Source organism: Chenopodium quinoa, unplaced genomic scaffold, assembly GCF_001683475.1.
Source record: "Chenopodium quinoa cultivar QQ74 unplaced genomic scaffold, ASM168347v1, whole genome shotgun sequence".
Lineage (NCBI taxonomy): Eukaryota > Viridiplantae > Streptophyta > Magnoliopsida > Caryophyllales > Amaranthaceae > Chenopodium > Chenopodium quinoa.
In genome coordinates, this window is record NW_018743894.1 from 2,893,633 (window position 1) to 2,965,721 (window position 72,089).

The following is a 72,089-nucleotide window of genomic DNA, read 5'->3' on the forward strand; positions in this document are numbered from 1 at the left end:
CTGGAATTAATGGTATAGTGCGTTGAGCTATTTCTCTGTTAATTCCTGGCATATCTTCATATGACCAAGCAAATACATCGATAAATTTTTTAAGCAAGTTAATTAAATCAGTTCTTTCTTGTTTATTCAATGTTAGTCCGATTTTAACTTCTCTTTTATGAGTTGAATCATTCGAGATGTCAACTGTTTCAGTCTCTTCAATTACTGGTGTTTTCTTTTCAAGTGTTTCCATTCCTTTAATAAATTCTTTATCTTTTTCATCGTTAGCTAAGCAATGTCCGTCATCTTGGGTTAGGGAAGAACACGAGAAGTAAGGAGAATGAGCGATATTATTATACTCTAAGATCATTACATCAAAGAGTGATATGTCCTTAGGGACTGTATCACTAACTATCCTAGGAGAAGAAATAGAAGGGAAGGCATTATAGCTAAAGACTTAGAAGATTCTAAAAGGAAAGGCTCTGACTCAGACTCTGACCCTGACTCTGACGATTCTTCAAACATCGGCCCTTGTCCTGTCGTGATTGATATCTTCCTTCCACTCGGAGTAGTCACCTTTATAGTCTTGCGCCACACTTGCAATAATCCTTCAGCTGGAGTAATTAGCTTTGAGGGGTTGAAGTTTTCCCTTTGTAGGACCGTTTGAATGAGTGAGGAGTTGTCTTCCTCATAAACTGGCTCATTCTTTTCTCGCCCAAACAGTAATCCCATGACGTTAAAGTCAAAGCATGGAGGTGCTTTCTCCTTATGGACGGGAGTTGGGATTTCGTCAATGAAATAGCAATCCAAGAAAATCTCGAATCCTGGTTGTCGTATGCCATTTACAACAAATGGTTCGGGAAATTCATGGCATGGATAGTCTTCTCCCTCCTTTATAAACTGACCATTAAGCGTAAGACGGTACTCATCCATTGGAATTGCTTTCTTTTGAATGTGAGCGTCCCTACGTGCTTTCAATTTGTCCTGGGCTCGCTTGAGATCTTTCCAAGTCGGTTTGAAACCAAGTCCGAAAGTATCTAGTTTAGGGAGGCCAGGTGACTCTATCGATTTTTCTATCCCCTTCTTCTTTCCTAAGGTCATCCCAAGGAAGTGTCCTTGTTTCTTTAGCATAGTGTTGATAATCATGTTGGAATGGGGGTCGTGGCAAAGAGATGTCCTTTCATCCTCTTGGATTAAGGAGACTTCTTCGTTAAAACCCCATAGGTCTTCATCATCTTCGTCGTGCTCCACGTTGATGATTGGATTCTCTATTGACTTGATCCTCATTGGCGAAGCATCAATAGTGATGGGGATTCCTCTAACTATAGCTTTCACTTGTTGGTGGAGAGATAAAGGGACGACCTTTAGGTCATGGAGCCAAGGGCGTCCTAACAACAGATTGAATGAGGCTTTGATGTCTACCACTTGAAAAGTAGTAGCATGTTGTATTGCTCCTGCCGTCACATTTAGGGTTATTTTTCCAAGAGCTTGACGTCGAGTATTATCGTAAGCTCTTATTCCTTGCGTGGACGGAGTTAAATCCTCATCCTTTATGTCGAGCATCCTCGCAGTCCTAAGTGGAAAGACATTAATAGCCGATCCATTGTCTACAAGAGTCATGGGAACATTCATTCTTTTGCAGACTACTGTGAGTTTTAACGCTTTGTAGTGCTTGTCACCTTCCGGGGGTAAATCTTTATCAGAGAAGGTGATTAGATTAATTGGACTAGGGAGATCACTCGTGAGGAAGTTAGCTAGTCCCTCAGGAGTGGTGTCAGAATCTATCTCGATTTTATCCAAGGCATTCATCTTAGCCAACCTATGTTCTCGAGATGTTGCCAGAAGCTTCCATACATTCATCTCCACTTTTTTCTTCTTGAATTGTTTAACGATGTCATTTTCTTCGATGATAGGTATGGGAACTTGTTGTACGGTAGGCATGGGTTGTGTTGAAACAAGAGGTTGTATTCTCCCGGATCTTGTGAGGACGTCTATTGATGAATCTTCTTTAGCTCAAATGTTGTCCGTGGTGTATGATATGGAAGGTGAAGGTTCTAATATGTCTTTTAGACAGACATCTTCTTCATCATTGTCCCATACTCCATTAACATTTATATCCTCTTCTCGTTGAACTTGGACTAATTCTTTTCTATCAATCATTTTTTGCACCAAATCCTTGAATTTGAAGCAGTTTTCTATGGTGTGTCCTCCTGACTGATGGTATTGACAGTAATATCTATCTGTTCTTTTTAATGATTCAAATGGTCTCGGTTCGAGAGGTTTGACCTTGCCACTCTCGAAGAGCATTTTAAACATTTGTGCATACGGGATCCCAATTGGAGTATAAACTTTATTGCTCTTCTTGGGTCTTTCGGTGACTTGTAAGGGAAAGTGTTTTGCCTCATAAGTCGTTTTTACTGGTGTGAATTCTCTCTTAGGTTCTTGAACATATTCCTTGCGAAGTTTATTCAGAATTTTGAGAGTTTCATGTAACAGTTGCGATGTCTCCCTCAGATATAGTGTGAGTATTCGTATTTCTACCTCATTTTCTAGTTCTGGAAGATTATCTTCGACATCGAAAAAGGTCTCTTCTTCTTCTTCTTCGACGTTGGTTACTTTGACAGGCTTAATGAGAGATGAGGGGTCAACTTCGCCTTCTTCCTCGGAGATAGCCAATGTGTGAGCTAGAGGTGCATTGTCAATACTCGGTTTCTTACTGGCAGGAGGCAACGACAGCTTATTACTGTCAATCAAGTCTTGTATAGCTTCCTTAAGCTTCCAACAGCTTTCAGTGGAATGGCCCCTACCTTGATGATATTTGCAATGTGCATTGGGTTTCCAATTAGGCGACCTCTTCTCGACTGGTGGATCTCCAAATGGTCCAATGGGAGTTATAAGACCTTTTGCATTTAGCCGATCAAACGCGGTGTCATAACTCATGCCAATAGGGGTGAAGTTTCTCCTAAAAGGTTTCTTTTGTCCTTGGTTGTTCATGGCGAGGACTTCTCCCAGATTAAAGGCGCTAACATTATTTGAGTGGGCGGTTTTGAAAGAAGAAGGATTGTCGTTCTTCTTTCCTTTCCAGCCACTGTTGGAGTTATTGTTGGCAGCTTTAGATTTAGCTAAGTCATCTTCAATATTAATCCCAATATCATAAACAGCCTTAAAGGTATGAAGGTTATTTTGATATTTAAGATGTTTTGAATATTTTTCTTGGAGATTTTTAATGAGCAATCTCATAGACTCTTTTTCACTTGCTACCTCAATCATTTTAGCTGAGGTTTCTCTCCACTTGTTAAAGAAAGATGTGAAGCCTTCATTCTCCTTCTGCTTGAGAATTTCAAGTTCTCTATGGTCAGTTTCGACTTGAACGTTGCATTTGTACCTATCGACGAAAGCGTTTGCTATGGATTCCCAGGTAGAGGTCTTTTCTTTTTCAAGAGAAAAGAACCATTGTTGGCAAACGGTCTCGAGAGATAGCGAAAACAAAGAAGGAAAAACTTTCTTATCGATACCCTTGATACTCATTATTGTTTCAAATGCCCTTAGATGGAAGTAGGGGTTGTCGATTGCCCTAAACTTTAAGATGTAGTTGGCACTGAACTTATGCGGAAGAAGATCCTTATCCACCGAGACCCCTTAGGATGTGAGTTCTTGAAATTTGTAGTCGCTGGACAACTTGCTTAGGCTTTCTTGCATGAGGTCCATTTGTTGTTGCTTCGCGGGATCCTCGATCTTAAGTGCGAAAAGCTTTAGTGTCTCAGTTACAGTAGCCAGTTGGTTCTTGAGATCATTAACTTCTTCCTGAGTTGCCATTATAACTCTTGCTTTCCTCTTGCGAGCTATAGGTTTGTCAAAAAGTTGGACTTGTACGAAGAGGTTATCTTTGATTAATCGTCCTTCCTTTCTTGACCACGCGCTGTAAATTAAGCCAGTTTGCGTTTTAATTACTTAACTCGAATCAGTTTGACTTTATGGCTTTTATTTAAAAAAAATTATGCATATTTTTAGGGAGCAATAATGTACATGTGTTTAGGTAACTTAAGTACTATTATTTATTGGAGGATTAATATCCGACTTACCCCCCCTAAAAAAAATGACGAAAAATAACGCCCGCACCAAGACTCCCTTAATCATGGTCAAGACATGTGTATTAGTGTGTGTATTGAGTGTAAGTGACATGCTTGGACTCTTGTGTAAGACCATGGGACTTAGTGCCTAAACTCGAATATTGATTCAATTAAGCATTATTGCCAGCAAAATTAACCGAATTAAATGGGAAACTGACTAATTAGACATTAGGTGATGACTCGACAAATAATCCGAAATGTCGGCCAAGCGACAGGACTGGCGTCGCAATATTGTGGTTGGCGCCAGACTTTTTAGTAAATGTCTGGCGCTACACACCATACAGTGGCGCTACAGCCCAGATTTTGGCACCAATACTAGAGCCTCGGTCTGGGACTGTTTCGATATTATTAGTCAACTAGGGTATGCCTAAAGTCGTACTAGGTCAATTCCAATTAAAAGAAGAAAAAACTTTATTGACTCGAATTAATTAATTAATTAACTAATTAGGCAAAGTTCTTTAAGTCATTAATTATAATCTCAACACAAATCAACAAACGGTTAGGAGGAGCATAGAATATATATGCACAACAAATAATGCACAATTAGGCAAGTAAGCACAATATGATGCAATGAGTTCGCAACCTAACAATGGCTCTAGTTCTCTAAAGTTCGGGATATGGTTCAGTCAAACAGGGTCCATGGTTAATTGTTCAGATGCACCGCGTAGAAGCCTAACCGTGAAGGGTTAACGCGTGTGGATAGAACACCGCGAGTTTTTAGAAAAAACACGCTTCCATGGTTTGGTGAATTCAACCTCTCAGATGTACCTTTTGTTTCCAGGAGCGTTCAATCGGGTAGATAGAGCATGAATTCCCAGAGGGTTATGTCCATATGTAGAACACATATAGGTTTCAGAAAAATGAGAAAAAATTCAATCAGGAAGTAGGATCGAGCAAACAATACGAAAAACCGGTCGAAATTAGAATGCATATTTCTGGCTCGGTATTGGGGGAAATTGGCGCCAGCAAACAGAGACTGGCACCAACTTTTAACTGTAGCGCCTGGCGCCAATACTGGCGTCTGGCGCTACGGCTAAAAGTTTGGCGCCAAGCTCTGGCCCCTGACGCTACTTCCCACATGCCTCAGCAGCTTTCTGTGCTCAATAAAATCATCCAGTTTCGCGCGGTGTTATTTCAGTCCTAGTTGTGAAAGACATTTCTCAAATTTCCTACGTGTAAAATCCTATGTTTTTGACTCATTACGGATGGTCTTTCCAATAAGAATATTTTTATGCATATGACAATAATGTTAATCAAAATTACGCACATGAAATACTTAGAACTTTTCGAGTCTCATCCACTCATTCTAAATCATTGCCGAAACAAATTCAGGAATTAAAATAAAAATCGTCCCCAGTTGAGTCGCCAAAAACTGTAGGGAATAGTTTCAAGCCTTTAAAATCCCACTATCTTGAACCCCACTGTGATCATACACTAAAGTACGGTGGCGTCCAAAAGGGAAGAAGATAGAGCAAAAGAGTCGCCAACAAGTTTTTTAGGAACTTGTAAACCATTCACGAGGTGAAGGTTACACCCCTTAACGATCCAAGAGATCGCCAACTCCATAAGGTCATGAACCAAATAAGGGTTCGGGGATGAAGGTACAAATCCAACCTAAAAGAGATTGAACCTGCCCTAATATTAGGCCTCTACTTTATTCTGCTCGTATTCATGTGCGCTTTCTGACTAACATACAATCAATAGGATTAACCCTAAACCTGTTTAATCTATGTTGGTTGAACATTAATGCACAAATAAATCTATTATTGATGATCACTTGAATTATAATCAAAATTAACCTAACAAGATTATTAATTATCTTATTAAGCGTGTTTGCAAATACCAATTCCCTTTAACCTGCAATAAAGGTGATCAAGCAATAACAATATAAAATAATATGCATATCAAGCAACATAATAATTAATAATCATAATAATAATAATAATCAACAACATTAGAAAGAACATAGGAAGCATCATAATTTAAATCATACTTGATATTAAAAATACCCTAGACATGATACTAGGAATCAAAATAACGACCTAAGCATGATATCTACATCATAAAATCAATTAAACCATTAAAGTACTTACTTGGATGCCTCGTACCTCTTTCTAATTACAAAATACACACGTTAGTAACTTCAAGGAAAAATAATAATCAAAACAATTAAATTAAATAATTAAATTAAATAATTGAAAGAGAGATTTGGGACCAAACCCTTAGAAATTAAAACTTTTCACGTCTAGGGCAAACGCAACTTCGAATATGGCTAGATGTATCAAGATCTTGTGAATGCGGAATTTTGTATTAAAGAGAAAAGTTTAGAAAGAATGTTGGAAGATCAATGTTATCGAAAATTAATGAATGAATGATGAAGATGAATGAAGAGGATTGAAGATTAATAATTCATAAAGTAATTGTTAACGATTGATGATTGTAAATGAAAACGGAGTTTATTAAAACTTAAGAATAAAAGAATTGGTGATTGATAGATGTAGATGATGATTGAAAACGGAGTTTTTGATATGATATTTATAGAGAAAAACATCCAAAAAAGATAATTTATCAAAACAGAGTCTGAAGATCGAAAAACTAACTTGGCGTCAGCCCTAGCTCATTGGCGCTAGGACCAGTGGCTAGCGCCAGGCGCCAATGGCTGGCGTCTGGCGCCAATCCTGATTCTAGGCGCCAAGGCCTGGGGTTGGACGCCAAACCGGAATTTAACGCGTTTTCGAAAATCTGATAATTTTATCGTACTGGAAGATAAAATAATATAATTTCAGTCGAAAATGCTATTTGATCTAATTAAAACTCAGAAGAATCCTAATTGAATTAAGAATGATAAAACCTTCTAGAATGATCTAGAAGACCAAAACCATTCCTAATTAAATTAGGAATGATAAATCATATTAGGCTCTCCCCTAGATCATTGGGCCGTACTTAAAGCTCAAACCGGGCCCAGTTTAGTAAATTGACCATAACTTCCTCAATATTCATCGGAATTGGGCTTATAATATATCGTTGGAAAGGTCTTTGCAAGCCCCATCCAACTACACCACTATTGGACCCATATCATGGACCAACCAAACTGGATTGGCTGTTTTCTTAAAAAAAGTTTTCAAAATTAGGGAGAAGAAAAAAGAAAATAAAACTTTCCGCAACACTAGACCTTTCCACACTTTCGTTTCATTCGATTATGATTCGATGTGAAAGGCACTCATCACTGGGTTTGGTTTTGGGGAGACACAAATGGGTGTCTACACTCACAAGCGATCTTCCTAGTCCAATTAATTTGATCACCTTTTCTGACAAGGATTTGCCTCTAGAAGGTGACAAACATTACAAGGCATTAAACCTCACAGTAGTTTGCAAGAGAATGAATGTTCCTATGACTCTTGTAGACAACGGATCGACCATCAACGTCTGTCCACTTAGAACTGCGAGGATGCTAGGCATAAGGGACGAAGATTTAACTCCGTCTACACAATGAATAAGAGCGTATAACAACACTCGTCGTCAAGCTCTTGGTAAAATTACCCTGAATGTAACGGCAGGAGCAATAGAACATACTACTACTTTCTAAGTAGTAGACATTAAAGCTTCGTTCAATTTGCTGTTTGGACGCCCTTGGCTTCATGACCTAAAGGTCGTCCCCTCATCTCTCAACCAACAAGTAAAAGCTATAGTTGGGGAAATTCCTATCACCATCGATGCTTCTCCTATGAGGATCAAGTCTATAGAAAATCCAATCATTAATGTGGAGCACGACGAGGATGATGAAGATTTATGGGGCTTTAGCGAAGAAGTCTCTTTAATCTAGGAGGATGAAAGGACCCCTCTTTGCCATAACCCCCATTCCAACATGATTGTAAATGCTATGCTGAAGAAACAAGGACATTTTCCTAGGATGACCCTAGGAAAGAAGAAAGGAATGGCCAGATCACTGGAGTCACCTGGCCTCCCTAAGTTAGACACTTTCGAACTTGGTTTCGAACCGACTCGGAAAGATCTCAAGGGAGCCCAGGAAAAATCAAAGGCACGTAGAGACGCTCACACTCAAAAGAAAGCAATCCCAATGGATCAGTACCCTCTTACACTTAATGGTCAATTTATAAAAGAAGGAGAGGACTATCCATGCCATGAATTTCTCGAGCCATTTGTTGTAAACGGCATAAGACAACCGGGATTTGATATTTTCTTTGATTGCTACTTCACAGATGAAATCACAACTCCTATCCACAAGGAGAAAGCACCCCCATGCTTTGACTTTAACGTCATGGGATTACTGTTTGGGCGAGAAAAGAATGAGCCAACTTATAAAGAGGATAACTCCTTGCTCATTCAAACAGTCCTACAAAGCAAAAGCTTCGATCCCTCGAAGCTAATCACTCCAGCTGAAGGATCACTACATGGGTGGTGCAAGACTATCAAGGTGACTACTCCAAGTGGAAGGAAGATATCCATCACGACAGGGCAAGGACCAATGTTTGAAGAGTCGTCTGAGTTAGAGTCAGAGTCGGAGTCTCTTCCTATAATGTCTTCTAAGTCTTTAGTAGTAGCACCTCCTCCCTCTATTTCTTCTCCTAGAATAGTTAGCGATCCAGTCCCTGAGGACATATCACTCTTTGATGTAATGATCTCAAAGTATAATAATATTTCTCCTTCTCCTTATTTCTTGTGTTCTTCTCTAACCAAAGATGACGAGCATTGCTTAACTAACAATGAAAAAGACGAAGAAATTATTAAAGCAATGGAAACACTCGAAAAGAAAACACCGGTAATTGATGAAACTGAAACGGTTGATATCTCAAATGATTCAACCCATAAAAGAGAAGTTAAAATCGGATAAACACTTAATGAACAAGAAAGAACAATTTAATTAATTTAATTAAAGAATTTATCGATGTATTTGCTTGGTCATACGAAGATATGCCAGGCATTAATAGAGAAATAGCTCAACACACTATACCACTAATTCCAGGAATGAAACCCGTAAAACAAAAGTTATGTCGAATGAAAACCGACTTAGCTCTTAAAATAAAAGAAGAAGTTCAAAAACAAATAACTTCAAGTTTCATCAAGGTATCCAAATACCCCAAATGGGTCGCCAACGTCGTCCCAGTTCCGAAGAAAGACGGAAAGGTAAGAATGTGTGTCGACTATAGCTATCTAAATAAGGCAAGTCCAAAGGACGACTTCCCTTTGCCACACATCGATATTCTGGTGGATAAAACGACAAATCACGTGCTTCTCTCATTCATGGATGGGTACACAGGTTACAACCAGATTCTTATGGAAGAAGAAGACATGGAGAAAACAACTTTTATAACACCATGGGGAACTTACTGCTACACGGTAATGCCATTCGGGTTGAAAAACGCAGGTGCTACTTACCAACGTGCAGCAACTGCCTTACTCCATGACATGATGCATAAAGAAGTCGAGGTATATGTCGACGATATGATTGTGAAATCAAAATACCGTCCAGGCCATCAAATAGCCTTAAGGAAATTTTTCGAAAGGCTAAGAAAATATAATATGAGGTTGAATCCATCTAAGTGCGCTTTTGGAGTCACCTTAGGCAAGCTTTTGGGTTATGTCATAAGCTCCAGAGGAATAGAGATAGACCCAACCAAGATTAAAGCAATCATGTCAATGCCACCGCCCAAAACTGAGAAACAGATTCGAGGATTTATTGGCCGGTTGCAAAACATAAGTAGGTTCATATCAAAATTGAAGACAATATGTGAACCAATTTTCAAAAAGCTCAAGAAGAATGTGCCAGTAATATGGGATGACGAGTGTCAAAAAGCCTTTCAAAAGATCAAAGCCTATCTCGCAAATCCTCCCGTATTAGCACCAGCACTTCCCGGAATACCTCTTAGGTTATATTTGATGGTTACCAAAGAGACAATGGGAGCTATGCTAGCACAAGAAGTAGAAGGCAAAGAGAATGCAATCTACTATCTAAGCAAGAAGATGCTCGAATACAAAGCACGCTATACGCCACTCGAGAAGTTGTGCCTCGCCTTGGTGTGGGCCACAACCAAGTTAAGACATTACATGCTAATGCATACCGTCTTCGTAGTCTCCCGATTAGATCCACTCAAGTATCTATTTGAGAAATCTATACTCAATGGACGCATATCAAGATGAATAGTCAATCTAGCCCAGTTTGATGTAAGGTTTATGCCGCAAAAAGCTATCAAAGGATCCGTGGTGTCAGATTTTCTAGTAGATTTTCCAATAGAAGACTCGACGCCAATACAAGACAATGAATTTCCAAACGAAGACTTAATGGTTACCGAAGATGATACTTGGACTTTATACTTCGACGGAGCCTCAAACCAAAAGGGATGTGGCATTGGATTATTACTAGTATCACCTAAAGAAGAGCATATTCCAATATCCATAAAGCTTGATTTCGACGTTACCAACAATGCTGCTGAATATGAAGCATGCTTGGTAGGCCTTGAAACAGCTTTGGCATTGGGAGTAAAAAAGTTAAGGATATTCGGAGACTCTTCTTTGATTATCAATCAGATATCTAAAAGGTGGAAAGTAAGGAACGAAAGTCTAGCCCCTTACCAAACCTATGTGCAAACTCTTACCGATCAGTTAGAGAAGGTAGAATACACATATCTACCTAGGGAAGAAAATCAATTTGCTGACGCCTTGGCAAGACTAGCCTCAATGGTTAGGATTCCCATGGAAATTGAGCAAATGCCTCTAACTATAGAAAAAAGGCACAAACCAGCATACATCCAGGTTATATAAGACGACGAAGTAGTCCAAGACGAAGAAGAAGAAGAATAAGAAAAGAACCGTGGTACACGGATATACTCAATTATGTCACCAAAGGAGAATACCCTCCCCGTCCTGATAAAAGAGCAAAACGAGCTTAAAGGCTTTTGGCTTCCCAATATGTACTCATAGACAACGAGCTACATAAAAGGGTACCTAAGGGTAGATCTCTCTTATGTGTAGGAAAGAAGGATGCACAAAGAGCAATGAGGATAGTCCACGAAGGAAATCTGTGGCACTCATATAAACAGCAAAATGTTAGTCCAAAAAATAATTCGAGAAGGATATTATTAGACTACAATGAATAAGGATTGCCATCAATATGTAAAAAGATGCCCTAAGTGCCAAATCTATGCCAATTTACAACATGTTCCTCCATCCTTGCTCTATGTTGGGGTTTGGTGAGTCCGACTCACCGCGGAAACAACCCCGACCCAAGGTACCACTCGTAATTAATAAAACCATAAAGCATAAATAAATAAACACAAGAAAAGGAAGAACGAATCATACCCTTGAAGCGAGCTTTGCCCTCTCAAAACGGGCTCTTACTTGAAAGCCTTGAGCACCGCAAATGCCGTGCCTCCAACGGTATCAACCCACAAAGGACGAACACGACGTTTTAGGTCTGCTACCTTGGAGTTAGCAAGGTCCGACCAAAACCCAAGTGTTAATGGAGTTTAAGAGTTTTTCAAAAATATGGAATGCTCTTTCTAACTCCCACTCAAGCACTTTACTCCAAATCCCAAGGTTGGTATTTATAGAGGAAAGTATGAGTGGGAATTTCTATCCCATCAATGTGGGATTCATGAAATTCCACAAATTAATTTAAAGCTAAATTAAATTAAATATATAAGCAAGTAATAAATCAACAACTATCCTATTCATATGTAAAGAGGAGTATGGACCACTTGGAGAGGAGGGGACCATACTTGCTCCCCACTCCTTCCTCTCCTTGTGTCACATGTCCACACCAAAAAGCAAGCATACTTACTAGCTTCCCCTTTCTACCCGACCTAGGCCCACGGCCCAGCTAGCCTCGCACTGTGCGGGCTGCTAGCTGCTGCCAGCTCGGCCCAGCACGCCCACGCACATCAGTGCGGGCTGCTGATGTCGAGGGCGCTGCTAGCTAGCCACGTACATGTGCGGGCTGCTAGCAGCAGCGCACGCCAGCACGCCGTGCACTACTTGCAGGCTGCTGGCCGGGCTGTGCTAGCATGCCTCGCACATGGTGCGGGCTGCTAGCCACGCCTTGCTAGCATGTCTCGCACATGGTGCGGGCTGCTAGCTCGGCTAATCCTCTAGCACTCGGGATTCCGATGCTAGGGGTATTTTGGTCATTGTTGATTTATTACTAATTTGTCGTCTCGTCTTTTTATTATTTTTGACTCGACTTCCGACGCTCGGTTTTGACGCTCTAAGCTCGAATTTCCGACGTCTAAATATTTAACACTCGGGCGACGAATTAATTTCTTCCGAATTAATTCGTCGAGTCGGTTCGTATATTTTGCTTGGGTGTGACCCGAAGGGTTCAGTCAAGATTAAGCTGTAATATTAATTATATTAATAATACTGATCGGAAGCGGCCTCCACCCAAGCATTCCGATCACTTGACCTTACTGAATATATTAGCTTTCTAATAATTCTGAACCCGCCATCAGAATAATACACTTGTTCGAAGGACACCATTCCTTTCAATCTCCCACTTGTCCTTCCGGACAAGTGTGTATTTAGTGTATAGCCCCTTTCCTATGTCTCTTCATGTCTCTTCATGAACTAAAGAGTAAGATTACTCGTCATCTCTGTTACGTCCCGAAGTGTTTCTCAAAATCCGAGTTTGACTGTCAATAAGAAGATGATTTCTAAAATCCATCTGAGCACGGCCATGCATTTTCACAGTCTCGCTCTTCGAGAGGCCTTGTAAATAACAAGACATGTTCCCTATTGTTAGTAGGGGGACATTTCCAGTCTTGTAATGTAGCTTCTCTTACTAAGAGGACCTAGCCGCCCGATATCTGTCGTTATAATCCGCAGTTACGGCAGACGTTTGGCGGATACCAAAGCGGACTAGTACTCAAACAAGAGACCTCCCACTGCTCATGGTCAAGGAAAAGAGTTCCGATAGTAATAATGAGAAAAATATTTATGACGAGTTTTAAATCTCTTAAAGTATTTGCATAGGTCGATCTAGTATGGTTCTAAAACAATACCTGTGCAAATGATTTATATCCTCATAGCACAAGAAATGGTGCTATAATTAATACTACACACTAATCTCTAATGGTCATTAATCGTCCATAAAAAATATGACCTTGATTAGGGATAATTTTCGATTAAAATATTCAATGTTCACTTAATAGGTGTTTCTTTATCCAAGCCATTGACTTGATACCCTATTTTGAATATTTATTAAAATAGAATGGACTCATTATTTAATTCTAAACCACAATTAAATAGTTTTGTGGAATATTTAAAAATATTTTATTCCACTATGAAACTAGGGTTGTCAAACGGGTCGTGTCGTGTCGGGTTCGTGTTCGTGTCAATGTTAAACGGGTTGAAAAACCCTTGACCCAAACCTAACCCATTTATTAAACGGGTTGAAAACCCTTGACCCAAACCTAACCCGCTTATTAAACGGGTTACCGTGTAACCTTTTACCCATATAGTATGTAATAAACTATAATATTCAATATAAAAATTAAAAAGACATACATCATTAATTCATTAATGATACTACAAGAGTTTAAAGTTAGTAATTATAGCAAAAGTACTACAAGAATTTAAAGTTGGTTGCTTTAGTAGCACAACCATACATAAGAATTGTGCCAAATTAACAGCCAAATTTTAATTTACAAAAGTTGAAATTTATTTTACCCGCCAAATTAACTGCCAAAAATTACCTAAATGTATACATGGTGCCAAGGCAATTTATAAAATTACAAGTTTAGAACAAAATTTTCGGTTTTTGTTACTACTTTATTAATGGGTTAAGTGTGTCGGGTTCGGGTTAGCGGGTTGTCGTTCAACCCATTATATAATTGGGTTACGCGTGTCGATTTCGGGTTGAAAATTTCAACCCAAGCCTAACCCGTTTAATTTCGTGTCGGGTTCGTGTCGACCCAATTATGTAAACGGGTCGAGAATACTTGACCCAAACTCGCTTATTTCGTGTCGGGTTCGTGTCGGGTTTTCGTGTCGTGTCAGCTTTTGACAGCCCTATATGAAACCTCACAATGTTTCATCTTATGATAAATGGTTTTTCCCAAATGTTTTAAGAGTAGTACTCTTCATAAAACATTCATAGAAATCACACTCATATTTAATATGCTTGATTTCTTTCATGTAATTATGAATGTTGTCGTTCACTTATTGCATAGGTTTAGTTATAATTACTTTGAAAACCTTAGCATCTTCATTATCCACCATTTCCATAATAAGATGATAAGATTTTGAGAGTGTTAATGGATTACATGTGATTCAGGATTTATTGTCCAAGCAATGGCTCCCACTCATTTTCATGATTTGAGACCTTCTACTTGACAACCTATAATCATCAATGTTCAACAACGAACTTTTCCATTTAACATCTATCTTATTATTTCCTTTAAGGCAACAATATTCTCAACATATGTTTTAGTAGACTCTCCGATGATGCCTTGCATGGACTTCACTCCAAACGACTCACAATGATTTGGAATACTCAAATCACTTACGATCATGGAAATTTATCTTAAATTTCCGCACATTATACATGGATGCATATCCATGTTACCATTCTCAGGCCACGACACTTCTTGCCTCGTGCTTATAAATGGCTTCCTTGCTAAGGATCTAATCCTTGTTAAGGTTTGTGCTTGCAACATCAAAACTCAAGTTGTATTTGTTTCCATGCGTCAAGAACTCATCCAACTACTTATTTAAGTGCTATGGATGTTCTTGACTATAATCTAATGATCTAATACTTAGATTAATGTCGACTGGTATTATATACATACTTCACATGCTCTAAGCAAGTAAGTCATCTGACGATTCCATATCATAGCTTTACATGATGGATTTAATTCTAGAATGATTCTCAATTCTATTATATCCATGTGACATTTAGCTCATTCAGTTACACTGAGTCTTGCCAGAATGTTCACTATGTGATATGGTTGAAAGTCTCTTACTAGAGTCTTTCTTGGTTGACTTAGTATTTATCCTAGCTTATACTTAGTTCAAACATTTACTTAGCTTCATACATATATGGGTCGAAAGCCTTTCAAAGTCCTTCATGTTTAACATGGTAAATTCCTTTACTCATTTAAACATTTAATTAAGTGTATACCATAGAACTTAATTCCCAACATGTACTAAGTATCGTCTTTAGCTTGCTCCATTGTTGAAAATACTTTCAAATCTAAGCATTTAGCATTTGATAGTTGTTTCACTATAGAGTACGAAAACTTCTCGTTGGACCTTTACTTTTTCTCCCACTAAACTTCTTGTTCATCATAATTTATATGTTTCTCCACAAGTCAATCCTCTTATTAACTTTATGAGAAAACACGTTCCAATTCCTTCATGCAATGCTTCCTTTAATCCCATGACGGATTCCATGTGCTTGCTTTCAAATCTAGCATTATTTAGATTTTCAAAACCCTTAGACTATTCCATAGTCACTTCCAAGATCCTATTTTGGGAAGGCGGTTTTGTTATCTATTTTGCCATATTTCATATGTGCAATTTTACTAGATCAATCACGAAAAGACTTAAGCATTCTGATTGGTGAATAGGTTTTTATTAAAATCAACTCCTTGAAATTAATTATATCCTTTTCAACCAATCTAGCTATTTATGCATATACATTTCCACATTTGTTAGTTTTATCCTTGAAAACTTATTTGCAATTGATGGATCTTTCATCCTTCATGCAAATTAATCAAGTTTCGAACATAATTTTCAAACATGGAGTCTATTTCGGATTTTCATGGCCTCTAACCATCATTCGGAATTTGGATTTGTCGTAGCTATCTTACAAGACATTATTCCTTTGCTTGTAAGTCTTCGGTTTATTTCTAACTTAATAGAAAATTTATAGGATTCAATCCAAGCCTTTGGTGAATTCTATACCTATACGGGGTAATTGCATCAAACACTGAGTTTTAAGGCGCTTTCAAAGCCCTTTTATCATGTTGATCTTACTCTTACATTTTTAATGTTTTGTGAATAATGAATTCTCTTTTAAGGCACTTCTAAAGTCCTTTTGAGTATTCTTGATCAAGCATTCTCATGAAGTCCTTTAAGGTCTTCTGAGATTCTCGGTTCTAGTTTGTTGCTAAGCTCGATGGTCATCGAGTTCATTTTCCTCCCACTTGTCGTTTTGGAAACGTGTTACTTTCCAGAAAGACACCACTTAGAGCAACAAACATTATGTTCTCAATTAGGATGTGGAGGTAATGCTCGTAGTCTCACTTGAATGCTTACAAAGAGACATGTATATTGTCTTTGGGTAAAAGTTTGTTGTGAAACAAACAGTTAGCTCCCACTTAAGCTATCTTTAGTCTTTATTGAGCCATTCATCTCCCATTGAGCCACCTAGCTCCCACTAAGCCACTTAGCTCCTACTGAGACTAAGAGCCTTAGATATATACTTGAAAAGACTTTTAGTAGTTATTTCCATCCATAACTGAATATGGCGTCCTTTCTTAGCTTCGACATATTGTTTAGTGTAACATTAATCATTTGTGCAAATCTTTAAGAACTTTATAGGAAGGGTAGAGAACCATCATCGTTTGAGTCATTTTCCAATAACATCGAGGTCTCCGTGAGGACACACTATGTTCTTTGTGGAGTTCTTTATGAAAATTTCCATTCATAACTTTGAGATGGCTCAAGCAAACATTGCTCGATCTAATCTAGAAGTTTTGATATCTTGCAAAGTCGATTATGTATTTCACTGGACTCTTGAGCTACTCAGGTCAAGTTTGTTCACATTTGATGAATATAGCCATATCCTTTCAAATTCTTTGTGAAACGTTGAAGTAACTGATTCCTCTTTAGCCTTCGGAGTCAATTGTCTATACCAAGAACAATAGCTCTCTGCTTTGTCGGTTTCAACAACTAAGACTTGCTTGTCTTAGAATGATTCCAAATCGAGCAACTATCAAGAGCCTATCTAATAGAATCTTGAGTACGTTCTTGTCGAAATGACATTGCTAAAGATGTTTGGAACGCAAATCAAGCCCATGACTTGAACTGAGTGAGTTAATCATGTTAGGGAAATGTTTGTTTATAATCAAGCATTCTTGACTCAACGCTTGGATAACCATGCCATTCAAATAAATCTCGCAACTATTGCTCCTTACTTTGAATGTGAGTCTTTCCGTGTGTAAACGGATCAATAGCTGATTATGGAACATAATAACCATTATTCGTTCCAGCCTTTTGCTTAAAAGGTCTTTAAACAAAACATACGACCTTACAACCGATGTAGCTCTTCTTGCTTCATTCTAAGCTTGTAAGTCGATAACTTAGCTTAACTTCAATAGTTTGAGGTCACTATCATAGTGGAACACTCAAGCAGTATCCGATACATGTGAAGATAACGAATTGCTAAGTTAACTACAATAACATGAACTCATGAGTTGAAATGGAATCTAATTCCTTTTCTTTGTTCCTTCTTTCCTATATTTCTTATCATACAATATCTCATAATCTTACTTTAAGAATTATTTCTTTAAGTACCTTGACTCTTATACTTTGTTAGGCATAACCAAGCACCTAGTGCGCCGTAAAACAAAGTTCCATCTTTTCTATTAATTCTTACTCGAATTACTACATCAATGAGTCCTACTCAATTATGTATGATGCGAAAAGATACATTGGTTGTCAAACATTGAAAATCTTGAGTTTGCAACTCAATACCTCATGTTTTATCAAAACTACCTAGTATTTTGAATACATGATGTCCAACCATCCTTTCGGACTTAGTTATAAAAGTCATTTATGAGAATTGTATTTTAGAAATGCTTTTCCTGTCTTTGAGAGCTATTCTCAAGGATTTCCTTTACCAATCATGGAAACAATATTATTTGATTTAGAATACTATAAATATAAGTGCAAAGTATAACCATTTATCAAGAACATAAAAAGTTTGAAATTTAATAGCATTCATGCAAACTTCAATCTTATTAAACGTCTTATTTACGCATAAAAATTGTCCCTATTTGGCGAAAATAAGGCGATTCCAAGATCCGAAGAAACAAAGAGTGGTTAAGTATGCTTTGGCTTGTCTTAACACTCAATCTTCTAAGGTAAGCATTGCCTTGCTAATGGCTCTAAGCCACTCTTGGTTAGATAATCGTCGCATCTAATGCATCTTTGACGATGTATCTCTTTTGCCACGGTATGTGAGGACTCCTCACTCATACCGATGAGTTCAACCAAAACCAACATGCACACCCGGTGTGCCTTATGAGCCTTGGAGTAGTGATGGCACCTCGCTTTGGCGTAGCCTACCATCACCCTCGTTCGGTTGGTAAGTGTTGTTTTGGAAAGGCAAATTTGACTCAATATTATTAGGGACCTAGGATTTCTATGTTGGTTGATTTAAGTGAACTTATTTAATCATCGCAACATAAAGAAAACCTAAACATGCATCTAACGAATAATTCACATGTATATAAGCATAAAATATAAAGCGAAATTATAGATGCATATTGGCAACTAGCATGACCCCTTGAATTCTTCAAATCTTCAAAAGGTCTTCATTTACAATTCAAGGCTTTGTCTTCCAAGATACGCCGTCTTCAAGACTTAACCAAACTATGCAAATACTAGTGTCTACGACTAGGAATAATCTAAATATTAAGGTACAAAAATACTTAACGGTGCGTAGACCGTATTTATATTTACAAAAATACATAACGGCACGTAGTCCGTATTTTCTATCCTAATCGGGTTCCACTAGTTACCATTTCATGAAACCTGTGAGAGAGAATATACATTCCATTCATCCATTCACTATTTGTGAATGGCCCATGCAATTTACAATATCAAACAAGTAAAAAGCATTTAAACAACGCGCGCACTAGTAACTAATCTAGGTGGTTAATCCGATTAACACGCCTAATTAAAACTAGTCAAAGTTGTTTAACCGATTATGTAATTGACGTCATTAATAATTGAAGCTCCCACTAAATTCCGCATTTCCCTTAATTAATCCAATTAATTAAGTTGGTAGCACCCAAACTTGTCAAAAAAAAGTTTTATCAATGCCGCTCAAAACCGAGGCCTAGCCTCCCAAAATTTTAATTAAAATAAACAAAATTAATTAAAATAAATAAAACGGCAAAGTAAGCAAACATTAAGCCAACCGCATTTCAAGTGGCTTTCGCTTTAAGCGTTTTGCCAAAGAAACTCAAATAATTGTGGCTCGTGCAAACCAAGCACACTACGGCCATTCGCCTCACCGCACCAAGCACATACACACACAAAAGCTCCGTACACACGGCCCGCGGCAAGCAGCCTTGAGCTGCTGCCGCTGCCGCACGCACGCGTACGCACAGCCATGGCTGCTACTGCGTGGCTGCTGTGGCCGTGTGCTGCTGCCGCTCATATGGCCGCACGCAAGGTGGGGCAGCAACCTTGGCAGCCACATGCGGGCTGCTATGCAGCCCGGCTAGCCAAGTGTGGTTCTTTGCCTCATTTTGCGTGCCATGGCCTCGGGATTTGATCCCATTTCGCAAGACATAATTAATTAATTCTAAATTAATTTTAGAACTAACTTAATGAGCAAAAATGAAAAAATTTTAAACAAGTCCAACTTAATAAAATTTCAAAGTGCAAATAACCAAAATAATTCCAAGAACCATTCTTAATTAAATTGGTTTAGCTTGGTGCAATAACAAAATTGAGGCAATTTTTCACTTTTAATTTAATCAATTTAAATTAAATTTGAGAATTTGACAAAGTAAGGGGAAGTTGGAAAAATATGAACTTTAATGTTCAAATGAAAATTCCAACATCTAAATTTTGTGAATCCTTGAAAATTATATCTTCCAACATGAAGATAACCAAATTTCTATTACAAAAATTGAAACTTTATGTTTCTAATCAACTCAAAATGATTAAAACAACAAAGTTTAACACAAAATAACATGGAATTTTAGTGGCTTTTAAAGTTTCAATCACTTATCATAAATAAAGATTGAATCTTTAACACTTAGGAAGCCTCAAAACAAAAATTTTCACACTAAAAAGCAATTAGTTTGCAATTATGTTAAAATAAATCAACCTTTAAGCATCAAATACTACCAAGTAAGTGTGCTTAAAGGGTACTAAAAATGCAGAAAATAATGAAAATAATCAACCACATAATCAACAAGTTATGTCATTAATTTCAAGGTTAGAGAAGACTTAAAATTTTTCGTCAAAAACGAAAAATCCCTCGAAAAAGGCATTTCTGGTCAGAATTTGACTAAAACCTTTCCAGAACACCTTTTCCATCAAAAATTCACTATTTTTGAGCAAAAATCTGGGTTCTGGGCCAAATTCGACATTAAAAACGGGATTAAAATAAATAAAACCGAGCTACTAATCTAATTAGCAACTTAAACCAGAAAAATATGCCAAAATAAACCTTGAAAAACATGATTATAAAAATAAACGAGCGGGGCTCCGATAAAAATAAACTTGATTTCGACGTTACCAACAATGCTGCTGAATATGAAGCATGCTTGGTAGGCCTTGAAACAGCTTTGGCATTGGGAGTAAAAAAGTTCAGGATATTCGGAGACTCTTCTTTGATTATCAATCAGATATCTAAAAGGTGGAAAGTAAGGAACGAAAGTCTAGCCCCTTACCAAACCTATGTGCAAACTCTTACCGATCAGTTAGAGAAGGTAGAATACACATATCTACCTAGGGAAGAAAATCAATTTGCTGACGCCTTGGCAAGACTAGCCTCAATGGTTAGGATTCCCATGGAAATTGAGCAAATGCCTCTAACTATAGAAAAAAGGCACAAACCAGCATACATCCAGGCTATATAAGACGACGAAGTAGTCCAAGACGAAGAAGAAGAAGAATAAGAAAAGAACTGTGGTACACGGATATACTCAATTATGTCACCAAAGGAGAATACCCTCCCCGTCCTGATAAAAGAGCAAAACGAGCATTGAGGCTTTTGGCTTCCCAATATGTACTCAAAGACAACGAGCTACATAAAAGGGTACCTAAGGGTAGATCTCTCTTATGTGTAGGAAAGAAGGATGCACAAAGAGCAATGAGGATAGTCCACGAAGGAATCTGTGGCACTCATATAAACAGCAAAATGTTAGTCCAAAAAATAATGCGAGAAGGATATTATTAGACTACAATGAATAAGGATTGCCATCAATATGTAAAAAGATGCCCTAAGTGCCAAATCTATGCCAATTTACAACATGTTCCTCCATCCTTGCTCTATGTTGGGGTTTGGTGAGTCCGACTCACCGCGGAAACAACCCCGACCCAAGGTACCACTCGTAATTAATAAAACCATAAAGCATAAATAAATAAACACAAGAAAAGGAAGAACGAATCATACCCTTGAAGCGAGCTTTGCCCTCTCAAAACGGGCTCTTACTTGAAAGCCTTGAGCACCGCAAATGCCGTGCCTCCAACGGTATCAACCCACAAAGGACGAACACGACGTTTTAGGTCTGCTACCTTGGAGTTAGCAAGGTCCGACCAAAACCCAAGTGTTAATGGAGTTTAAGAGTTTTTCAAAAATATGGAATGCTCTTTCTAACTCCCACTCAAGCACTTTACTCCAAATCCCAAGGTTGGTATTTATAGAGGAAAGTATGAGTGGGAATTTCTATCCCATCAATGTGGGATTCATGAAATTCCACAAATTAATTTAAAGCTAAATTAAATTAAATATATAAGCAAGTAATAAATCAACAACTATCCTATTCATATGTAAAGAGGAGTATGGACCACTTGGAGAGGAGGGGACCATACTTGCTCCCCACTCCTTCCTCTCCTTGTGTCACATGTCCACACCAAAAAGCAAGCATACTTACTAGCTTCCCCTTTCTACCCGACCTAGGCCCACGGCCCAGCTAGCCTCGCACCGTGCGGGCTGCTAGCTGCTGCCAGCTCGGCCCAGCACGCCCACGCACATCAGTGCGGGCTGCTGATGTCGAGGGCGCTGCTAGCTAGCCACGCACTTGTGCGGGCTGCTAGCAGCAGCGCACGCCAGCACGCCGTGCACTACTTGCAGGCTGCTGGCCGTGCTGTGCTTGCATGCCTCGCACATGGTGCGGGCTGCTAGCCTTGCCTTGCTAGCATGTCTCGCACATGGTGCGGGCTGCTAGCTCGGCTAATCCTCTAGCACTCGGGATTCCGATGCTAGGGGTATTTTGGTCATTGTTGATTTATTACTAATTTGTCGTCTCGTCTTTTTATTATTTTTGACTCGACTTCCGACGCTCGAAGCTCGAATTTCTGACTTCTAAATATTTAACACTCGGACAACGAATTAATTTCTTCCGAATTAATTCGCCGAGTCGGTTCGTATATTTTGCTTGGGTGTGACCCGAAGGGTTCAGTCAAGATTAAGCTGTAATATTAATTATATTAATATTATTGATCGGAAGCGGTCTCCACCCAGGCATTCCGATCACTTGACCTTACTGAATATATTAGCTTTCTAATAATTATGAACCCGCCATCAGAATAATACACCTGTTCGAAGGACACCATTCCTTTCACTCTACACCTACACATCGCCATGGCCATTCTTAACATGGGGAATCGACATCATCGGCAAAATCACTCCCCCAGGAAAAGGAGGCCACGAATATATCTTTGTAGCGATTGATTACTTCACAAAGTGGGTCGAAGCGCAATCATACGCTAAACTCACTGCAAAACATGTAGCACTCTTTATCGAGAGAAATATTATTTGTCGATACGGAGTCCCACATGAAATGATAAGTGACAATGGAACTCACTTTCAAGCCGAATGTGAAGAATTGCTACAAAAATACGGCATTCAACATCATCATTCTTCCCCTTATAGACCTCAAGTAAATGGAGCAGTCGAGGCAGCTAATAAAAATCTAAAGACTATCATCGAGAAAATGACGAAAAATTATAAGGATTGGCCTGACAAACTTCACTTCGCATTGTGGGGTTACCGCACGTCAATTCGCACATCAACATGAAATACGCCATTTTCCTTGGTATATGGAATGGATGTCATACAACCCGTCGAAGTAGAAATACCATCTCTACGCATTGCGTTAGAGAGTAAACTCGATGAAGTCGAATGGACTAGGGCAAGATATGAAGAATTAATTCTACTCGATGAGAAACGACTAGAAGCTCTGCATCACACTCAGTGTTATCAAACTTGTATGGCTAGGCATTTTAATAAGAAGGTCAAGACAAGAAACATCAAAGTAGGAGACTTGATGTTAAAAGCATTAAGGAAAAATGTTTTAGATCCAAGGGGAAAATTTAGACCTAATTGGTCTGGCCCCTACATTGTCAAAACAATCATGTCAGGGGGTGCAGCAAAACTAACTGATATGGATGGCAATGAGTTCTCGAACATGACAAATCTTGACCAACTTAAGAAATACTACCCATAATTACTTGAGTAGGATACTTAAGAGAGCTACGTTTGGCCTGATTCCTTAAGAAAGGATACGTAGGCAACCCTTTACGGGTGCGGCCACTTTATTTTTCGAATATCTCGCATCCTAGAATTAATTAAAAGTTCGACAGAAGATCGGCGAAATATCGGCGTCGCAGAGAAAACTCTGGCACCAGACAGCGACCATCAGTGCCAGCCGACGGCACTGGCGCCAGACGGCTGTGGCCGGCGCTAGTCGTAAATAAGCGGCGCTAATTCACAGATAAATTCTGGGCAAATTTCGGTGTTTTTCGGAAAATTTTAGACTTCCGTACTCGAAGAATTTCTGGAAAATTAATTTTTTCGATTCTTATTGCTTTAATAAAATAAATTTAAAGTAAATATTTAATTAAAAGCTGAAATTTCATTAATAAAATAAAATTGCATTATTGATGGAAATAAAGCTGATATAAATTTACTTTAAATAAAAGGCAAAATCGGCCTCAACACTCTGAACTTTGGCTTGGGTGCACTCAGCGCCCTAAACTTAGAAAAATAGCCAAAAAACCCTGAAGTATTAGCATGGGTGCACTTAGCACCATACAAGAAATTTTCCGGCCAAAAGTGGCTGGATTCCGACGACCTTTTTCTTTAAATAAAAAATGTTTTTTTTTAGAAAAAACGTTTTTTTTTTTATTTTCTTCTTCTTATTATTATCATCACCATCATCATCACCATTATTATTATTATTATTATTATTATTATTATTATTATTATTATTATTATTATTATTATTATTATTATTATTATTATTATTATTATTATTATTATTATTATTATTATTATTATTATTATTATTATTATTATTATTATTATTATTATTATTATTATTATTATTACGAAAATACCTCGATTTGCGTGTTGTTATTTTTTTGACGGAAATTGGTCAATTAAGGTTTTGGGGGTCATTTTTACCCTTAATGGGTCCAAATTTAGCTCATATTTTGAAACAAAACAGAAATACCTCGTTTTGCGTGTCGAGAAATATCTAAGTAGCTAAGACACGCAAATCGAGATATTTCTTGACACGTAAAACGGGTATTTTCTTTGCAAATCCCGAGCTGAATTCGAACCCAATAAGAGTAAAAATGACCCCGAAACCAATACGCGAATCGAAATATTCCTCGACACGCAAAACGAGGTATTTCCATTATTTTTTTGCGAATTCCGAGCTTAATTTGGACCCATTATGGGTAAAAATGACCCTGAAACCTTACCAAAACAATTTCCGTCACAAGAAATAACAATACGCAAATTGAGATATTCCTCGACACGCAAAACGAGGTATTTCCATTAATTTTTTGCGAAATCCGAGCTTAATTTGGAAACATTAAGGATAAAAATGACCGCTGAAACCTTACCCAAACAATTTCCGTCACAAAAAATAACAATACGCAAATCGAGATATTGCAAAATTAGGTATTTCCATTATTTTTTTGCGAATTTCGAGCTTAATTTGGACTCATTTATGGTAAAAATGACCCCGGAACCTTAATTTCCGTAAAAAAATAAATAACAACACGCAAATCGAGGTATTTTGTAATAATAATAATAATAACAATAATAATATTAAATAATAATAATAATAATGATAATAATAATAATAATAATAATAATAATTAATAATAATAATAATAAGAAAATAAAAAAACATTATTTTATTAAAAAAAAAAGTCGCCGGAATCCGGCCACTTTTGGCCGGAAATTTTCTTGTATGGTGCTAAGTGCACCCATGCTAATACTTCAGGGTGTTTTGGCTATTTTGCTTAGTTTAGGGTGCTGAGTGCACCCAAGCCAAAGTTCAGAGTGTTGAGGCAAATTTTGCCTAAATAAAAATATAAACTAAGTATAATAATTTGAAATTAATCAATGCTCCTAATCTTTCTTTTCCTTCCTAGCCCTTTTCCAATTTTTGCCTGCTTCCTCCTCGTCATCCATAACCTTAGCTAGTAGGCATCCTTTAGAGGTCTGGCACTCCAATAAGCATCAAATATGTCTACTTCCTGGGAAACAGGGTACTCATAGGGAGGACGAAGATCCCCGGAAGGAATATTCTAAAGAAGGTCGTATTGTCTTTTTACCCTGCAGAGATAGTAATAAGTCATACGAGACAAACTTGGAAGACAGCAGAAAGATTGCTTGTTGACACCAACCATCCTTTCTATTTTCCACCGTGGGACAACCCACTTGATACCAAAATTGCGAGATTCGAAGACCCTTCTCCACTCATGGCGCCCCATTTTAGAAAAAGCGTTTCTTCCTCCTCACAAAGCAATTCGGAGTGTACTTCTCAATGTTGTCCGGAGGGCTAATTAATTCTAGCCTTTCCATTAGCTACATCTGTAAAAAATTACAATGCAAATAAATTATTATTACTATACAAAAATATATTTTTTTGATTTCTGTAATTAAAAATATTATTTTTCTACCTGTAATAAAAATGGAGAACCCCGAAAAGGTGCTTTTGGGTTCCTTTTCAATTCATCAAGACTAATCATAGTCTCTCCAACTATCAGTGGCATTGGATTTCTCCCTGATTCAATTTGTTCTAGTACAGTGGTTATAATTGATTGACCTTCATTATTTTTACCACTACTAAGAAAAAATTGATTAAGCATGCAAAATAAGAAAGCCCTTCTTCTATAAATATGAAAAGATTCAGAAAGAGGTTTATCAAAATTATGGCGAGCAAATTCTTTCAAATTAACTATGTTGCCATCTACTATTTTTGATAAATCCCTTTCTTTTAAATTGAAGAAGCGCTCAAAATTCTTGTAATAATATGCATCTACTCTAAGGATTACTATGAGGTCTATTGAAGGGAAACCTAAAATAGCACCAAATTCTTCTAGCAAAGGGCTAATGTCATCATACCCTATTCTAAATCAATGAGTATCAACATTCCAATATTCTAGAGTTGTATGAATGAAATCTAAGTAAAGATCTACCCCTTTGACGCCATAAATTCCCCCCAAGTGAAACAAATCTAATTCTTTTCTTTCTCTGGCATTTAGAGACCGACACCATTCATGGGTGTATTGGGTAAAAGTTTTGGTGACTAGAGACATGATATTATTTTTCTAAGGCCAAGAATTATTTTACTTACTGAAATTATGAAAATAATCGGCTGGGCAGGGAGCTATTTATGCACGATTTAGGAGCAGTTTTAATCGGGGTAAAATACGGAGTCAGCGCTATTTGGCGCTAGACGCTGCGATTGGCGCCAGACGCTAAGGCTTGGCGCCACACGCCAAGTGTAGCGCCTGGCGCTACACCCAATTGCGTGGCGCCAGCTGACGCCAATATGCCACGTCATCCGCGCTTTCTAAAACTGCGTTTTTACCTTAATTCGAGTCTGCTAATGACTTTACGGCTTCTTTATCTATTTTCTAAAACATCTTTTTTTTTTAATTAATATAACTATTATATTAATTATATTATTCTTTTTTGGATTTTATTTAGGTTAATTTCCATGTTTTTATAAACCCAACATTTTATTTGGCCTTTTCCTTTTTTCATTTTTCTTTTGGGGGAGAGAGTCGGATACCCTCCATCAATAATAAAAATGACGGAATTTTTGCGCAAAATTGTTTGTCACACTTTTCTTGCACACACAAACATGCACATAATAATAATAATAGCAAACATAAATAAACTCATAATAGTATGTATATACAAAATATGTCTAACAAAATGAGTTTAACTAAAAGGCAAAGTTCTATACGAAGTCAAATAAATAATAAAAAGCATAGGTACAAACCACTTCGCGCAAGAACTGTCAAAGAAATAAGTCAGTAAACATGCATAATATATGTGGACACAAGTTGCAAATAAATAAGCTTACTTGAGTCTGGTGGTGAGGAATCGACCGCTCTACGAAGCGCGGCCGGAGGAATCATCTCCTCAATCGGCCCATATGTCTCCTGGTAATGGATAGACATACGGGGTGGCACAAACTCAGCAGCATCGCTCGGACAAAGCAAAACCAAGTCAGTGAAGCATTACTTGGGGGCTACTTAACGAAAGAAAAGTGCTAAAAATCGTACCGCCACATCCTTAGCCGGTACAGGAACTGGAGCCAACAACGGCAGTAGCTCCTCTGCATAGCATTGCCCAGGGATCGTGCAAGATCGCCAAGGGGGACCAGCTCCCTCTGACATGCTCAACAACCTCACGGCGCCAGGACACTCAGCCACTCGGTGAGGATGTTCTACCTTTTTGCAATATATTTTGGGTTCCTTGGTACGCTAGTTAGCCTCTCTAAGCAATTTGACATGATTTTTAGTAATCGGCTTGATTACATAAAGTGATCGACCTGATGAAAGATCGTCTCACTTAGCTTAAAGCGCCTAAGCATTGGCTCATCGCAAAAGGCACCGATATAGTAGTTCATTCGCAAAAGGCACCGACGTACATGTTCAAATGCAGAAGAAGCGCCAACGTACAGGCATAGCGGGAGCAAAGTTCAAGCAAGCTTTTAAAGATCGATAAGCGGATGTAACACCCTAGAAATTCCTTTCTTTAAATACTCATTCTACTCTTTTTAAAAATGCGATTTAGGAATAACTAAGACATTACCGTTACCGTGAAAACGGCTAAGGCAATTATCAAAGATACACAGCGGAAGACTAAAAATTTAAAACCGATTAAACAAGTCAACCCAAAGTCAATCAAACGAAAATAAAGTTTAAAACCAAACAAACAAGTCAAATAAATTCAAACTACAACTTGGAACCATCAAAGGCCCTTATTCAAAAACCGTTCCCAAATCAAACCTTTATGTTAGTCCACACATAATATATCATAAATAAATAAAGCATAAAACACATTGTAATCTAATGAAAACTAATAGGATTCACTCTTCACTCATGCCCCATCATGATCATACTTCAATACCCGAAAAGTTTATCTCTACTTGCTTCCACTACTCTCCATTAAAAATGGGTCATCATAGGGCCAAAGTAAAGACATGGCCAAAACACAAACACACATAATCAGCAAAGCTGAGTACATAAGCGTAAAATAGCCACACTAAACATGCTTTCACCTATCAACACACACTTACCTCATTGTACCTGTTCACAAATACCAATCAACACAATACAATGACTAGACCCTAATTAATTCATTTTACATTGATTACGCATCGAACGGGTTTCCACCTATTAACCTCCCCCAAATAAATTTGAGGTTAACTGGCACAGGAGCTAACCGTGCCAACGACAAACCACACAAAGGTGGCAGAATTCCTGCGCATAATAAATAATAAAAAGGAATATAAAGCGTCCTGTACTCCATTGGAAGTTATGGTTAAATATAAAACCCCATAACCCCCCCCTATTGTTCATACTCAAGGTATATACGTTCCAAGAGTTTTGGTGCGTAATCTCTTTCACTTTACGTTATTTACATATTATTAGACTTGGTGATGACTCTCAAAGCATAATAAATCAATCAACAATAATTATTCAATCAAACAAACTTACCAATTTAATTCTTGAATAATTAGTGACCACATAATATTTAATGTTGAACCCTTTTTAATTCTACCTCAGTGTCGAAGACACCTTAAACGCATAATGCGCCAAAAATCCTATCCCTCGATGTTTAAAACACCTTAAGTGCACAAAGGCACCAACATACAATTTATTCCTTGTGTACCTAGACACTTATATAGCTCCTTCCCTCATGCTTAAAGCGTCAATAAAAATTATTTGAACCATAATAAAATTCCTTTTCAATAATCCAAACATAATTAAACATGTAGTTTAATTAATCATGCCTTCTTACATGCCATAAATAAAAATGTGGTTCAAACACAACATACCAAAAATACAATTTTCCAATCCATAAATCATCACAAATAATTCATGCTTCACTATTCAATCACAAACACCATAAACTCACAATTCCATACATAAACCTTAGCATGATTCTACTTATAATCAATTACAAACAAACCTAGCATGATTCTACATCACCAAATTATGCTAAGTACGCGTACGTACCTTGAGTACGTTATTAAAACTGCCACAACTAGTAGAAATCGCTTACTTCAAAGTCTCCTACACATTAAATCCATAATAGAGTATTAATATCCACTCTAAACAAATTTCCAGCAATATATACTATTTTAAAACCCTTCATAAATTTATTAGAATAAGCTGAAATTATATTTAAAACACCATAAATTAAGTCCCAATTAATGGGTAATTAAAATTTCTTCAAGAAACCCAATATCAAGTGTTCTACATAAAATTTCAGCACATTATTATACTTAAAACTTGCTGTAATTTGGTTTTAAAACACTTAAAACAAAGGCCTACCCTATTATACATCATAATCTTTCAATAAATCATGAAACAAGAACCTAGGGTTTCAAAAATTAGGGCTTTTTAATTAAAAACCAAATATGAAAATTAATTCCCACAATTACAATAACCAAACATCAAAATTAAACCTCCAAACTCATAATTTATAATTAGATCTAAGCATAGATTAAATTAAAATAAGATAGCTAAGATTTTTTTTTTATTATACTCGAAAAAGGGGTAAAAAGAGGGGGGAGAAAAACGGCAACCACTGGCTGCCGGCTGCTGGCAGCGGCGGTGGCCACTGGCTGCCGGCTGCTGGCAGCGGCGGTGGCCACCTGCTGCCGGCGACGTGCGCTGCTGGCAGTGGCGGCCACCAGCTGTCGGCGGCTGGCAGTGGTGGGGGAAAAGGGGCAGCCGAAAAAAAAATAAGGGGAAGGGGAAAAGAAAAAGAAAGAAAAATAAGGAGGAGGGAGAGAGAAGTTTACCTTGGGTTTTCTCCACTCTAGGCAAAGTTGATTTGCCCCATAAGAGGGATATTTATACCCCTTTTCTATCTCCCCTTTTTACCCTAACTTTCCTCCTTTAGTTTTTCCTAATCCCTTCCCTACTAAAACTTGTTAAAAATCATAATTTCCTAAAATAAAACCCCAACTTCTATTAATTAATTAATTAAACGGCTTTTACTTTTGTAAAATATTCCAAATTTATATGGGATAAATAATTAAAACATCATAATTAAAATGCTAGAGTTTTTTAAATACCCTTATAAAATATATATATATATATTAAATAAAATACGTATAAAGTGTATATACATTAAATGAAATACGTGTAAAAATACGGGGTATTACAGTCTACCCCCTTTAAAACAAGTTTCGTCCCGAAACTTGGGGAAACGTAACTCAAAACTTTTCCTTTTTGTGTATATTATTGTTGTACTTTTTTTTCATTTATCACTCCTTTGTGTCTCTTTGAGAGCACTAATACCTAAAACACTTGATAGAATTTGTGCAAAAAGCACCAGAAGTATGTAAAACATAGGGAAAAAGCGCGAAATTCTATCGCATTCCACCCCCCTTAAAGAAAACGAGTTACGCCCCCGTAACTCAACATACCTGAAACAGTTCTGGGTATTTCTTTTTCATTTCATCTTCTGCCTCCCAAGTGGCTTCCTCATATTCTTGGTTAAACCAAAGTGTTTTTACAATGTTCACGTTCTTATTGCGTGTACTACGCACTTTACTGTCGAGAATCTTGACAGGTCTCTCTTCATAAGTTAAGCTTTGGTCTAACTCAATGGTTTCGGGTTGTAGCACATGGGATTTATTAGGGATGTACCTTCTTAGTTGGGACACATGAAATACATCATGTACTTTACTAAGCTCCATAGGTAATGCTAACCTATAAGCTACCTTGCCTATTCTTTGTAGTATTTCATATGGACCAATGTATTTTGGACTGAGCTTTCCTTTCTTTCCAAATCTCATCACCCCCTTCATTGGTGACACCTTTAACAACACCTTATCACCAATTTCGAACTCTTCTTCCCTTCGCTTCAAGTCTGCATAGCTCTTTTCGTGATCTTGAGCTGCTTGAATTTTAGCTTGAATTTCCCTTACTTGTTTAACTGTGTCTTCAATCATTTGAGGCCCTAGGATCATGGTCTCACTAATGTCATTCCAACAAATTGGACTTCTACATTTTCTCCCATACAAAGCTTCAAATGGTGCCATTCCTATGCTTGCGTGGTAACTATTATTATAGGAAAATTCAATTAAATCCAAACTGTCTTCCCAACCTCCCTGGAAGTCTATTACACAAGCTCTCAACATGTCCTCCAAGGTTTGAATAGTTCTTTCAGTTTGCCCATCTGTGGCAGGGTGAAACGCTGTACTCATCTTAAGTATTGTTCCAAAATTTTCTTGTACACTTTTCCAGAATTTTGATAGAAATCTAGAATCCCTGTCAGATACAATATCTTTTGGAACTCCATGTAACCTCACCACATGTTTGATGTAAGCTTTCGTCAGTTGCTCCATCTTCCAAGTTTCTTTCATTGGTATAAACACTGCTGATTTTGTAAGTCTGTCCACCACTACCCAAATGGTATCATTTCCACTCCTTGACTTAGGTAAGCAAGTCACGAAATCCATTGAAATGCAATCCCACTTCCATCCTGGAATTTCTAGTGATTGTACCGTTCTTTGAGGCCTTTTGTGCTCTATCTTCACCTTTTGACATGTTAAACACTTTGCCACAAACTCAGCAACCTCATTTTTCATTCTTGGCCACCAAAACATCTTCTTCAAATCCTTATATAGTTTGTCTCCTCCCGGGTGTACAGAGTAAGGTGTATTGTGGCCTTCTTCCATCAACTTCCTCTTCACCTCCTCACATTTCCGTGGTACGCACAATCTATTTTTGTACCTCAAACTCCCATCTTCGTGGATTTTGAAATCTGTAGTCTTTCCCTGCTTAATTTTCTCGCGAATCCTATCCAACTTTACATCCCCCTCTTGGTTGACTCGAATCTCGTCAAAGATAGTTGGTTGGATGCTTAGATTTGCAAGAATACCCGCTGGTACTCCCCATTCTACGACCTCCAGATTCAATTTCATCATTTCTCTACATAGTTCATTAGCCACTACCAACGAGTTGATTCCATGACTAGTCTTACGACTTAGAGCGTCCGCAACCACATTCGCTTTCCCTTCGTGGTATTGTATGTCTAAATTATAATCTGTCGTATACTCTAACCATCTTCGCTGACGGGAGTTTAAGTCCTTTTGGGTGAAAATGTATTTTAAGCTTTTGTGGTCCATGTAAATTCTACATTTCACCCACATACAAATAATGGCGCCAAATTTTTAGCGCAAAAAATGATTGCAGCTAATTCCAGATCATGAGTGGGATAGTTTACTTCATGCTTCTTTAACTGTCTCGATGCATATGCAATCACCTTCCCATTTTGCATAAGCACGCATCCTAAGCCATTCTTTGATGCGTCACTGTACATATCATATAGTCCATTATCATCCGGGAGTGTAAGTACTGGTGCTGTGATTAGTTTCTGTTTCAAGATTTGGAACGCTTCTTCACATTTATTGTCCCACTCAAACTTTTTGTCCTTCTTCATCAAGGTGGTCATGGGTTTAGCAATTTTGGAAAAATCTTTAACAAAACGTCTATAATACCCTGCTAAGCCTAAGAAACTTCTCACGTCAGATACTGTCTTGGGTGTCGGCCAACCCTTAACTGCTTCTATTTTGGTTGGATCTACCTCCACTCCATCTTTGAACACGTAATGTCCCAAGAAGGCTACCTTTTCCAACCAAAACTCACACTTAGAGAATTTTGCGTAGAGGTGGTTTTCTCTTAGTGTTTGCAGAATTGCCCTTAGGTGTTCTGCGTGCTCTTCCTTACTCTTCGAGTACACCAGTATGTCATCTATGAACACAACTACAAACTTATCCATAAATTGATGAAACACTCTATTCATCAAATCCATAAAGATTGTTGGCGCATTGGTCAATCCAAAAGGCATAACTGTAAATTCGTAATGCCCATATCTTGTCCTAAATGCAGTTTTTGGAATATCCTCGTCGGCAATCCTTAGTTGGTGATACCCAGATCTCAAGTCGATCTTTGAAAACACAGTGGCACCCTTCAGCTGGTCAAACAGATCATCTATTCTTGGCAAGGGATACTTATTCTTTATGGTTACTTTATTTAAATCCCTGTAGTCAATGCACAACCTCATACTTCCATCCTTCTTTTTCACAAACAGAACAGGTGCTCCCCAAGGAGAAGCACTTGGTCTAATGTACCCTTTTTCCAACAGATCTTGTAACTGCTCCTTTAATTCACTCATTTCTGCAGGTGCCATTCGATATGGTGCCTTGGATATTGGGGCTGTTCCGGGAACTAAATCTATGGTTAAGTCGATTTCCCTCTTAGGTGGCATTCCAGGGATTTCTTCCGGAAACACATCCAGAAATTCGTTGACCACTTATATATTTTCTGGATTTGCCACTTGTTTATGGTTCATATCCCTAACGCTGCAGAAATATACTGGATGTCCCTTCTTCATGTACTTTGCTAATTTCAGCACTGATATTACCCTTGGGCACTTAGTTTTACCATTCATCCAGTAAGTCACTGATTCATTTCCACTTGTTACCATCTTCACTTTCTGTGATCTACAACTGATCTCCGCATTATACTTACTCAGCCAGTCCATCCCCAAAATAAGGTCAAAGTCGCTCAGCCCGAACTCAATGAGTTAAGACGGGAATATCTTTCCCTCTATTTCTAAAGGCACATTTCTAAAAGTTTTGGTACAATTTACTACCCCACCTGTCGGAATGGTTATTTGTAAATCTACTACCTCTACTATCTTTAAACAGTCTTTAAGTTTTGCAACAACAGCCTTAGAAATAAAAGAAAAAGTTGCACCAGAATCAAACAATACTTTAACAGGAATAGAGTTGATAGAAAAAGTGCCAGTGATAACATCCTTCGTGGCATCCGCCTCATGCTTACTCAGAACATTCAGTTTCCCTGTAGTTCCGTTCTTCTGCTGGTTATTCCCACTGGTAGTGTTACTGTTCCTTGCCCCATTTTGTTGTACTCCCTTGTTTCCAGCAAAGTTGTTGTTGTTCTGTTGGAAATTCCTCTGGTTTCCCCTTGAATTATTATTGTTTTGCCTATTCCCATTGTTATTCTTGGAGAAACACTCATATTCTCTATGCTCGAGCTTATTACAGAAACGACAAGTGACCGCATTGCCTTCACAATCCTTTCCAGGGTGTTATTCTTGCACCTTTTGCAAAAATAAACTCTTCCATTCTTGTTGTTTCCCTGGTTATTGTTTCTAGCCCCTCCATTGTTGTTACGGTTCCCTTGATGGTTATTACCTTTGAAGTTGTTATTATTGTGGAAGTTATTGTTATGGTGATACTTCTGTTTCTTAAAACCATTCTGGTTTCCCTGTTGGTTTCCAGAAACTTGTCCCACTTCCTTCCTCTTCTCTCTTCCTTCTATTTCAGCTAACTCTTTCTTTTTCTTTTCCTCCAGAGCATAAAGGTGTGCGGCCCTTCCATATACTTCATCCAGGATCTCAAATACCTGCCTGCACAGCTTTAACTGCAAATCAGTAGTTAACCCACTCTCAAACTTCCTAGCTTTTGCTTTCTCCGTAGAGACAGATCCTTCAAGAAAAACGGGATAACTCAATAAACTTGGTGTAGTATTCCGTAACTGTCATCTTTTCCATCCTAAGGTTTGAAAATTCCTCAGCCTTCTGCTTCTGCAAAAAACTAGGATAAAACTTGTCTCTCACTTTTTCATGGAATTTAGTCCAGTTGAACCCAGGTAATGCTCTAATGGTAGTCTCATTTTGTTGCCACCAAAGGTCAGCTTCACCCCTCAGGTAGTAGGTAGCACAACTCACTTTTGAGTTTTCGGGGCATCCCAAAGCTCCAAACAGTTTCTCAAATTCCCATAACCAGTTTTCCAACACAACAGGGTCAGACTCGCCCTGATAGGTTGGTGGCTTGCTTTACGCCACCTTTTTAAAGAGCTCTCCTTGAGCATCCCCATTACCAGTTGAATTCCTTGCCAATTGTTGGGCAACTACTGCCAATTGCCTTACTACTTCATTCAAATCGTTTCTACCACTACCTGAACTTCTTCCCCCTGCCATTTTGTTTCTCCTGAATATAGGACAAGGATAACTATTTGAAATGGCTAGGTTTAGCTCTCAGGACGTACACTCGTCTATTACCTAACGATTGTTAAACATTTACAGTAAAATTTAAAGCAAACAATTTGGGATAGCAATTGCTAAAAATTCCCTTAATGTAGCTTTATCAATTAATATTGATTGCTAACCAACCATGCATTTAATAAAGCATCACAATAAAATATAAAAATAATTCCCATAGACATTCGCAGCTTATAAATGTTTGTTGGAGATAAGTTGCTTGGAATGGTGATTACTGGAATAATGGTGTGAAATGGAAGATTTGTAAAATAAAAGAATTTATTAATAAAAATTTATCAAAGAAATAAATAAGGTTTTATTAATTAAAGGAAAAATGTAATCTAATAATCCCACCTTTAGTCGGTCTTCCATAAACAATCCCACCTTTTGAAATTCCAGAAATAATCCCACCTTTAACATGGATCTTCCATTAACGATCCCTGACCGATTGAATCGTTTTGGTAACCGGTTTTCTTAGGTTTTATGACACGTGTCGATGTTTAATAGGTTTATTCTATTTTTTTCCAATTATTAAAAAAAAGAGAAAAAAATAAAAAAAAAAAAAAGAAAAAAACAAAACCACTGCCGCATCCCTTCCCGGCAACCAAACTCAGGCGTCATCATCGCCCCTCCACATCACTGTAGCAGCCGCATTCCTTCAATTCCCCGACAACCCAACTCAGGCATCATCTCTTCCCCGACAACCCTAATGGGCGAGTGATTGATTCAGTCATCACCACGCATCATCATCACCACACGTGTTTCTTCTTGGTAGTGCACTTCATCATCACCACGCATCATCAACATCTTTCATCAATGGTTTAATTAAGCTCAATCATGGCAGTTGGATTGATTCAATTTCATTCATACCGTACAATTTCACAAGCGAAATCATGAAGATTGAAAATATCTTACACTCAACCAAACAAACAGAGCCTATATTTGAAAAGGAAGAGGAGTGAAAGATTTATTATCCTTTATTTGGATAAATCATGAAGATTTGAAGACAGAGATTGAAAGGTTGAATCTCATTGTGTGGTTGTAACTGGGCACGGGGTTCGAGAAGGTGGTGGGTTGCCATTTTGGGAGTATCATAACTCCTATGGATTAAGGTGTGCCAATCACAGTGAACTCGGAAAATAACACAATAAACGTATATAAATGTAAGAACAGGTAACAGATTGCAAGGAAGAAAGAGTGAGAAATTAATTAATATTTTCTAATTTCTTGATTATGATTTTAACTCCAATTTTTAAAGATAATTGAAAATAATAATTTTATATAAACGCTCTAAGCATAAACCCACAATCGTGAATCGTGATAACAAACAGCTCACCAATCCAATCCCAGGAAATCAATCAAAACAGAGGCATTGGTTTCTTCCATCTAATCCAATTCAAAATCTCTAATGATCTCAATTAATATAAACTTAAATTTAATTAAATGGATCTAATTAATAATTATGTAAAAACTGTAGCAAATCAATTGAATAGTAGCAAATCCATGGCATAAATAAACAAAAAATAGACCTTGCTCTTAACGATGAATTAAAAAAATAAAAAAAGTTTGACCGGTTTAACCGGTAATAGGTCAAAAGGATCGTTAATGGAAGATCCATGTTAAAGGTGAGATTGTTTCTGAAATTTCAAAAGGTGGGATTGTTTATGGAAGACCGACTAAAGGTGGGATTATTAGATTACAATTTTCCTTAATTAAAATAGACTGGAGATATTAAAATAAAAAAAGTGTTCCCAAAACTGATGTGGTCATGCCACTTATTAGCTAAAACTGAAATAACAAATAAATTTTAAAATAAAGAATATGAATTCGTGGCGAGGAAAGTCATAAGATCTAATCCTTTCGAACGTTATCCCTTTTGTCAGTGGATTGCTTGTAGCTTGAAGGATCGAAATTAGAATCATTTGACTCTTCCATTGGTTCAGGTGACTTAGTTTCAGGTTCTACTTGTACAAACTCCCCTTCTTCCTCCTCATCCGATGAAATATCTATAATTATTGGAGTTGGAGGTGGATTTGGATCAGAAATGTCCATAAGTGAACTATTACACTCTTGTTGTTCTCCATTCTCTGCTTGATTACCCCCAGACGACAAAGAAGAAGAAGAAGCAGAATTTTTTGGTTGTTGATTAGGAGGTGGATTGTTCCCTACTAGGTTATCATAGTAGTAGTCAGGGTAGGAAAGGTTTAAGCTCTGACAATAAGCTTTCTCCACCCTTACGAGATATTTAGTTAAGAAAATATAGTCTGGATACCACTGGCCATAATAGTCTCTGTATTTATGGTAATTTGGGACGTCTCCTGGAAGATAAAAATCAGAAAATCTTTGTTTGACAGCAAAGTAAGGGGGCTCCTCTGGAAGACAATGGATAATTATTTCCGAAATACGATCAGGGGTGTCATAAACTTTCTCCCGTAGGAAATCGCTCATGTAGGAACAAAAGTATCTGATCTTTTCTACAAAGTCATAGGGGTGTTCATTATTTTTCTGTACAAGAGATCCCATTTGGGTAAATTTGCTAGGAAAGATTGGCATCCTGTAGAGAAAAAGGCTTAGAAAAGATTTCCCCTCCCTAAAGAAATAAAATACAATAAAATAAATAATACAAAGTTCAGTGTTCAATCATATAATCTTTAGGGTTCACAAAGAATAATACATATTTTCATGCCTTCATCAACAAACACGTAGTCAAATCACATGCTTGATACTCAAAATAAAATTATGCACATAGGGAGAATTTTAAATCTTAGCCTATATGCCCTTTCTTTCTCCTACCAAAGCTCACCAACATGTTCATAAAAGCTTTTAACACATAATACTTACCTTAATCCTTGCTTCATGCAATACATAAAAATAAAGTATACATATTTACTAAAAAAAAAAATCAAAATTTCGGCCCAAAAAAAAAAAAAAAAAAAAATTGTTTGACACAAAAAAAAAAATTCAAGTTTTCTAAAAAAAAATTTCGGACCATAAATAAATAAATAAATAATTTTTTTTAAAAAAATTCGGCCCTTATAAAAAAAATATAAATATATATGTATATATATTAAATAAATAAAATTAGAACAATCATCGTTAAATAATTAAATTAACACTTGCCCAAGTTAAAACAAGTAAAAAAAATGTTTTCGGGTTAGTGGTAATTTAAAATCTCAACCTAAGCTCCCAGATACAACTTTGTAACACCCTAGAAATTCCTTTCTTTCAATACTCATTCTACTCTTTTTAAAAATGCGATTTAGGAATAACTAAGACATTACCGCCACCATGAAAATGGCTAAGGCAATTATCAAAGATACACAGCGGAAGACTAAAAAATTAAAACCGATTAAACAAGTCAACCAAACGAAAATAAAGTTTAAAACCAAACAAACAAGTCAAATAAATTCAAACTACAACTTGGAACCATCAAAGGCCCTTATTCAAAAACCGTTCCCAAATCAAACCTTTATGTTAGTCCATACATAATATATCATAAATAAATAAAGCATAAAACACATTGTAATCTAATGAAAACTAATAGGATTCACTCTTCACTCATGCCCCATCATGATCATGCTTCAATACTTGAAAAGTTTATCTCTACTTGCTTCCACTACTCTCTATTAAAAATGGGTCATCATAGGGCCAAAGTAAAGACATGGCCAAAACACAAACACACACAATCAGCAAAGCTGTGTACATAAGCGTAAAATAGCCACACTAAATATGCTTTCACCTATCAACACAATATAATGACTAGACCCTAATTAATTCATTTTGCATTGATTACGCATCGAACGGGTTTCCACCTATTAACCTCCCCCAAATAAATTTGATGTTAACTGGCACGGGAGCTAACCGTGCCAGCGACAAACCACACAAAGGTGGCGGAATTCCTGCGCATAATAAATAATAAAAAGGAATATACAGCTTCCTGTACTCCATTGGATGTTATGGTTAAATATAAAACCCCATAACCCCCCCCCCCATTGTTCATACTCAAGGTATATACGTTCCAAGAGTTTTGGTGCGTAATCTCTTTCACTTTACGTTATTTACATATTATTAGACTTGGTGATCACTCTCAAAGCATAATAAATCAATCAACAATAATTATTCAATCAAACAAACATACCAATTTAATTCTTGAATAATTAGTGACCACATACTATTTGATGTTGAACCCTTTTTAATTCTACCTCAGTGTCGAAGACACCTTAAACGCATAATGCGCCAAAAATCCTATACCTCGGTGTTAAAAACACCTTAAGTGCACAAAGGCACCAACATACAATTTATTCCTTGTGTACCTAGACACTTATATAGCTCCTCCCTCATGTTTAAAGCATCAATAAAAATTATTTGAACCATAATAAAATTCCTTTTCAATAATCCAAACATAATTAAACATGTAGTTTAATTAATCATGCCTTCTAATATGTCATAAATAAAAATGTGGTTCAAACACAACATACCAAAAATACAATTTTCCAATCCATAAATCATCACAAATAATTCATGCTTCACTATTCAATCACAAACACCATACACTCACAATTCCATACATAAACCTTAGCATGATTCTACTTATAATCAATTACAAACAAACCTAGCATGATTCTACATCACCAAATTATGCTAAGTACGCGTACGTACCTTGAGTACGTTATTAAAACTGCCACAACTAGTAGAAATCGCTTACTTCAAAGTCTCCTACACATTAAATCCATAATAGAGTATTAATATCCACTCTAAACAAATTTCCAGCAATATATACTATTTTAAAACCCTTCATAAATTTATTAGAATAAGCTGAAATTATATTTAAAACACCATAAATTAAGTCCCAATTAATGGGTAATTAAAATTTCTTCAAGAAACCCAATATCAAGTGTTCTACATAAAATTCCAGCACTTTATTATACTTAAAACTTGCTGTAATTTGGTTTTAAAACACTTAAAACAAATGCCTACCCTATTATACATCATAATCTTTCAATAAATCATGAAACAAGAACCTAGGGTTTCAAAAATTGGGGCTTTTTAATTAAAAACCAAATCTGAAAATTAATTCCCACAATTACAATAACCAAACATCAAAATTAAACCTCCAAACTCATAATTTATAATTAGATCTAAGCATAGATTAAATTAAAATAAGAAAGCTAAGTTTTTTTTTATTATACTCGAAAAAAGGGTAAAAAGAGGGGGGAGAAAAACGTCAGCCTCCGGCTACTGGCAGCGGCGGTGGCCACCTGCTGCCGGCGGCGAGCGCTGCTAGCAGTGGCGGCCACCAGCTTCCGGCGGCTGGCAGTGGTGGGGGAAAAGGTGCAGCCGAAAAAAAAAATAAGGGTAAGGGGAAAAGAAAAAGAAAGAAAAATGAGGAGGAGAGAGAGAGAAGTTTACCTTGGGTTTTCTCCACTCTGGGTAAAGTTGATTTTCCCCATAAGAGGGATATTTATACCCCTTCTCTATCTCCCTTTTTTGCCCTAACTTTCCTCCTTTAATTTTTCCTAATCCCTTCCCTACTAAAACTTGTTAAAAACTCATAATTTCCTAAACTAAAACCCCAACTTCTATTAATTAATTAATTAAACGGCTTTTTCTTTTGTAAAATATTTCAAATTTACATGGGATAAATAATTAAAACATCATAATTAAAATTCTAAAGTTATTTAAATACCCTTATAAAATATATGTATTAAATAAAATACGTATAAAGTGTATATACATTAAATAAAATACGTATAAAAATACGGGGTATTACAGCGGAGATCTTCGGTAATTTCCTTTGGAAAATTATCGCAAAGAATAAGGATAGCTTCAAGCAAGGAAATCTTCGGCAGCATTCCCTAGCTTGCGGAGAGTTGTCACAAACAACTGAAGGTGATTTCGAGAGAAATAATCTTTGATAGTATTCCCTTGGACGTGGAATATTATCAATGCAGATAAAGATTGTTTCAAGAAAAATAATCTTCAATAGTATTCCCTTGGACGTGGAATATTATCAATGCGGAAGGAGGTTGTTTCAAGAGAATTAATCTTCGATAGTATTCCCTTGGACGTGGAATATTATCAATGCGGATGAAGATTGTTTCAAGAGAAATAATCTTCGATAGTATTCCCTTGGACGTGGAATATTATCAATGCGGATGGGGATTGCTTCAAGAGAAGCAATCTTCGATAGTATTCCCTTGGACGTGGAGTATTATCATAGCGGAAGAGGATTGTTTCAAGAGAAGCAATCTTCGATAGTATTCCCTTGGACGTGGAATATTATCAAAGCGGAGGAGGATCGTTTCGGGCGAAGAAATCTTCTATATTGGAAGTTTTTACGGGCGTAGCGGTTTTCAAGCGGGATGGCATTCTCTAGCTTGTAGGAGGTCATCAAAACAATCGGTTACTTTCAGAGACGTGTGCTCGACGGTGCAAGATACGCATTACTTAACTCTTTTATCTGTTTAACTAACGCTAGTTTTGCAGGTATTGGCGTTACAAGAGTGATTGAGGATCGCAGAACGTTCTGAATCATTCTCCGTCCCTATTGATACTTTGACTTTTGTTTTCGAAACTTGTGTTTCTCCAAACTCAGTCAAAGTGGGGGCTTCTGTAGATACCCATTTTTGTCTCCCCAAAACCAAACCCAGTGATGAGTACCGTTCGTGTCGAATCATAATCGAATGAAGCGAAAGTGTGGAAAGTCTAGTGTTGCAGATAGTTTTAATTTCTTTTCTCTTCTCTCTGTTTTTGAAAACTTATTTTAAGAAAACAGCCAATCGAGTTTGGTTGGTCCATGATATGGGTCCAATAATAGTGTAGTTGGAAGGGGTTTGACCTGACAAGAGCTTTCCAACAATATATTATAAGCCCAATTCCGATGAATACTGAGGAAGTTATGGCCAATTTACTGAACTGGGCCCGGTTTGAGCCTTATATGCGGCCCAATGATCTAGAAGAGGGCCTAATATGATTTATCATTCCTAATGCAATTAAAAATGGTTTTATTCTTCTAGATTCTTTTAGAAGGTTCTTTTCATTCCTAATTCAATTAGCATTGATAAATTGACTTTTGTTGACTTTTCAGAGTTTTAATTAAAATCAAAGAGAATTTTTGAGGAAAATACGAATTTATCCTCCTGTACGGTAAATTTTAACTGATTTTAGAAAACGGGTGAATTTCTGAAATCAGCGCCAAACGCCAGCTGTAGCGCCTGGCGCCAGCATTGGCGCCTGGCGCCAACAGCCAACATTGGCGCTGGTTCTGTTTTCTGTGCGCCCGACTCTGTTTTAATAATTTTATCTTTTTGGCTAATTTTCTCTATAAATAACGTCGTAAAAACTCCGTTTTCATTTACCTACAATCAGTTTTCATTCTCATTCTCTTTAATCATTCACCATCTCTCTCTCCCTTTTTCTAAACTAGCTTTTACATACAAAATTCTGCATTCATTAGATCTGGATACACCTAGCCATATTCGAAGTTGCCTTCGCCCTAGACGTGAAAGGTTTAATTTCTGAGGGTTTGGTCCCAAATCTCTCTTTCAATTATTTAATTTAATTGTTTGTTTATTATTTTCCTTGAAGTTACTAACATGTGTATTTTGTTATTAGAAAGAGGTACGAGGCATCGAAGTAAGTGCTTTAATAGTTTAATTGATGTTATGATATAGAGTTCATGTTTAGATTGTTATTATGATTCCTAGTATCATGTCTAGGGTAATTTTGATATCAAGTATGATTGCTATGATGCTTCCTATGTTCTTCCTAATATTTATGATTGTTAGTATCATGTTAGGGTTAAAGTTTTGATTTTTATTGCTTAGTGACATGCTAGGGTTTGTTATTAATCTTGTTAGTATCATGCCTAGGATCTTGCTATTATTATGCTTTAACATGATTATTATGATTATGATTATTATAATTGTTATTACGATGATTATTGTTTTGATGATGATTATTATTATTATTATTATTGATTTTGATTATTATTATGTTGCTTGATATTTATTGTTATTGCTTGATCACACCTTTTATGCATGTTTAAGGGAATTGGTATTTGTAATCACGCTTAATAAGATAATTAATAATCTTGTTTAAGGTTAATTTAATTATAATTCAAGTGATCGCCAATAATAGATTTGTTTGTGCATTAAATTCAACCAACATAGATAAACATGTTTAGGGTTAATCCTATTGATTGCATGTTAGTCAGAAAGCGCACATGAATACGATCAGAATAAAGTAGATGCCTATTATTAGGGCAGGTTCAATCTCTTTTAGGTTGGATTTGTACCTTCATCCCCGAACCCTTATTTGGTTCAAGACCTTATGGAGTTGACGATCTCTTTGATCGTTAAGGGGTGTAACCTTCACCCTGTGAATGGTTTACAAGTTCCTAAAACTTGTTGGCGACTCTTTTGCTCTATCTTCTTCCATTTTGGACGCCACCGTACTTTAGTGTATGATCATAGTGGGGTTCAAGCTAAGGGGGTTAACGCTTGAAATTTATTCCCTACAACATGAAATTAAAAAAAGCAATAAGGTGAAATAGAGTTAAGAATGCTCATTGATAATAGAGGATCTTAAACACACTTGTCACACTTGTATCTTCAATCTCTCAATCACCATTGAAATCCTTCACTTTCTCTCTCTAAAACTACTCCTAATCTAGAGAGAGAACCTCCTAATCTAAGCTAATCTAGAGAGATTACCCTAATCTAAAGTATTTCATCCATCAAGAATAAAGAAGGTCGTACACTATATATACAAAAGGAGGAAATAAATGAAATCGCAAGTAAAACCCAGAAATCCTCACCTGCGGAGAAATCGGTCGTGCCCGAGGGGTGCTCGCGGCCAGCCCTCTCCAAGTTCCTGGTCGAAAATGAGCAGAAATAGGTTGCAGCAGCCCCGCGCCCGCGGGTATTGTAGCCCGCGCACGCGGCCAGACCGCGGCAGATTTGCAGGACCAACTTCGGAAACCTGTAACTCACAATCTAGGAATTGTATTTAGGCATAACCTATCATTGGAAAGCTCTTCAAGTCTAGTTTTGAACCCAAGTTGAATCACCTCAATCCGATCTGTAGAACTTGAGATATGGCTGAAACAATGTACAAAGGTCCTTTTTTATACTTTGCAAGCCTTCATTTTCCTTTGTTTCTAACTCAAATTCAAATCCCGAAAGTGCATATCGATCCTAGTGGATTCTATTTTCGATTCCCATGCACTTCTAGGAGCTCGGGCATGCTTCCTTGATGCTCGAGATTGCCACCTCGGAACTCGAGCTTGCGGAGCTTTCTTTGATTGGCTTCACTTGCGTGCTTAGCTTCCCTAACTTGGCTCCGTTAAATTCCTTGAATGCACTTGAGCTCCTTCCTTGATTATTAAATCCGTGGGAACTCGATGTACCTATAAAACAAGACAAAGAAACGGAGAAGGAGAGAAATAGCCGAGAAATGAATAAAATGCTAAGAAAAGCATTGAAAGCACGCATTTATCTGAACTAACACAAAAACACGCAAATCGAGCATTATTCTCTAAAAACACGACATAAATGACTAAAAATGAGCATATAAATATAAATAAAACATAGCGTAAAGGTGCCATAAATGGCACGGATCACCATTGCGAACTACAAAATACTTAGGCCTTAATCCAGAAAAAGATTTTCAATCAACAACAAAAAACATTAGGGCCTATGACAATTTGAGAAGATCGGTGTGTGGAACTGTCAAGCTACCAATTACCACAAGCCCAATTCAAAAGATGGTTGAATTCCATGTTATGGACATAAAACCTACATTCAACCTTTTACTTGGACGTCCTTGGATACATGAGCTTGGTGCAATACCATCCTCACTTCATCAAATGATTAGGTTGAACTATCAAGGGCTTCCTATGACTATACATGCTTCTCCACTCAAAATAGCAATAAATGATCAATCACTCTTAGAAATAAACCATGATAATGGTGAAGAGGACATGTGGGGATTCGCCGCGGAGCCAATCTGCACAATTGAAATGGAAGGAGACTTTGAAGAACCATTCAAGCTTGATCCATATTCTACTTGGATAGTAAACAACATCTTACTCAAGAGTAGTTAATTTCCTGGGATGCCTTTGGGAATAGGAATGAAGAAATCTATCTTACTTCCTATCCCAAAGAAAAGCTTCTTTTTGGATTGGGATATAAACCAACCAAAGAAGAATTGGAGTCTCACGATGCAAAAAACAAAGCACGTAGAGACATTAATAAGAAAGGGATAATCACTTTACTCCCATCCTATCTACAAACCCTTAATGGGATATTCATTAGGGAGGGAGAAGATTACCCATGCTACGACTTTCCAAAACCCTTAGTTTTGGAAGTAATCAAGAAGCATGGATTTGAAATATTTCATGATTGCTACTTCTTGGATGACGATCTTAGTATCGTTAAATCGAAACACCCAACTCCAGGGTACTATGATAGACAAGCATTTAACTTGCTATTTGGACTAGAGCAAAATCATGTCGCTGCAATGACCAATCAAAACGCTATTCAAGATGAAGCTTTTGACCCAACCTCGTTGATCACCCCTTCAAATGAAACTTTTGAGCATGGATGGAGGAAATCTTTCAAATGTACCAATTGCAAAGGCGTTAAACTGGAAATCGTCACAGGAGAAGGGAAGATGTTTGAAGAATTGGACGATGAATCTATTATAGACTCTAGGGAAGCTGAAAATCTAGGCCTTGTGGCCATTACTTTGTCTTTATTTTCTAGTTCTAAGGACGAAGATCCCAAAAAGGATTCTTCTCTTGATGTATTCTCTTTTGATTTTAATAATATGAGCTCTATTTCCGAGTATATGCTTTCTAATGAAGAACGAGAACAAAAGACCCATATCGTTGAAGAAACTGAAATAGTTAATAAAGGAACTAACGAAAATAAAAGATAAGTCAAAATTGGCTTAACTCTAAATTCGGAAGAGCGATCGACTCTCATATCGACGCTAAAAGAATTTGAAGACGTGTTTTCTTGGTCATACAAGGACATGCCTAGAATAGATAGGGAAATTGCGGAACATGCCATTCCCTTGAACCCTACCTCTAAACCAGTAAAAAAAAACTACGATGAATGAAACCTGATGTCGCATTAAAAATAAAAGAAGAAGTACAAAAATAGTTGGACGCAGGTTTTATTCGCGTATGTAATTACCCAGAATGGGTAGCGAACGTCGTCCCAGTCCCTAAAAAGGATGGACGAGTTCACATGTGTGTCGAATTTAGGAACCTTAATAAAGCTAGCCCTAAAGACGATTTTCCTCTTCCACATATTGATATATTGGTAGATAACACGGCTGAACATAAGATGTTATCCTCTATGGATGGATACGCAGGTTACAACCAAATTTTAATGGCAAAAGAAGACGAAGAAAAGACATGCTTTATTACCCCTTGGGGTACTGTAGACACCCATTTGTGTCTCCCCAACACCAAACCCGGTGATGAGTACCTTTCACGTCGAATCATAATCGAATGAAGTGAAAGTGTGGAAAGTCTAGTGTTGTGGATAGTTTTAATTTCCTTTCCTTTCTCTCTGTTTTTGAAAACCTATTTTAAGAAAACAGCCAATCCAGTTTGGTTTGGTCCATAGTATGGGTCCAAAATGGTGTAGTTGGATGGGGCTTTCCAATTATATATTGTAAGCCCAATTCCGATGAATAATGAGGAAGTTATGGCCAAATTACAAAACTAGGCCCGGTTCGATACTTATATGCGGCCCAATGATCTAGAGGAGGGCCTAATATGGATTTATCATTCCTAATGCAATTAGAATTGATTTTAGTCTTCTAGATTCTTATAGAAGGTTCTTTTCATTCCTAATTCAATTAGCATTGATAAATTGACTTTGGTTGACTTTTTAGAGTTTTAATCAGAATAAAAGAGTGTTTTTAAGGAAAATACGATTTTTCCCTTCTGTATGGCTAAATTTTATTTGAATTAAGAAAACGCGTGAAAATATTAACTAGCGTCTGACGACAGACATTAGCGCCTGGTGCTAGCTTTAGCGCTTGGCGCTAACTTCTTTTATCCTCGTCGGAACTCTGATTTGTTTTTTTATCCGCCCGACTGATTTTTCTCTATAAATAGCTTCCTAAAACCTCTGTTTTCAATCATAAAAAATCAACAACTCTCTAATTTCTTCTCTCTCTGAGCTAAAGCTTATTCTCTCTCTCTCTCTTTTTTCTAAACCACCCTATTACATACAAAATTCCGCATTCACAAGACGAAGAAGCACCTAGCATAATTTTAAATTGCCTTCGCCGTAGACGTGAAAGGTTTTAATTTATGAGGGTTTGGTACCTAATCTTTCTTTCAATTATTTAATTTAATTGTTTGTTTATTATTTTCCTTGAAGTTACTAACGCGTGTATTTTGTTATTAGAAAGAGATACGAGGCATCCCATTAAGTGTTTTAATTGATTTATTGATATTATGATATAAAATCATGTCAAGGTTGTTATTATGATTCCTAATGTCATGTTAGGGTGTTTTGATCTTCCTAGTATCATGTTTAAGGTAACAACTAAAAATTCCTAATATCAAGTATGATTAAAAGTATGCTTCCTTTTCTTTCCTAATATATAATAGCATGTTAGTATCATGTTAGGGCTAAAGCTTTGATTTTTATTGCTTAGTGACATGTTAGGATTTGTTATTAATATTGTTAGTATCATGCCTAGGATCTTGCTATTATTATGCTTTACCATGATTATTTTTATGATTATTATTATTATTACGGGTTTTTCACCATATGTCCCTGAGTTTTTTGTTTATTCACCAATATACCCCTAAACTTTTTAAAATTCATCATATACTCTTGAGTTTTCACAAAAATACACCATATACCCTTGATGACTAATGATTGTTAATTTTGTCAATTATTAAAGTAAATTATGAATCAAAACCACCCTAAATACATTCACTAACCCCTGAAATCACAACATTCCTTTTCCCACCCCTAAAACCACCCTAAATTTCCTTTTTATGTCCTCAAAATCAATCATACAGATATGGTTATGGAGATATGTAGTGGTTTTAGGGGCTTGAAAAAAGGAGAAGAGTTATTTTGGGATGAGGGGAGGAGATCTAAGGTGGATTCGAGATTTAATTAACCAAATTCCACTCATCTTATTTTTATGAAGGGTATATAGTGAATTTCTGTATCAACTTAGGGGTATAAGGTGAATTTAAAAATTTTCTTGGTTATATGGTGAATAAACAAAAAACTCAGGGGTATGTATTGAAAAAACCGTTATTATTATTTATGATGATTATGTTAATTGTTTATATTTATTGTTATTGCTTGATCACACCTTTTATGCATGTTTAAAGGGAATTTGTACTTGTAATCACGCTTAATAAGATAATTACTAATCTTGTTTAGGGTTAGTTTGATTATAATTTAAGTGATCGCCAATAATAGTTTTGTTTGTGCATTAATATTCAACCAACATAGATTAAACAGGTTTAGGGTAAACCTATTGATTACATGTTAGTCAGAAAGCGCACATGAATACGATCAGAATAAAGTAAAGGCCTATTATTAAGGCAGGTTCAATCTCTTTTAGTTTGGATTTGTACCTTCATCCCCGAACTACCAGTCATGGTTCCAGACCTATTGGAGTTGATGATCTCCTGGATCGTTAATGGGTGTAACCTTCACCCTGTGAATGGTTTACAAGTTCCTAAACTTGTTAGCGACTCTTTTGCTCTATCTTCTTTCCCTTTGGAAGCCACCGTACTTTAGTGTATGATCATAGTGGGGTTCAAGCTAGGGATAATGCTTGAAATATTCCATACATTTTTTTGGCGACTCCACTAAGGAGGATTTCTATTTTAATTCCTAAAATTTATTTTGGCAATTATTTAGAATGAGTGGATGAGACTCGAAAAGTTCTAAGTACTTCATGTGCGTAATTTTTATTAACATTATTGTCATATGCATAAAAAAGATCTCATTGGATCATGATTGTGCCTACTTGACTAGTTGTGCATTATTGGTTGTGCATCCTCTATGTGTTTTTCCTAACCGTTTGTTTGACTTAAGTCAAGATTAAATAAAATGATTTATGACTAAAAGAACTTTGCCTAATTAATTAATTAATTTGAGTAATTAAAGTCTAATAATTTAATCAGAGTTAACTTAGTACGACTTTAGGCATTCCTTGTAGAGTAATAATACCGAAGGCAAATCCAGATCGACGTTCCAGCAATGGCGCCAAGATTAAAACTGCAGCGCCGCTCTGTGGAGCGTAGCACATGGCGACAGTCCTGTCGTCTGGCGCTACATTGCAAAGAGAGGCGCCAGTCCTGTTTTTTTGACAACATTTCGGTTTGTTGCTCGAGTCATCACCTTATGTCTAATTGAACAGTTTTATAGTCAATTCAGTTAATTTTTACTAGCAATAATACCTTGTCAAGACATTAATCGAGTCTAAGCACTAAGTCCCATGGTCTTACACAAGGGTCAAAGCATGTCCCTTACACTCACCATATAAATCACACACTAATGTACACTTTAACTATGTTTAAGGGAGTCTTGTATGCGCGTAATTTCCGTCATTTTTTTAGGGGGGTAAGTCGGATATTAATCCTCCAATTAAACCACTTGTTTGAACCCTATACTTAACTCCCAAAAATGTATACCTTATTTTTGCCAAAAATATGCACCCTATTTTTGCTTTTTTTTTTCTTTTTCAAAACCGTAAAGTCAAAGTCAATTTGAGTCAAGTCATTAAAACAAAAATGGTTTAATTTACTGCGCGTGGTCAAGAAAGGAAGGGCGTTTGATCAAAGACAACCTTTTTATTTAAGTCCAACTTTTTGACAAACCGATCGCTCGTAAAAGGAAAGTTAAGACAATAATGGCAACTCAAGAGGAAGTTAATGAACTCAGGAACCAATTGATTGCTGTGACTGAGGCGTTAAAGGTTTTAACCCTCAAAATCGATGATCCTGTGAAACAACAACAGATAGACCTCATACAAGAGAGTCTGAGCAAACTGGCTAGTGATTATAAGTTTCAAGGAATTAGCTCACAACGGGTCTCGGTTGATAAGGATCTTCTTCCGCAGAAGTTCAATGCCAATGACATCCTGAAATTCAAAGCAAGTGACAACCCTTACTTTCACCTAAGAGCCTTCGAAACAATAATGAGCATTAAGGGCATTGATAAGAAGGTGTTTCCCTCTTTGTTCTCCCTATCTCTCGAAACCGTTTGCCAACAATGGTTCTTTTCTCTTGAGAAAGAAAGAACCTCTTCTTAGGAGTCTATAGTAAACGCTTTCATTGATAGATACAAGTGCAACATTCAAGTTGAGATTGACTATAGGGAACTTGAAATCCTTAAACAGAAGGAGAATGAAGGTTTTACCTCTTTCTTCAACAAATGGAGAGAAACCTCTGCTAAGATGATTGAGGTGCCAAGTGAAAAAGAATCTGTTAGGTTATTCATCAAGAACCTTCAAGAGAAATACTCCAAGCATCTCAAATACCAGAATAACCTCCATACCTTCAAGGCCGTCTATGATATTGGAATCAATATTGAAGACGAACTGGCTATGCTGAAAGCTGCTAACAGTAACTTTAACAGTGGCTGGAAAGGCAAGAAGAACGACAATCCTTCTTCTTCCAAAACCACCCACTCAAACAATGTTAGTACCTTTAACTTAAGTGAAGTCCTTCCTATGAATAATCAAGGACAAAAGAAACCATTGAGGAGGAACTTTACTCCTATAGGTATGAGTTATGACACCGCATTTGACTGATTAAATGCAAAAGGTCTTATAACTCCTATTGGACCATTTGGGGATCCACCTGTCGAGAAGAGGACGGCTAACTGGAACCCTGATGAACATTGCAAATATCACCAAGGTAGGGGCCATCTTACCGAAAATTGTTGGAAGCTTAAGGAAGCTATCCAAGATTTAATCGATAACAACAAACTGCCATTGCCGCCTGCCAGTAAGAATCCAAACATTGACAATACACCTCTTGTTCATTCCTTGGCCATCTCTGATGAAGAAAACAAGGTTAACCCCTCATCTCTCATCAAACTTGTTGAAGAAATCCATGCTATTGAAGAAGAGGAGGAGGTCTTTTTCGATTCCATGGATGACTTTCCAGAATTAGCAAGTAAGGAGGATGTACGGTTGCTTACATTGTCCATGTTGGGGGGATCAAACTTGCTACATGAAGCTCTCAAAGTTGCGAAGAAACAATTAGAGGAGCTTCAGAAAAAGTGTGACAAGGTTCCACCTACAAAAAATAAACCCAGGAGAGAGTTCACACCCATGGGAATGACCTATGATGCTACTTTTGATCGCCTCTTTGATCTAGGAATAATCAAACCTATTGGCCCTACCGAGGATCCAACACCAAAAAAACAATCTTCAAGATGGGATCCCAATTCCTATTGCAAGTACCATTTAGGAAACGGTCATACCACTGATGATTGCTACAGGTTTCAAAATCTTATTCAAGATCTCATAGAAGCAAAAAATATTCCAATGCCTCTAACTAGCGAGAAGACTAGGTGGTGATGAAGTAAACAACACAAAACAAGGGGCGAGTTACAACAACAAGATTTCATGACCTTTTTTTTTTATTTGTTTTTCATTTTTTACTTTCCCCAATAAGTTTAGCATAGGCACCTTTTTATTCCCCTTAGATTAATTTTGTAGGTTCTCTCTTTTTTCCTTTTAATAAAATGAGCATTAATTTCCTTGCATATGATCCATGCATTCATAAAAAAAAAAAAAAAAAATCCATGTCAAACTAAGTACAAGGTATACCAATGATTTGAGGGGCACCCCTTGTAGCCATTCATATCACCTTTCACCCTTCAATTATGCAATCTTTTTTGATAAACCACTTTGAGCCTCGTCTAACAATAGACCTTTCATTTTTCAACCCATATCTACCTAACCTTGGGATGGAATAGTGTGCAACTTATGCAGTTTTCAATATCATAAAAAGCTAGAGTGACTTCAAAAGATTAAAATAGCAAAAAATAAGCAAAAAAATAAATAAAAGTGTACAAAAGGGCAAGTGTTCCAATGTCTTTGACATGAACATGTCTTTGATATGAGCACGTCTCAGATTGCATCTCTTATCGAGTGCTCGGTACCGTGCTTGAGAAACATGAATGCCAAGTGAGTGATAGACCGCACGATCGGGATTGCCCACACTTATAAAAAATACAAAAATAAAAAAAGAGCTAAAAAAGAGTAGAAAACCTCAAGCATAAAAATACAAATATTCCAAAAGCAAAGTTGCACACCTTGGGGGCTTATTTAGGGTCTTTAGCCTTTTATCCCCTTCTTTTTCAACCTTTAGCCTAACCACGTTACAACCCTTAAAAAGACCTTTTCGAGGTATACACACACTTGTGCGAGGTTCGGCTAGAGCTACGTTCGGCCTGATTCCTAACGGATACGTAGGCAACCTCACATTGAGGTGCGGCCGTAATAAAAACGTATTCATATTCATATTCACATTCACATTCACGTTCACACATCATGATCATATCAAAAGATCTCCTACGCTCATCCCTATTCATTTAGAGCTAGACTTGGGGGCTTGATCTCTACATTGTTGGCCTACCTAGCCTAAGAGTCACTATCATTTGACTCTTCTAAAAATAATATATTTCCACACACTTAGCCTTTGCGGCCTAACTTTAGTGTCACTATCACACACTGCACAGATACATGACAAAATATACTTTCCCTTAGGAACCCTTGGTCAAAAAATCTTAACATAACATTGAAGTATGCCTCGTCACATCAACATCAACATCACTCATCAATCATAATCATCATTAAATCAAAAAGTATGAAGTACTTAGCCTCCGCGCCTAAGTTACCTAAATACTTTCATCATTGAGTCAACAATGGAGATAGCCTAGGATGAATTAATCCTTGCACCCTGAGAGATAGTATCAAATGACATTTGACTAAGCTCATTCAAGATGCACCTTCAAAAACTTCGATTTTTTTCGTGTCTCTCTTTATCGAAAGAAAATCGGCTGATCTGGGAGCTATTTATACACAAAATCGGCACAGTTTCAATCCTAAAAGGATTCGGAGTCAACGCTCATCAGCGCCAGACGCCAGACATTGGCGCCTGATGCCAGAGCCTAGCGCCAAACGCTAAGAGTTAGCGTATTCCGCTAACCCAAAACTCGTGGCGCCAGATGGCGCTCACGTGTCTTATCATACGAGCTTTACAAAAACCGCGTTTTTTGCCTGATTCGAGTCTGACTAATGAATTTACGATTTTTTTTATTCTTTTTATACCCTTTTTCTAATTATATTTTTCTTTCTTCTTAATTAATATATCAATCATATTAATTATATTATTTTTTTTGGATTCTATTTAGACTTAATTTTTAAGTTTTTGTAAATCCAATATTTTTTATTTTCATTTTTATTTTCTTCTTTTTGGGGGAGAAAGTCGGATACCCTCCATCAATAATTAAAATGACGGAATTTTTGCGCAAAACTAGTAGTAATTATAACAATTCTTGGCACACATAAACATGCACATAAAAATGAAAAAATAATAAATAAATGTTAATGAAGTAAACTCATAGTAGTATGTATATACAAATATGTCTAATAATGAGTCTAATAAAGGCAAAGTTCTATACAAAGTCAAAATAATAAAAAGCACAGGAATAAACTATGGCGTTGGAGGACGTACACCCATCATGTCATAAAACTACGCAGTACGAGGAGTAACCTCTCCACCAGCTCAAGTCTCCTCGGGAGGTGGAAAACTCAACTTAGTACCCGTCCACCCAAGAACAACTTCAGGCTGAGGCTGCGGAGGCTGCTGCGATGACGAGTCGACCTCGTACATCCCACCACCTCTAAGAGCCGAGGTAGCCTTTCCCTGGCCTACCGGCGCTACATGTGCACCCTAAGATGAAGAGCATGAGCCCTCCACCGCCTCGGTCTGGGCAGCCTCAGAACAACCACCCCGACTGCCAGAACCAGTGCGGCAACGTCTCGAGCGAGACCTCGCCAGCTCTCTCCGTACCTCCGGTCTCGCCCGGGTACGAGAAGGAATAGGCTGACCCTAGAAGAAGAAACTAAGTCAGAAACAATCAAAATAGAAGAAGTGATGCAAAAATAAGAAGGGAAACTACATCCTGAACGGCGTCGTCGTGACGACACGTAGCCACATTCCTCATCCGAACGAGCTGGCTCCGGAAGGCATCTATGCACCGTGCGATCGTCATGACCACCTCGTGCGAGAAGTGTCAAGGAAATAAAGTTAGTAATGATGCATAACATATATGGACAAAAACTGCGAATAAATAAAGCTTACCCGAGTCTGGTGACGATGAATCGACCGCTCCATGAAGCGCTCACCCTTAGGAGCCGGAGGAATCATTTCCTCGATCGGCCTGTACGTCCCCTGATAATGGATGGACATATGAGGTGGCACGAACTCAGTAGGTCAAGCCTAACAAAAGCAAATCAAAGTCAGTAAAACTTTACTTGGGGGCTACTTAACAGAAGGTAAAAGATGAAAATCATACCGCCACCTCCTCAGCTAGTACAAGGACTGGAGCTAACAACGGCAGTAGCTCCTCCTCATAGCACCGCCCAGGGATCGTATAAGTTCGCCAAGGGGTACCAGCTTTCTCTGACATGCTCACCAACCTAGCGGCGTTGAACATGTGACGCGGTGGAGGAGCAGGAACGACAAAAGTGTCCGAGGAATGCTGAATAGCAACCCACTCTCCAAGATATGCAACTGCTCCATATGTCCCTAAAAAATAGCGACGCTCAGCTGTATACTGCGTGGCTAACCCAGGGACAACCAAGCTGATCCACGGCCGGTACTGCACGTCAGGCTCCTGCAACGAACGCCTATCAAATAAGAATCCATCTAAGGTAATACGAAAGTGTTCAAATATGCAAAGAAACATACCGAGATGATCTGATCTCAAACATAAGCAGTACACATCCCAGCACGGTGGCCTCCCCAAGAGGCGCTCACTGGAAATCTGCACGGTGACGGTCTCGCCGGCGCAACCAAGGGAAAGTACTCGTAGAATCAGATCTAGAAAAGGTAAAAAGTATTAGCAAGTGCTAACCAAAGCTTAGAGCTAATTTTATGGGAGATAAAGTATACCTCTACGACTCTCCAAAAGCAGGACAGAGCGACGTTTCCCGTGACGGACCGGTGTCGACACGAGTCTCGTAACCCTCGAACAAATTCAGCATAGGCCAAGCTGGCCCAATCATAAGTCTCAAGTGTAGATCATGGACTACAGGTAGGTAGTAAAGCAGCACTCTACTACTTTTGTCAAGGGAGAACGTCCCTGACAGCAAAATAAGCACAAAGATGCGCACCCGCTGCTCTTGGGTGGTCGCATCATCCTCGAAAGCCGTCGCTTGAGTTGAACGGCGAATGCCCTTGGTGCTGAACTGAGTCGACTCTACCTCAGCACGACCCCGAACAGCAATCGGACCCAACAGCTCCTCGACCTCAGAAGAAAAGACGTTGATCTCGTTGTCGAACGGCAGCGCAACACTACTAAACTCTAGTCCCGTAATAAGACTGAAGTCGGTCGGGGTGACCATCATCTCACCCCAAGGAAAGTGGAAGGTGTTGGTGGTGTCCCAAAAGAACTCAACCAGGGCAAGAGCTATGTGCTAACCCCCGCTAGAGGTAATCATGGCCTCCAAGGTCTTAAAAAGCGCAGTCAACCCGCAAGACTCCCAGAGAAGTCTCACCTCTCCGTCAATGCCGATGTACATCTTGTACAGGTCGCCCGGAGTATCGCAACCTGGACCGTGGTAGCGCATCTTACCAATTGTGATCCCACGTCGCACCCTCTTAGAAATATGGTGGACGGGGGAGAAGTACAGAGTCCTCTCATCCCACTCAGGGAGGGACCGAGAGAAGTGGACGGGTCGGCTTCCTCCTCTACCGGCTCATGCTTTCGTCGTACGTCTCGGGACCGTGAACCCGAACCTCGTTGTCTAGCCATGCTACATTATGCAAAATCATCTAAAATTAAAGATCAATAGTATCTAAGGTTCGCTAGCCGCAAGATACTATGTTCGCAAAAAATAGAGTACGTAGTACTAAAACAGAGCACAAATTTCAAATCAAGCATATACGACATTTTTCAAGCATCCAAACAATTTCTTACAATACTGTGGTAATTATTGTGACAAATTGGACAAGAATTGCTAGAAAAAACATCAAGAACAAACCACATTGTTTTCCCGACCTTTAGAGGTCCAACAATGGTGATTTATTCGTTTCTTCACCAAATTGAGTCAAACAAGTCCCAAATTACTCCCAAGGAAATATATAAACATAATCAAGCAATTTCATGGCATAAAATTTGACAAACAAAATTAATTAAGCAATTCAAGTTTCGAATTTTCAAGAAATTCGTGAACAAACACGTGCAAAATTCATTAAAACCGGAGTGAGTTTGGAGAAAACTAACATAGATCGGGACAATGGATGGAATAAGCTTTGATTTGCAACAAATTTGAGCGAATTCGGTTGAGAAACGAGCAAGAACGAGTGAATTAAAGTTCCGTGGCGATTTCTTCGGCAAAATGAGCAACATCAGCCAAAATGATGAAGAAAAGGAGTATATATGGAAATCCCGACTCTAGCGCCAAGCGATAGGCCTTGGCGCCAGACGATAAGGCTTAGCGCCTAGCGTTGCGCCTGGCGCTAGAGCCAAACATGCGGCGCCAGCAATATTTCAGCGGCAATAGAATGTTCAGCCACTCAGTGCGGTTATTTCGACCTCTTACAATATTTTGGGTACCTTGGTACGCCAGTTAGCCCCTCTAAGCATTTTGGTATGATTTTAGTAATCGGCTCGATTACAATCGCATAAAGTGATCGACCTGATGAATGATCGTCTCACTTAGCTTAAAGCGCCTAAGCATTGGCTCATCACAAGGCACCGACATAATGGTTCATACAGCAAAGGTACCAACATATTGGTTCAAAATTCAGTAGAAGGCACCGACATGCAGGTTCAAAAGCAGCAAAAGCGCCAACGTATTGGCATAGCGGAAGCAAAGTTCAAGCGAGCTTTTAATGATCGAAAAACGTGGGTCTTCGGTAATTTTCCTCAGGAATATTATCGCAACAAATGAGGATAGCTTCAGGCGAGGATATCTTCGGCATCGTTCCCTAGCTTGCGGAGAGTTGTCACAAACAACTGGAGGTGATTTCAAGCGAAGTTGTCTTCGATCGTGTTCCCTGGCTTGCGGAAGATGGTCACAAATATCTGAAGGTCGTTTCAAGCGAAGCAATCTTCGATGGGGTTCTCTAGCTTGCAGAAGTCTATCATGGCAGAATTCGAGGCAGTTACAAGCGTAGCAGTCTTCAGGCGGCATTCTCTAGCTTGCAGGAGGTCGTCAAAAATACAGAAATACAGCAATACAGCAGCAAATCAGTTACCTTCAGAGACGTGTGCTCAACGGTGCAAGATACGCGTTTCTTAACTTTTTTATTTGTTTAACAAACGCTATTTGTAGGTATCGGCGTTATAAGAGTAATTTAGGATTGCAGAACATTCTGAATCATTCTCCGCCCCTATCGATACTTTGACATTTGATTTCGAAACTTGCGTTTCTTCAAACTTAGTCAAAGTGGGGGCTTCTGTAGACACCCATTTGTGTATCCCCAAAACCATACCTGATGATGAGTACCTTTTGCGTCGAATCATAATCGAATGAAGTGAAAGTGTGGAAAGTCTAGTGTTGCGGATAGTTTTAATTTCTTTTCCTTTCTCTCTGTTTTTGAAAACCTATTTTAAGAAAACAGTAAATGCTGTTTGGTTTGGTCACTAGTATGGGTCCAATAATGGTGTAGTTGGATGGGGCTTGAAAAGAGCTTTCCAATGATATATTATATGCCCAATTCTGATGAATAATGAGGAAGTTATGGCCAAATTACTAAACTGGGTCCGGTTTGATACTTATATGCGGCCCAATGATCTAGAGGAGGGCTTAATATGGATTTATCATTCCTAATGCAATTAGAATTGATTTTAGTCTTCTAGATTCTTCTAGAAGGTTTTTTTCATTCCTAATTCAATTAGCATTGATAAATTAACTTTAGTTGACTTTTTAGAGCTTTAATCAGAATAAAAGATTGTTTTTAAGGAAAATACGATTTTGCCTTTCTGTACGGCTAAATTTTATCTGAATTAAGAAACGCTTGAAAATATTAATTAGCACCTAGCGCTAATGTCTGGCGCCTGGCGCTAATGATCAGCGTCTGGCGCTAACTTCTTTTATCCTCGTCGAAACTCTTATTTGTTTTTTTAATCCGTCCGACTGATTTTTCTCTATAAATAGTCTCCTAAAACCTCCGTTTTCAATCATAAAAAATCAACAACTCTCTAATTCTCTTCTCTCTCTGAGCTAAAGCTTATTCTCTCTATCACTTTTTTCTAAACCACCCTTTTACATACAAAATTCCGCATTCACAAGACCAAGAAGCACCTAGCATAATTCGAAGTTGCCTTCGCCCTAGATATGAAATGTTTTATTTTCTGAGGGTTTGGTCCCTAATATTTCATTCAATTAATTAATTTAAATTTTTGTTTATTATTTTCCTTGAAGTTACTAACGCGTGTATTTTGTTATTAGAAAGAGATATGAGGCATCCAAGTAAGTGCTTTAATTGATTTATTGATATTATGATATAGAAATCATGTCTAGGTTGTTATGGTATAGAGCAAACTTAGTCGCCTTGCAAGAATAGGTTTTCTAATTACAAAATACACACGTTAGTAACTTACTTGGACGCCTCGTAACAAAATACACACGTTAGTAACTTACTTGCAAGAATAGGTTTTCTAATATAAACCATTAAAGTACTTACTTGGATGCCTCGTACCTCTTTCTAATAACAAAATACACACGTTAGTAACTTCAAGGAAAATATAATCAAACAATTAAATAAAATAGTTGAAAGAGAGATTTGGGACCAAATCCGCAGAAATTAAAACCTTTCACGTCTAGGGCGAAGGCAACTTCGAATATGGCTAGGTGTATCTAGGTCTTGTGAATGCGGAATTTTGTCTTTTGAGAAAAGACTAGTTTAGAAAAGAGAGAGAGAGTAATCAAGAATTTCTTGATGAGAGTTGGTGAAATAAGAGAGAATTGGTGAATTAAAACGGAGTTTTTAAAAGGCTATTTATAGAGAAAATCAGCCAAAAAGATAAAAAATCGAAACACAGTTCTGACGCGCAAAACGAGGTTAGCGCTAGACGCTAACATTAGCACCAGGCGCTAACGCTAGCGCCAGGCGCCAAGCTTAGCGTCAGGCGCTAATGCTGGCGTTTGGTGCTAACTTAATTATTGACGCGTTTTCTAAAATTAGATAGAAATTGACCGTACAGGAGGATAAAACCGCATTTTCCTCAAAATCATTCTTTTATTCTGATTAAAACTCTAAAAAGTCAACAAAAGTCAATTTATCAATGCTAATTGAATTAGGAATAATTCCTCTAGATCATTGGGCCGCATATAAGGCTCAAACCAAACCCAGTTCAGTAATTTGGCCATAACTTCCTCAATATTCATCGGAATTGGGCTTATAATATATCGTTGGAAAGCTCTTTTCAATCCCTATCCAACTACACTACTATTGGACCCATATCATGGACCAACCAAACTGTATTGGATTTTTTAAAAATAGGTTTTCAAAAACAGAGAGAAAAGAAGAGAAATTAAAACTATCCGCAATACTAAACTTTCCACACTTTCACTTCATTCGATTATGATTCGACGTGAAAGGTACTCATCACTGGGTTTGGTTTTGGGGAGACACAAATGGGTGTCTACAGAAGCCCCCACTTTGACTGAGTTTGGAGAAACGCAAGTTTCGAAAACAAAATTCAAATTATCGATAGGGACGGAGAATGATTCAGAACCTTCTGCGATCCTAAATCATTCTTGTAACGCCGATACCTGCAAAATAGCGTTAGTTAAACAGATAAGAGAATTAAGAAACGCGTATCTTGCACTGTCGAGCACACGTCTCTGAAGGGTAACCGATTTATTGCTGCTATCGCTGTTGTGACAACCTTCAATAATCTATGGAATGCCATCTTGTTGTTTTGATGTTCACTCGTCTCTGAACAATGGAGATTTTTTTATATGTCCACGCACCTCAGAACAAAGAGCTTCTTTTTAATATGTCCACGCGTCTTTGAACAAAGAGCTTTTGAATGATATGTCCACGCGTCTTTGAACAAAGAGCTTTTGAATGATATGTCCACACGTCTCTGAACAAAGAGATTTTGAATGATATGTCCACGCGTCTTTGAACAAAGAGCTTTGATGATATGTCCACGCGTATGTGAACAAAAGAGCTTGAAAGAATTTTCCACGCGCCTATGAACAATAGAGCTTGATGATATGTCTACGCGTCTATGAACAAAAGAGCTTTGATGATACTTGAATGTTTGTTGCGATAATATTCCGAAGAAAACTTCCGAAGACCAACGCTTGTCGATCTTTAAAGATCACTTGAACTTTGCTTCCGCTATGCCAGTACGTCGGCGCTTTTGCTGCTTATGAACCATTATGTTGGTGCCTATGTTATTTATGAACCAGTACGTCGGTGTCTCTGTTGTTTAAGCTAAGTGAGACGATCTTTTGTCAGGTCGATCACTTATTGCGATTGTAATCAAGCCGACTACTTAATCAAGCAAATTGCTTATTGTGGTTGAGCGTTCTAGCGCCGCGATTTGGCTCTGTCGCAAGACGCTGGGATCTAGCGCCAGGCGCTGAAATCTGTTGCCAGACGCTAGATGTTGTCGTCTAGCACTGGAGTAGGGTCTTCCCTATTCTGCTTTTTCTGCCGCTATTGCTCGGTTTTGCTCCAAACTTTGAGTTTCGTCGTCTCCTTTCAACCAAATCTGCTTAAGTCATTTGTAAATTAAAGCTCTTCATCTCTAATTTACTAATCAATGTGATTCCTCTTATCTTGGAGGAATCTCATGTGGTCATATTCGTGGTTTTTTTTTTTTTTTGAAATACATCCGGGAATGTCCTCGCTTTCTGGGATGCACCTGCATTTATATCTTTGACTATATGACTTTGCCAATTTCTTACTTTATTTCAGGGTTGACCTAAGGTTTAATGTCGCTTGACTCATTGACTTGACACGACTCAAGGTATAAACTTGACTCACTATGATTGACTGACTCGAGGTTGACTCGACTCGAAGTGAAATGACACGTGTGACTCATGACCCGTGTGTGCATTGTATTGTGATTGTGGGACTCGAAAATGCAAAAAAGAAAAAAAATTCCGTCATTTTTGTGGAGGGTATCGACTTTCTCACGAAAAAGAAAGACGCGGAAAAGGATTGAAGTGTTTGAAGGGACATGTTGAATGAGCTTAGTCAAATGTTGTTTGATACTATCTCTCAAGGTGCAAGGATTAATCCATCCTAGGCTATCTCAATGGTTGACTCAATGATGAAAGTATTTGGGTAACTTAGGCACGAAGGCTAAGCACTTCATACTTCGTGATGCAATGACAATTATGATTGATGAATGATGTTAATATGACAAGGCATGCTTCAACGTTGTATTAAGATTCCCTGACAAAGGGTTCCTAAGGGAAGTATATTTGGTCATGTATCTGTGATGTGTGTGAAAATGATACTAAATTTAGGCCGCAAGGGCTAATGTGGAAAGCTATTATTTTTTAAAAGAGTCAAATGGTGGTGACTCTTAGGCTAGGTAAGCTAATGATGTAGGGATCAAGCCCCCAAGTCTAGCTCTACATGAATAGGGATGAGCATTGGAGATCCCTTGATATGATCATGGTGTGAATGTGTGAATGTGAATATGAAAGCATTTTTATTACGGCCGCACCTCGATGTGAGGTTGCCTGCGTATCCTTTAGGAATCAGGCCGAACGTAGCTCTAGCCGAACCTCGCACAAGTGTGTGTATACCTCAAAAAGGTCATTTTAAGGGTTGTAACGTGTTAGGCTAAAGGTTATAGAAGAAGGGGATAAAGGCTCAAGACCCTTGATAAGCCCCCAAGGTGAGCAACCTTGCTTTTGGAATATTTGTATTTTCATGCTTGAGGTTTAGCTCTCTTTTTTTTTGCTTTATTTATTTTTGCTCTCTTCTTTTTTTGCTTTTGCATTTTTTATTTTTATAAGTGTGGGCAATCCCGATCATGCGGTCTATCGCTCACTTGGCATACATGTTTCTCAGGCACGGTACCGAGCACTCGATAAGAGACGCAATCTGAGACGTGTTCATATCGAAGACATTTTCATGTCAAAGACATTGGAACACTTGCCCTTTTGTACACTTTTATTTATTATTATTAATAATTTTGCTATTTTAATCTTTTGAAGTCACTCAAGCTTTTTATGAAATTAAAAACTGCATAAGTTGCACACCATCCCATCCCATCCCAAGGTTAGGTAGATATAGGTTGAAAAATGACAGGTCTATCGTTAGACGAGGCTCAAAGTGGTTTATGAAGAAAGGATTGTAAATTAGAAAGGTGAAAGGCAATATGATGTGGCTACAAGGGGTGCCTCAAATCATTGGTATACCTTGTGCTTAGTTCGACATGGATTTTTCTTTTTTTTATCTTTTTTTTTTTTTGCAATGCAATGATCATATGTAAGGAAATAAAATGCTCATTTTATTTAAAAAGGAAAAAAAGAAAGAATCTACAAAATTAATCCAAGGGGAAAGAAAAGTGCCTATGCTAGACTTATTGGGGAAAGGAAAAAATGAAAAAGAAATAGAAAAATAGGTCATGAAATCTTGTCGTTGAAGCTTGCGTCTTGTCCCTTGGCTTATCATCACTTGGTGTTCTTGCCGACTGGAGGTTTTGGAAGCCCGCTATTGTCGATCAAATATTGGATTGCTTCCTTTATCTTCCAACAGCTCTCAGTAGTATGACCCCTACCTTGATGGTACTTACAGCGTACATTTGGGTTCCAACTAGGCAATCTCTTCTCAAGTGAGGGATCTTGAATGGGTCCAATAGGAGTAATGAGTCTCTTTGCATGGAGTCGATCGAAAGCGTCATCGTAACTAATTCCAATAGGGGTGAAATCCTTTCATAGTTGCTTTCTAAATCCTCTATTATCCATGGCTAAGATTTCATTAAGGTCGAAAGTACCAACACTGTTACTAGAGTAGGTATTTTCGGAAGGAGAAGGATAGTCGTTCTTCTTTCCTTTACAGCCACTGTTACTATCGTTACTAATCTTGGCCTTCTTGTCGCACGGAGGAACATGAAGGAGATTTGAATCAATGAGGTCTTGAACACGATCCTTGAGGGTGAGACATACTTTGGTGGTGTGACCACGACCTCTATGGTATCGGCAATAAGATTTTGAGTCCCAATTGGGATACCGTTTTTCAGGCGAAGGGTCTTGATTGGGACCAATGGGGTGGATGAGACCTTGATCGTGAAGACAGTCAAAAGATTCATTGTAAGTCATTCCTATTGGTGTGTATTCTTCAATGGTCCGTTTTGCCCGTGGCTTAGGAGCATTGAGTTCTTCATTAAATCCTTGGCGAGATTTTTGTTCGATGACCATCACCCGATTTGCTAGTCCTTCTACCACATTCAAGAGCATGGCAACGACATCTTGCAATTTCCGAACGTCCTCTTTTAGACTTGACGAGTCTTCCCTGGTATTATCTAAGACAAGACTTTCATCCTCCTCAATCATGGCCACTTCATCCTCCTACAGGTGTGATAAGAAGTGATGGGTCGAAGGGTGTTTGATCTTTTTCGATGGCTAGAATCTCGGAAGTTTCATCGTTTTCGATCAGATCTTGAATAGCTTATTTGAGTTTCCAACACTCCTCAGTATCGTGACCCTTTCCTTGGTGATATTTGCAGTGCTTATTAGGATCCCATTTGGGTGGCCTGGCTTCTAGAACTGGATCTTTGATGGGCCTTATGGGCATGACTAGTCCTTTGTGATTTAGCTTCTTGTAAGCTGTTTCATAACTCATACCAAGTGGAGTGAACACTCTTTTCGACCTTTGGATTCGTTATTTAGAGGTATTCGTAGCATGTACTTCATTAATGGGAGAGGAAGAAGAAGGATGGTCGTTCTTCTTTCCTCTCGCACTATTATCTTTCAGAAGGTCATCTTCAATGTCAATGCCTAAATCATACACAACCTTGAAATTATTCAAGTTGTGTTGGTATTTTAAGTTCTTTGAATACTTCCCTTGGAGATTCTTGATAAACATCCTCACAGATTCTTTTTCGGTAGGAACCTTAACCATGTTAGCGGAAGTTTCCTTCCATTTGTTGAAGAAAGAAGTGAACCCTTCGTTTTCTTTTTGTTTCAACACCTCAAGTTGTCTCTGGTCTGTTTCGTTTTGAATGTTGCACTTATATCTATCTATGAAAGTGTTTGTTATCGACTCCAAAGAAGAGGTTTTCTCTTTGTCAAGGGAAAAGAGCCATTGTTGACAAACGGTCTCAAGGGATAAAGTAAACAAAGAATGAAAGACTTTCTTGTCAATCCCCTTAATGTTCATTATAGTTTCAAAAGCTCTTAGATAAAAGTAAGGGTTATCTATTGCCTTGAATTTTGGGATGTCGTTGGCGATGAACTTATGCGGGAGAAGTTCTTTGTTCAGCGAGACCCCTTGTGAACTAATGTACTGAAATTTATAGTCACTAGATAGCTTGCTCAAGCTTTCTTGCATAAGGTTCATTTGTTGTTGCTTCACAGGGTCATCAATTTTGAGGGTTAAAGCCTTTAACGCCTTAGTCACGTCAGTCAATTGACTCCTAAGTTCATTGACCTCTTCTTGACTTGCCATTATCTTTTTAGCTTTCTTCTTTTGACAAATCGGTTTATCAAAAATTAAGACTTGAATAAAGAGGTTGTCCTTGATTAATCGCCCTTCTCTCCTCGACCAAGTACTTTGGATAAGGAATTTGGGGATATTCATTGTTAATTATTTGACTCAAACTCTATTCAACAAGCAATGGATGGAGGAAGTGAAGAAAGATGATGTAGATGGAGGGATATGAAGAAATTAGGAATAGAATGTACCCCCGACTCAAATGAGGAAAAAAAACTAACTCATGCATGAACCTAAGACATGGTCATGGTGTGAAAAGAGTACGTACAAAGTGTGTGCTAAGACTAGTGAGTGTAGGTGACATGTTAAGACCCGTGTCATGATCATGTGGCTAGACTATGTGACTAGACTCAATTAATGACTTAACAAGGTATAATTAACAGTAAAAATTATCCGAATTAATCAGCAAATTGTTTAATTAGACACAAGGTGATGACTTGAGCAATAAACCAAACTGTCGCCAAAACGACAGGACTGGCGCCGCACTGTATAGTGTAGCGCCAGACGACAGGATTGTCGCCAGGTGCCACACTCCACAAAGTGGCGCTACAGTTAAAACTTTGGCGCCATTTCAGGAGCGTCGATCTGAAACTGTTTTCGGTATTATTAATCAACAGGACCTAAAGTCGTACTAAGTCAACTCTGGTTAAAATATTAAACTTTATTTACTCAAATTAATTAATAAATTAATTAATTAGGAAAAGTTCTTTTAGTCATTAATTTATTTAATCTTAGCATAAGTCAATCAAACAGTTAGGAAAAACACATAGAGTATGCACAACACATAATGCACAATTAGTCAAGTAGGCACGATATGATGCAATGAGTTTGCAACCTAACCATGGCTCTAGTTCTCTAAAGTTCGGGACATGCGTTAGTCAATAGAGGGTCCATGGTTAATTGTCCAGATGCACCGCGCGGAAGCCTAACCGTGAAGGGTTGGCGCGAGTGGATGGGACACCGCAAATTTAGAAAAATTCGCTTCCATGGTTTGGTGAATTCAACATTCTCGGATGTACCCTTTATTGCTCAGAGCGTTCAATCAGGTAGATGGAGCATGAATTCTCAGAAGGTTATGTCCATATGTAGAACACATATGGGGTTCAGAAAAGTAAGGAAATCTCAATCAGGAAGTAGGATCGAGCAAACAATGCTAAAAACTGGCCGAAATTAGAACGCATATTTTTGGCTCGGTATTGGAAGAACTTGGCCCCAGTAAACAGAGGCTGGCGCCAGATTTTGGCTTTAGCGCCTGGCAAAAGAGGGTACATAAATATTAACAATTAAAGTAATTACTTGGATGCCTCGTACCTCTTTCTAATAATAAAATACACACGTTAGTAACTTCAAGGAAAATATAATCAAACAATTAAATTAAATAGTTGAAAGACAGATTTGGGACCAAACCCTCAGAAATTAAAACCTTTCACGTCTAGGGCGAAGGCAACTTTGAATATGGCTAGGTGTATCTAGGTCTTGTGAATGCAGAATTTTGTATTTTGAGAAAAGACTAGTTTAGAAAAGAGAGAGAGAGTAATCAAGAATTTCTTGATGAGAGTTGGTGAAAATAGAGAGAATTGGTGAATCAAAACGGAGTTTTTAAAGGCTATTTATAGAGAAAATTAGCCAAAAATATAAAAAATCGAAATAGAGTTCTGACGCGCAAAACAAGGTTAGCGCCAGGCGCTGGCGCTAGCGCCAGGCGCTGGCGCTAGCGCCAGGCGTCAAGCTTAGCGTCAGGCGCTAATGCTGGCGTTTAGGGCTAACTTAATTATTGACGCATTTTCTAAAATCAGATAGAAATTGACCGTACAGGAGGATAAAATCGTATTTTCCTCAAAAACATTCTTTTATTCTGATTTAAACTCTAAAAAGTCAACAAAAGTCAATTTATCATTGCTAATTGAATTTCGAATGAAAAGAACCTTCTAGAAGAATCTAGAAGACTAAAACCATTCCTAATTGCATTAGGAATGATAAATCCATACTAGGCCCTCCTCTAGATCATTGGGCCGCATATAAGGCTCAAACCAGGCCCAGTTAAGTAATTTGGCCATAACTTCCTCAATATTCATCGGAATTGGGCTTATAATATATCGTTAGAAAGCTATTTTCAAGCCCTATCCAACTACACTACTATTGGACCCATATCATGGAACAATCAAACTGGATTTTCTGTTTTCTTAAAATAGGTTTTCAAAAAAGAGAGAAAAGAAGAGAAATTAAAACTATCCGCAACACTTTCCACACTTTCACTTCATTAGATTATGATTCGACGTGAAAGGTACTCATCACTGGGTTTGGTTTTGGGGAGACACAAATGGGTGTCTACAATTACATAAGTAAAAAATTCATTCAATATGAAACGAAATATAGCACCTTGGAAAAGACAAGCCTAGCATTAGTGTGGGAAACTAAAAAATTACGACATTATATGCTACCACACACTACTCATGTGATTTCTAAACAAAACCCGCTAAAGTATTTGTTTGAACAACCACCTATACAAGGAAGGATATCTAAGTGGTTGGTGATGTTGGCCGAATTTGAGTTAAAATATATTCCTGAAAAATCAATGAAAGGAAAAGTAATTTCCGACTTTCTAGCACAACAACCAATTCAAACAAGTCGTGCAGAAACTACTCATCTTCCAGATGAAGAGATTCTCATGACATAAGATGACAAATGGGTAATGTACTTTGACGGTTCTTCCAATCAAAAAGGATGTGGCGTAGGAGTGTTACTCATAAGTCCAGAGGGAGCACATACTCCAATCTTTGTTAAACTAGACTTTGAGGTTACCAATAATGCCGCAGTGAAGCGTGCATTATTAGACTAGATGCAACAGCTAGCACAGGTGTGCAAAAATTAGAGATATATGGAGATTCCAGTTTGATTATAAATCATATACTTAAAAAATGGAATATAAAGTACTCCACAATGATATTATACCAAGCACACTTAGAGCAACTCATCGAGAATTTTGAACATATTGATTTTAAATATCTCTCAAGGGATGACAATCAATTTGCCTATGCGCTAGCAAAATTAGCCTCAATGATCAACATTCCAGATCACTTAAATATGATGTCATTATGCGTTGATAGAAGAAAAGAACCAGAATATTGCAACGCAATAGAGGAAATAAATGACATTGAAGGAGACCGTCCCTGGTATGATCATATCCTCCAATATATTACCCATGGCACATATCCCGAAAATACTTCATCGAAAGACCAACGAGCCTTACGAACACTTGCGGCCCAATATGGTCTATTAAATGGTCAATTATGCAAAAAAGGACCTAATGGTCAAAGTTTATTGTGTATAGACCAACCTGAAGCCACACGCCTTATGGAAAATACTCACAAAGGTGTTTGTGGACCTCACATGAATGGTAAAATGCTTTCAAAAATAATTTCACGACAAGGGTACTATTGGTCCACTATGGAACACGATTGCATACAATATGTAAAAAAAATGTCCAGAGTGCCAAATATTCGCTAATTTACAACACCTTCCACCATCCGAACTATACAATCTCACTTCCCCTTGGCCTTTTTCAACTTGGGGAATTGACATAAATGGAAAAATCTCTCCAACAGGAGCAAGAGGGCACGAGTACGTATTAGTAGCCATAAACTACTTCACTAAGTGGATTGAGGCTGCTTCTTACGTGAATATCACTTCTAAACATGTCGCAAAGTTTCTCAAACGAAACATATTTTGTAGATATGGAGTTCCCCATGAACTAATTAGTAATTAGGGATCTCAATTCAAAGCTGAAGTCCAGACCCTCTTAACTCGTTATAAAGTAAAACATCATTACTCATCCCCATACAGACCTCAAATGAATGGAGCTGTAGAGTCGACAAATAAAAATATAACAGTCATCATTAAGAAAATGGTAGAAAATTATAAAGACTGGCCAAATAAACTACACTTTCGCATTATGGGGTTATAGTTAGTCTATACGAACATCAATAGGGGTCGAACTGTAAATACCATCCCTACGCATCGTACTTGAAAGTAAGCAACCGGAAGCTGAATGGGTAAGAGCAAGGTATGAAGAGCTTTTATTCCTTGATGAACGACGATTAAGAGCTTTGCATCATGTACATATCTACCAAAGGCGCATTGCGCGTCATTTCAATAAAAGAGTCAAACCTAGAAATATAAAAGAAGGTGACTTTGTACTAAAGGAGGTAGGGGTCCACCAACCGATCTAAGAGGGAAATTCAAACCTAATTGGATAGATCCCTATCGCGTATTTGAAATCCTATCAAGAGGAGCCGTCAGATTAACGGATATCGGAGGAGATGAAATTCGCCAATTAATAAATATTGATCGACTTAAGAAATATTACATATAAAATCCTGATAGACTCGTTCACTCATATGACAAATTTTAATTAGCATTCAATTGAAAGATTTTAAGTGTTATGCATTTTACCGAATAACACGGTAAAATACATAACACTTGGGGGGTAATTTAGAAATAATAAACCGTTCTAAGTGTTCAGACTTTTTCAAACATCATGAAAAAATATTCACACTTGGGGGGGGGGGGGTAATAATATAGAATTAAATTATTTTCGAGACATTCGTAGCACAGGTGTCGCACGCAACTTGAATAGTTGCGCGCGGATGTCACGCGCAACATATTTCGTTGCGCGCGACAGGCTCGCGCAACTACAGATGTTGCGCGCGCCACCTGACGACGAACTGCGAGCCCAAATTTACATTTGAATAAAGTTGCGACTTCTACTTGCGGCTAAAAGAGGGTGTTTCTTAAATATAACATATACTCGGAAAATAAAATTAAACTTTGATTTAATTCTTTTTAAACAAGGTTTGATCAATTTTTCATTTAATTTCTACCTAAGAGATTAATGAAAAATAAAAAATACATAATAAAAAAAAAACATTAGAACTACGCAAAGACCTGATTTCGTAATGCGAATATCTAGGCAATGTTTATGATTCGGTCATATCAAGATATAAAAATATAAAGCTCATTTTATTTCATTCAAATTTCAAAGAAAAGAGAGACATTGTTGAACTAGACTGTAAGCGAAAAAAAAAAGTAGTGATTACACTTTATTCAATTTAAAACTAACGGCGAAACTGTGTAACACTCTAAGGTTTTACTATGTCCTCAATTGTCACGGCTGATGGAGGAGTAGTTTCCATCGCAATATTTTCAGAAACCTTAGAGCTTTCTCCTACGCTCTTCTTCTTAACCCATACATTGTTCTTCAATTTTGGGAATAGGGGTCTTTTAAACCTTTTTTCCCTTTTCCGAAGCTTTCGTTAGAGCCTTTTTTCGAGTTTGTTGCGAAGGTTCCTTGATTATCACACCTCGTTATCCGGGTTATTTCCTTTTTAAGAGATGAGAAGTCTAATTTTCTTCTCACCCCTTTGTTTTGGCCACTAGAAGGAGTAGTGGTGGTCGAATGCATCAAGGGCTTAGGTTGATTGCGAGCCGTGACGGCTTGATATTGAGATCGAGCCTTGTTTAATTCGCCCTTATCCGCCGCATTCATCCAATTTTTGTAAAAGGAAGATAATGCAATACTCGCAGTAGGATTTTGTATTACCCATCTAGGAAGACTTGAACAATACTCCATCCAACGAAAAATTCGCTCGGGTTTAAAAATCACATCTTTAGGGGCATCACAATCTTGCAGGAGAATAATTTGTTTCATCCCGTATTGTCTCATTACCCTGCAACGAAAAATATAATTAGTACTAGATAGGCCTAAAAGCCTAATGTAAGGGCAATTGAGACTATTCCCATCCATACTATTTATGTTCCATCAAGGAATCACAAAACGTATGTTAGGAACCCCATGACAGAAAAACGACGTCCATTCCTCATCATTCTTATGCTTACAAAGGATTTGACGTCCAGGGAATGTCCTTACTCCATTAGCACCAAGGTTTTGTGGCTGATTAAGAATTCGCAAACGCTCCATGAGCCAAATCTACAAAAAAAAGAAAAAAAATTAAGTTGTGCGATTTTTACACAAGCAGGTGGAGCGCGCATCAAAACCAGTTGCGCGTGCCATCTGCGCGCAGCGGAGAAGATTGCGCTGGTCATTCCAGCGTTGCTTCGTAACTTGCGCTGATAAACGACGAAAAAAACGTAAGTGTAATAGAAGTGGACTTCCCGTGAAACAGTTTTCGTTAGGGTCTCCTCTAAGGAGATTCAAACATAGAACGGTTTCCGCTAAAGCCAACGGAGCGGGTGAATGGCATCCCACTATTTGCTCTACTATGGACACCATGGAATAATCTTCGTATTATTTGGCTGTCCTAAGTAAACAATTAATAACAAGACAATAACATAAAGCACGAATTTTAAAGCGTTATTTAGTCATGTTGTCACGAGGGGTGACGAAATGTTCAATAAATTGAATCAAGTTCACGCCTTCTTCAGTTCCAATATTGGTCATATCATTTTCGAACAAGCCAAAAAA